Source organism: Micromys minutus (genome assembly GCF_963924665.1).
Source record: "Micromys minutus genome assembly, chromosome: 30".
Lineage (NCBI taxonomy): Eukaryota > Metazoa > Chordata > Mammalia > Rodentia > Muridae > Micromys > Micromys minutus.
In genome coordinates, this window is record NC_137965.1 from 25260118 (window position 1) to 25332206 (window position 72089).

At 44.8% G+C, this 72089-nt stretch overlaps 1 protein-coding gene across 1 annotated transcript; it reads right to left on the reverse strand.

Moving 5' to 3' along the window:
• Window positions 1-14347: 14347 nt before the first annotated feature.
• Window positions 14348-42429, reverse strand: THBS2 (thrombospondin 2). Its single transcript, XM_080941561.1, has 22 exons — window positions 42285-42429; window positions 40299-40450; window positions 38668-39224; window positions 36703-36787; window positions 34692-34888; window positions 33386-33526; window positions 32580-32676; window positions 30989-31159; window positions 30564-30740; window positions 29617-29790; window positions 29316-29443; window positions 29087-29239; window positions 27843-28061; window positions 26354-26461; window positions 25636-25795; window positions 23281-23399; window positions 22386-22620; window positions 20268-20495; window positions 19610-19881; window positions 18997-19094; window positions 17453-17592; window positions 14348-16252 (listed from the first exon to the last, which is right to left on the reverse strand). Exons 2-22 carry the CDS (start codon window positions 40348-40350, stop codon window positions 16245-16247), a joined length of 3519 nt encoding a protein of 1172 aa, XP_080797687.1. The 5' UTR covers window positions 40351-40450; window positions 42285-42429; the 3' UTR covers window positions 14348-16244.
• Window positions 42430-72089: the final 29660 nt, after the last annotated feature.

Consider the following 72089-nt stretch of genomic DNA (forward strand, 5'->3'; position numbering starts at 1 on the left):
GGTTTAGGACATGTTGTTGCCTATGCTACACATGTAGCCCATGACACTCCAGGGGTGTCTTACCTCTTGTCACCTACTGCATGATAGAGATGGAACCCTGTGGTCTGTGGTGTCTTCTCTAGAGGGAGAGACAGGTCTACTTCCTCTTTACAGGTACTAGGTCTAGTAAGTTCCAAGACCATGGAAACCACTTTGACTTAGGGGCCATCCATGCGGTGTCTACTCTGTCTCAGTGACTCAGCACCATCCAACACCTATGAGTAATATCGTAGGTGGAAGGCATATCCCTCCATTCTATGTATTATTTAGCTTCTGTTTACCTCATATCATTTATTTATTTATCATTTATTTATTACCTATCTACTCTCAGCATCCACCTATAAGCCTTCTTTTATATATGATACCACTTTCTCAGAGTGAACAAAGATCTGTGCCCTCAGTGTCATTGAGTACAAAGAAAACTTAGTCCTCTCCAGGAATAAAATAGGACCCTCAAGATGGTATTTCTGTTTACTCATGTCCATTCAAGATATCAACATGTGGGACAAGTCTAAATCAACAGCTTGCTTGTGCTCACAGAGTTAATAAGTCATAGTGTCTAATATAATGAAGAAAAAGTAAATGCCAAGACCCATGAGACTAGAGAACAGATCTCTCCTAAGACAGATCTGTGAAGATCCCCCAGATTTCAGCAGCCAAAAGCCTCTGCCGTCAAGTCTCACTCACCACCATCCAATGGGTGGGTGGATAGAAAGTTTCTGGTCACTTACATCATGTAGAAACTCAAAGTCCCCTCCAGGTATGAATCCACTCTTATTGGAGGCCTTGGTGCTCTTCTGTGTTTTTTCGGGACAGAAAAAATAGAATATTTACCAGAATAGATTATGGCTGGAAATGGCAACGTCTTAATGTATATATTGTCTTATGCACAGATATACACTCTTAGTTCCAAGCCTCTTCTGCAAAAAGACTACCCCAGCATTGCCAAAAGGAAAGCCAACAGCCTTGGGGTGGGGCACATGGTTTGTCTCCCTCAGCTCTCTATGGGTGTTAGAAGGATCCAGGGAAAGAATAAATTGCAGAGAGCTCAGAGGTAGGAGTTTCTATACCCCATAAGTAGAGAACATTACAGAATTATGAGGCTGCTACAGAAAAAGCAAGTGAGACGAAGCCACCCAGGGGACACCCTCTGCTCTCCGAGTCACATGAAGACTGTAGAGGATTCAAGAAATAGAAAACATAATCATTATTGTATTTTTGTAAGCTTGCACTAGTTGTCATGTGGAGGAGAAAGGAAATACCTTTGAGGTGACAGATCCGGGTGATGGAGATGCAGAGAGAGGACAGAGGGAGTGGGGAGACAGTTTTCCATTAAGCTTTTGAACAGTGTTGGATAAGTTCAATGGCAAGACTAGATGACACGTAGCATTATATGTAGAAGGCCACCACAGGACCACTAGAAGTCCCAAACAAGCACAGAGTACGACAGTGGGGAGATCTCTTTTAACATCACAGAGAATCAGGGAATGGTGTTATTTAGAATAAACCTTGACTTTGAGACAGGAGGCTTGGATGATGACTAGGTGTGAGTCCCTTGCTGATGGCTAGCCGCTGGTCAAAATGGGAAACTCTTATGAGAACAGTCTTGAGCTCCACTCAGAGGGCTTCTGCTCCCCATGAAGACTTATGCTGTTGTATGAGGCAGGTGTGATCAAGAGAGTCAGTATTCTGCAATGAATGCAAGGATGACCTTCAACAACATCATATCAGCACAGCAACTTTACCCTGGTGCCAGAAAGATCCTGAACCTGCCGGCATGAGAAGCCTTTTCTCATTCTAGCGAAGCAGTAATAGATAATGATTCTATCTCCTTACACATGTAGGTAATATAATATATGCTCCCAGATTTGTGCTTTAGCATGCTCCATACAAAAATGCAGAGCTTGTTTTATCCTTGAGGCTGAGGATGGAGGAGCGATCTCTAGCATACTGACCCCTAAGCATCAGCAGAGGCAGACAGGGTGGTAGCTAAGGGTAAACCATCACTTCTGTGGCTTGTCATCTCCTTTCAATGAGCTCGTTCTGTTTTATTGCTCTGGTTTTGGAGTTCTCCTAGTCAGCAAAGTGTGTGTTACATTACCCTCTGCAGTGGAGTTGGGTTCGCCGGCATGCCAGCAGCTGAAGCCAAGGTTGGTGTCTGAGCCAGTCCCTGCTAATTAGATGGCGCCTGGTCTATCATGCATTGGCTTTCTCTGCATTCCACCTGGCTTTTATGCCTTCCAAACGGAAAGCAAAATTAAAGTGGCTGCCTCTTTAGATCCTCTCAGACAGTTGCATGAAACTCAGCTATGACTGCCACTGTGTGTTAGACATATGGGAATTGGTGAGTTTATTGCTACTCCCAGCATGTGCTAACATGTGTCTGTGGTGGGTGTCTACAGGCAATGCTGTTCACATGTCACTGAGCATTGCTGACTGTCAAAATAGTTCTCCCTTTAGAATCAGATTGTGCCCAGGCAATTGCTGAACAATAACTAGCCCAAGACGCAAATGTGGGGGTCACTGTGGTCACTCTCAAGGTAGAGGTCACCCAAACATGGGGGTCATGTAAAGAAAGGTACAGTCACTCTAAAGGTAGGGTTGAACTTCCTTTCACATTCTCTGCTCCTCCGCAAAGAACTTCGCAGACTAAATCCATACTTGGGCCTGTGTACCTATACTCTGAATTCTACTGAGCCTCACCACATCAAGACAAAAAGACACAGGCAAGAGATTGAACTAACAACCTCCCTGTCCTCCTCCACCATCCACATTAGTTATTTGCCTTGTTGATGCAGCAAAAGACATGACAAAGCAATGAAAAACAGAAGTCCCCTGGGCTTACTGAGCCAGGGAATACAGTCTACTATGCCGCCGAGAAAGAATGGCCAGTCATGTGGTGTCTGCAGTTAGAAAACAGAGGAATTAATGTTGGTGCTCAGCCTGCCTTCTTGTTTTTATTTTCTGGGACCCTAGCTCATGCAATAGTACCCCACATTTAGCATGGGTCTTTGCTATTCGATCAACCTAATCTAGAAAAATCCATCATGCGTATCTCAAGAGATCTGTTTTCATGGTGGTTTTAAACACTCTAAACTGACGATCTCAATTAACGATCAAGTATATTTTTCTCTCCCCTGGAAGGTTACACTTTTACAGAGTAATTACACAGAGAGGTTGTCTTGCCATCTGAATGGTTCTTGTCTCACACTCATTGATTTGAGCGGACCCTACCAGAGTGCCAGTCTTTGCACACACTTGATGGAGAACTTCAGCATGCGTGTCTCACTGTGCACCGCAGACTTCATGGTGTTACTCATGGCCCACCACAACACTTCATTCATACTGGGGACATTTGCACCATTAAACAGCATTTATCAACTGTTGTAGAGCATTGGAAACACATTGTCACAGGTTTGCCACTACCTAGGCGCCATATGACTTTAGACCCTCTTTCAGAAAACGTTTGTCTTAAGAACCTGAAGTTAAGGAAATGGTAGCATCTCGTCTATGGTAGAAGGGTCCTAAAAATGGAACCTCCTCTTCCTCATCCTAGGGCTCTGCTATCTACATGCCCTGAGTCGGTGCCCTGAATTTCTTTGACCTGTGCCAAGAAGGTCAACTCTACATATAGGTAAGCTGTGTGTATTTCTATCTTAAAGCTCTCTGGAGAAAGGTAGAGTCACTGACTGTCATTGCAGGGAGTGGTGGTTTTAGGGACTGTGTAAAAGCAAACTATCTTTGCAATTATTATTTCAAGATAATTGTTGTATAAGATTAAATTATTATATAAGATAAAATTTGCTTATATAAAACTAAAATGAAAAATGAAAGCCCACCTCAGCTTTCTGAATGGTCGATGGAGCTCATTTTAGTAAGGGAGGTTTATTACGTCCTGAAGAGAGAATAATAATTAATAATGACAAATAATTTGTGATTGTACCTTGTTTTTATCACTATATCTAGAATCACCAGTGAAATCATCTTTGTGAAAATGTGAATATTCGTTTCATTCATGTTATATGCATGTAAAATTTTACTTTGGTACAATCCACTAGCTTAGGAAATCCTCTGGGGAACAAGTAGAGTTATGCATAACTTCTTATGCATGAAATTGCAGGAGAAATAAGAATTTCAATGTCCTTTTTACTTTTTCAAATTATTGACAATCACATTTGGTTTTCGAAACTGTGTCTGTACATGATATGTCTATATTAGCTGTGGGAAAAAGAATTTTGGAAATAGTTCATAGGTCTTTGTTCACTTTCAGATAACATTTTTAGACACCAAAGAAGTGATTTGATTCACTAACCCTTAGTTTTAATAACTAAGATATAAAAATTCCTTCCACCAGGAGTTTGGGATTTTTTATTCCTGAGAAAAGTGTTACCAATGTTTATTTTCCTTCTCACTGACTACTGTTATCTGTCTTTCAAAATGGCAAGACATTCACATTTATTCTCAGTCAGGTGCTGAACGGAAAACTGGCCCACTTGTTAAATTTTATGGGTCAGTTATTAAGTTCTGAGTAGGTGTTTTCTCTGTAATGTGTGTACATATTTATGAACTTGTGTTGGTGACAGGCAAGAAAGCAATTTATATCAGCAACTGTCACTCCATGTCCAGAAATACGTGAGCCTGCCAATGTTTAGAGACCCACTCTAATACTGAGAATTCATCTCAGATCAATTATGTAAACATCTATGCATGTCACTAAAACTATGGTGGTCTCAAGAAATTCGATGTATTTACCATCAAAAGCAAACAAGAGTGTCTTTCTTGTTTCCAGGCAAACATTAAAGCCTAACATAGCAAAGTAAATATTATATGAGCACATCTCAGGATAATGGCATTCATGTGGAAAGGGGAGTCAGGAATAGAAGAGCTGACTTTCAGAACAGAAGAAGTGAGGATCCAAGGATGTGCTTTGTCTGACACTTGCTTTCATGCCCTCGGCTGTGTGCTTTTCTCCAAGATGATTTCCTCCTGAGGTTGTTACAACAGGAGTGGTCTCCATCCCCTGATGTTCCCTTGGAGAATGAAAATATGAACACAGCTGGATGTGTTCCTTTGCTCTATTTGGACAGAGATCTTGGAATGGGTAAGAGGCAGCTTCCTTCATCCATAGGCTGGGCTTTCAGCTCTAAGCTTCAAGAACTAGAAGATGTAAGCTCTAGTGTTCTGAGGCAGTGGGGGCTCACTTCTCTGAGTGCTCAAGGCAGAGACTCACTGGTCAGGTTGAGAACATAGATAGCCATGGACCAGAGTGACAGCTCTTGACCCTGAAGTTCATGACCCTCATCCCTGTAGATGTGGCAACTTTCTCTAACCTTTCCAGTGACTAGGCTACAGGTCCCACCTTTGACTTGTCTCCTGTCTCATTTTCCATGGCCTCAGTTTCCCTCACTTAACTTCTCTCTTAATTTCTCCTTACCTGCTTGCAGTATCTGCCCTTGGTGGGGGGGGGGCTCATGGGACACTCAGCTGCTTCCTGGAATGATAATTCTGAGCCCCCAGCAATTCTCAACTCTTCAGATATCTCCTCCTTGTTGTTTCTGGAACTGGAGACTCCAAGTGTTTGTCTGGTTTTTGTTGTTGTTGTTTCTGTGCAGCCATCGCAGCCCCCACTTGCCCATTGGAAAATACCACAAGTAGACCAAAGACATTTTGGGAGAAGTCTTTATTGGTCTTTATTTTGACTGACTGGGGAGATGTCCTCTCCCATTGGTACTGAGCAGAGCTGCAAAGTGAGATGTCTAGAGTCACCAGGTGCAGATGTGTCTGGAGCAGGACAGTCAGGAGAACCTTATGGTTCCAGGAGCTGAGTGGTTTATAGTGTTCCGTTGCTGTCCAATGTCCGTTTCTGCTTCTCCCTCAGGGTAGCCAGGCCTGTTGCAATCAGACTGGTCTGAAGGGAGAGAAGCTTAGTCAGGCTCAGTGGGTACAGTGAGGCATCCCAGAATGCAAAGGACCCGCCCTGGAACAGCTTTGGGAACTGGTTCTTTTATTGGCAAAAGGGTGTCTATGTCTCTGGGTAGGTGGCCAGGGTCTCTGGGACAAGAGTAGAGGTATTGGAAGGTACTCCATTACATACTCAGGGGCTGTAGGTTGTGTGTGGGGGAACCTTATAAGGTTAAACAAGGAGGGAATCCTGATACTGTCAGGGTAATAACTTCCTGCTACAGTCAATGGCTGGTCAATGGTAGTCATGCCAACTTGTGAAGGGGGTGGATGAGCCAACTCTTGCCATCCTTACGTTTGAGGTGTATGGGGTTTAAGCTCCCTCCACCCTTCCTCCATAACCCTGGGCCATATGGCCCCACATTCCACAAAGCTAACTACAGTTTCCTCGGTGTCTGTGAAACATTCAAAGCAGCCTCTGGGCCTCTGAAATTCAGTCTCTCATGTCAGTTCAATGAAGGAAAAGAAACCAACCTGCACTGCTGGTTTACGTTTCCAGCCTGCATAGGTGTGTGGAGCTAAGAGTCTAGTCAGGACATTCACACTGCCAGGCATTCAGGCCTGAGAGCTACACCAGGGCAGCAGGAAATGAGTAGCCAGGGGTCATTGATGATGGATCACAGCACAGAGGCCAGGCTCTAAGAAAGATTCTTTACAAGTAATAGACAGGGTACTAGACCCGCCAATGACGAAGGGAAGCGATGAAGTTGTGCTCCCTATGAGACAGGGAATACACACTAGGAACTGATATGTGGAAAGTGGGTGAAACTCCACTGACTCCCTGTTGTATTGGGTAGACATAGAGGAATATTGTCCTGTTTTTGGAGAAGGAGGCTGATCAGACACAGGGCACAGGGTCATACCAGTAGGCCATATTTTGCGACAGGCCTTTGGTCAGATGAGCCCAGGCTGGTTCTTTCATCCAGGTTGAGGAGGGCAGGCATGCTGATATTTTTCAGTGAGCCACACAGCTTGGTTTGAACCTAGCACGGGAGACCACATTCTTCTTTTCCCAGTAACTGTTTCTTTACAGGGCAGCCTGAACCTTGCTTGGTACCATCTCCTGGTTTCTTCCTATAGTTCCCAATGTTTTGGTTTGTCAAATGTTGCAAAACTTCCATATAAACGACTCTCTATTGGAAGTATACAAGCACTAATGTAGAGTCATCTTTGTTCTTCTTAGAGCCTATCTTCCCTTAGGAGTCATGATCTTGGCATCCAAGAGGGAAGGACTGTTCCTGTGTCATAACCCCACAGCCCATGTTCCCATGGAGAGTCAAGAACTCAGGTGCCCTTCTGCAAGAGCCTGCTCAGGGGCAAGTGAAATAATCATTGGTTTCAGTTCATTTTCAGTCAGGGGTTTTCAGAGTCCACCACCCTTCCTTTCCCTCCAGCCTCTTCCTGCCAATGTGAAACCTTTTCAGGACAAGTTTAGTCTCAGACCCTGGGTCACCATTTATACATTCATTAACGCATGCTCGGTCCAAAGTCTCTGTGGTCTCTGTGGACTCTGAGTTAGGAGCAGTCCTGGCTAGAAAGGAATGTTTCCCAACTTCCCCAGGCCTGGGTGAGCAGAAGGATGAGTTTGGAATTTGCTTTGCAAGGAGCCCTGTGAGCTTCTGGAGCCTCGGGTGAGTGTCTACAAGCTTTCTGTCTTAGATCACCCCTTTGAACTTCTCTGAGAGGCTTAGAATCTTAGTTGTCTGATGAAGTCCATGGTAATTCTTTAAGATAAATGTTAAAACTTTCCATTTCATAATCAAATAACAGCTGGCTATAGTCCTACTGACCGCTAAGCAAACCACAAGTGATGAGTTGACTTTCCCCCAAATATATATTTTGTCTCGTTTTGGCTAGAGATACAACTCTTCCCCTTGGGATAGGGTATTTTCTTGAATAATAATTCTGTATTTAAACTTTTGAAAGCTATTTGAGTATAAAAAGTAAAGGACATTATAAAAAAAATTAACTCTTCACAACGGGGGTATGCAATGAACAAAACTACAAGGGGACACTCAAAGTCAAAATGAGCCAGACAGTGGGTGGCACAACCAAAGCATAAGAACATAAAGCACAAACTAAATGCTGAGTAGGCAGGGTCTCTGCAGCCCACAATGAGCCCAATGAGAGTGGATTTTGAGAAAATTCTAAAGAAACTGAATAATAAAGAACACATTGACCCACAAGAAGTCGGGAATGCCCTTCAGCATTAAAGTACTAATCCACTGCACCAAACAGAAAGTGGATCAAGTTAGGGGACCTTGGTTCCTTTTCATTGCTGGAAGGAGAGCTCTCTCACTCTTTTAGAAGGAGAGCTCTCCCATCCTTCTAGAAGGAGAGCTCTCTCACTCTTCTAGAAGGACAGCTCTCTCATCCTTCTAGAAGGAGAGCTCTCCCATCCTTCTAGAAGGAGAGCTCTCTCATCCTTCTAGAAGGACAGCTCTCTCATCCTTCTAGAAGGAGAGCTCTCTCATCCTTCTAGAAGGAGAGCTCTCTCACCCTTTTAGAAGGAGAGCTCTCTCATCCTTCCAGCTAGAGTTGACCAAGTCAACCCATCAGTGTTAAGCTGCGGTAGGAGACTGCAGAAGCCACAAAAAGCCAGATACCTAGTATCTGCCACAGAACCTCTTATTTAGTACAATATGCAGACCAAGTTTACTCAGCCCTGCAAAAGTCCTTGAACATTTTATACTTCAGGAACAGACCAATCTATACTAAAAGAGACCTTCATATATTTGATTTCAGCTCTTGCTGCAGGACATCAACCCCTCTTTCTGAACATCATTGTTCTCCTGTGTATAATGCAGTCTCCGACAGGAACTATTCCTTTACAAAAAAAAAAAAAAAAAAACTGAATTGATACTTTCCTAGAATCCCAAAGCATAAATTGTTTTTCTGGCTCAAAAATGACTCTCATGGCTCTGCAGCAACAGGAATGTGAGGATCCTGCTCTTTTTGATGAAAGTGGTAGAAAGACAACTTGGAAAACAGAACCAATTTGAACCAGTAAAGTTCATTTTGCACTTAGCTAAAATCTTGGGATGTAAGCCTGGATTCAGGACTTGAGCTGTGCGGTCCAGGACAGAGCACCAAATCTGAGCCGTCTCTCGGTGCATTACAATCTGTACCAGGAGGAGAGGGTAGAGGGGCTGAGCTTCCTTAGCTACATCCGGGTCCCAGCTCCAACCTGAGATGCTACAGAGCAACTGATGTGGGAAACGCCTCTCACATTTTCTGACTCATTCTGTGGTCCTCCGGATAGGAATGAAAATATTCTAGAGACGCGAGCGCCCAGCCCTGTGGCTGTCAGACTATTGAAATAACAGGATCGAGGAATTACACTTTCCTCGGGAATCTCTTACAGGAAGAAGGGAAGTCTGAGAGGGCTGAGTCAGCTACAAAGAGGGCTCTCCTCCCAGCCAAGGTTTCGCACTGCTCTGACAAGTTGTCAGGATGACTTGCAAGACATATAAACAATAATGATGGCATGGACCACATCTTCAGGACTGTTTAGCTGTACAGGACTCTTTCCCTTCTGTTTAAACTTGGATCCTCCAAACCTTCCAGGCAGAACCTTGAACTTGTACGTTACAAGGCACATTTTCGCATAGAATATATTCCTCTCCTCTCTGTTCAACCCTCATTTCTCTTTTCAGCTTTCCTACAAGGGATGAAATCCAAGCCAGGCTAGTCTAGACCCAGATTCTGACTCCAGTATCTTTTTGTTTGTTTGCTTTGCTTTGCTTTTCCTACAGGAAATGTTTAAAGGCCAGGGTCGGGAGTCTGGATGATAAAGAGAGGCCCGTTCTAGGCTCCTTCCTTCAGAGAACAGCCCCTTCCTGATTCTCACGTAGATCTAGTACTTCACCTGCTCACATTGGTGCCTCAGTAAGTGCCATGCACCTCAGTTCCTGTAACATTCTTCAGGTCCCTGGGTCACTTCCATACCACGAAAAGTGACCCACGCCCACATCAATACTCTGCTCCAAGCTAAGGGGGGCCCCAGTCCATAAGCTGCCTTTAATGCTGGGGAATTGCACAGGAATCCGACTTACTGTTATAATAGCTCTAGTCATGGATACGGGACAAACATGAGGTCATGTTTGTGCAGTCACCAGAATGTGACCCTGTTGGGGCATGCTCCACGGTGACTCTGATGACTCTGGCTCCCTCTCAGCTCCACAGCAGCCCTCAGCTCCAGATTTCACTATCTTTCCCCCATCCACAGTTATTTTTCAAAGTACATTAGCTCATAGGGAAACTCATTTGAACTTATAAGATCAAATTCCTCTGGAAATGTACACTGAGAGGGTTTCATTAGGATCGGGTGTTTGAGCATCTCCCTCAGAGACGTTCATGGGGAGTCTGACCTCTCTGACCTCCCTGACCTCTCTGACCTCCCTGAACTCAGTGTCCAAGCCCTGTGACTCAGGCTTACCCTACTTTTCATGATCCCACTGATGACGTTGCTCAGAGGCTTCTAGTGGCTTCTGGTGCACAGTGTGTGCCCTGTTCCAGGTGTGTTATGGTCTTTCTCTTCTTCACACTAATTCTGTTTGGACCTATCTACTTCAAAACATCCAAACATTTGCTGTTCATTCCAATCAACTTTCACAATATCCCCTCTCTTCTTCTTTTATTTTATTTATTTACATTCCATTCATGGCCCTCATGCCTCATCCCATAGTTTCTCATCCCATTCCTCCATCCCCTTGCCTCTGAGAGGGTGGTCCCCACAACCAGACCTCCCTCTTCCCTGGGGACTCAAGTCTCTCAAGGGTGCATCTTCTCACATTGATACCTGACCAGGCCGTCAGTCCTCTGCTATATATGTGCTGGGGGCCTTGGAGCAGCCCATGTATGCTGCCCAGTTGATGGCTCAGTGTCTGGGAGCTCCCTGAGGTCCCGTTGAGACTGCTGGTCTTCCTATGCTGTCTTCATTCCCTTCAGCTTCTTCCAGCCTTTCCCTAATTCAGCCACTGGGGTCCCCTGATGCAGAGGCCATGGAGATGTTGCTTACTGGATTGTTCCCCATGGCTTGTTCAGCCTGCTTTCTTATAGAACCCAGTATCAATGGCCCGGTGGTTGCCCATCCACAAACGCACAACTGATAGGGGCTGGGCTCTCCCCTATCAATCATCAATTAAGAAAATGCCCTACAGGCTTGCCTACACACAAATCTTTATGGAAGAATTTTCCCAAATGATTGTCCTTCGACTTGACGACCCTTGCTTGAATTAAGTTGACTTAAACTATCCATTACACCTCCACGAAGCAAAGGATTATTCCTGCTCTATAATAAATAAAGATAAAACACACATAATCTGTAAATAGCTTGACCAGAGAGAGATTCACAGCCAGTCTTGTCCAAGCCACACAATGAGAGAGGAAAAACTTCTGAGCAGCCTCCATGGCCAAAAGGTTTCTAGTTTCTTTGCACATATTAGTAGCACACTTCCATGCAGGGGACAATAATTAAAAACCAATTTTCGCTATGGATTTGTGTACCAGAGCATTTCAGATGGCTCCAGGTATAACTGGGTGGCTTAGACATCAAAGCCCTGCTCTCTCTTCACAAAATAAGGCTAAAAGAGCCAGAGCTGGCTGCTCACTCCAAGCTAAATATGTGACTCATCTGAACACATGCCTCCCTCCACCGAAGAGCAGGAGCATAGCTCACACTGCATCCCCTACAGACCCACACTCTGATGTCTGCCTGATGCTGGCCCATACCTTCTTGAGTTCATTTGTGCATATGCTAAGAACAAACAGAAGCCACAGAAAAGACTGAAAATGTGTGCGTGTATAGCATCTGCCATGATTGTGAACGCAGGCTGACTCAGTAAACACAGGTCTGTTCACCTGTTCCACACAAGCATGCACAGACATACGCTTCATCCAGGCACAAATGTGAACACAATGTGTCCTGCTCCAGAACCATTTGACATTCTACAGTCCTCCTTTCTGCCTCTACCTCTCCCTCCACAACTGCTGCCTGCCTCTGTCAGCAGATAAACACCCAGCACCCATCTATCTGCAGGGCACTCGGTTTAGATATGATGCTCTGACTTTCTGAGCTAAGGAATATGCCAAGTGTGTCTTTGGGGGAAGCCAAATGTTAAAATATCACCCCTCAGAAGGAGATGCTTGGAGTGACAAGCCCAGAGTGAACAGCGAGTTCAGCCTGCGAGTGGTAGACAGGGCAGAGCTAACAGCAATATACAGTGCTTTCGAGGCAAGGTGGGGATGACTGCCTAGTCTCAGTGCCAACCCATGCTCCAAGGCCTCACAGAATGTCACCTGTACTGAGCAGGGTCAGAGGCAAGCCCCTCTCTCCTTCTGTGTTGGAGACATAAAAGAAGAGGTAAGAGGTGCTTGGGACAGACACTGGTGGCTGCAGCACAGGCTTCTTGGCAAAAATACCTAAGGAGGTTCCAAGGCTACTGTCCTGGCAGCCTTGGCAGTGAGTTCTCTCACCAGAACAGTGTGCTCTGCCAAGCATCTTCCCGGGGAGCAGAGCAGCACTCCTTCCTAGGAGGCAACCGACATGCCCCTTAGTTCTCTCAGCTGCCTCACTAGCACTGGTGTGTTAGCTCTGGAAAACCATGAGAGAGAAAGGGAACCGCCACATACATGTTCATGTGTGCTTTCCTGTCTCAGCAGAACTTCCAACACATGTGTCACCAGTTCCATTCTACTGTTGCCCCAGAATGTGCAAAGTTACCCTGACTCCCCTAAACTGGTTCTTGCAATCCCAGTGACCATTCTGTTCCCAAGGCATAGCTCTAAAATCCCAGAGCAAACTACAGGATCAGTCTGAATTTCGAAAACTTCCCATGGCCACAAAGGTTCTAATATCCCTCATGTCCATAGAAGAGTTTGGCCTAGCATTGGGAGAAGCACAGATCAAGAATTTGTTAAGCCATTATATTAATTAAATACAATTAATTAAAATAATTAAATAATTATTTTAAACCATTATATTGTTAAACCAATATATTACGATTCTGCCCTAAAGCTTTTTCCCTTTCCTGGTAGTTGCATATCCCAAGTTGAGTCACCCAGAATTCACACTGGAGTTCAGGTCCTTTAACACCTACAGCAGACAGTCTCAGCTCCCAGAATCACGGTATTTGGGCACAGGCTGAAAGTGTGCAGCCTGAAGATCGTGCAAAATGCATGAGAAGCAGAAGAAAGGAGATATGTGGGGACATTCTCTCACATAAGCCACCAGACTCCCCCTCACTGTCTGTCAGGTTGTAGATACCCAAGAGTCAATTCTGAGGACGGCAACTTTGTGCTAATAGCCATGGGGTGGTAGGGAATGCTGTCAGAGAACTTACATGTGTTTGTAGATCAAACAGAAAAATAATATGCACAAATGAGCAACTGAGCAATGTTCTACCTTAAGAGTGGCTATTTGGCGCTGCTCAATCCTTTCCCAGGCCCTTTCTGTTTCTTGAGTTAAACCATACTTCCCCATTGACCAGCTAAGGCTATGCCCCACCCTTTCCCACTGTGGTTCTAAGCTTTTCAGTCTTGCTCACTGATGTACACACGCCTTTTCCTTTATAGTTATGGATTCAATCTCACCAGCTCACCTTGACCAACACTAGAGGTGACAACGCCCAACGTGTCAACACAGGGAACTATCCTTGTGTCACCTCATTGCTTGCTGTCAGATCCACTATTGCAAAGACACACATCCTGTCTCGGTCTTTGCCCCTGCCCATTGCTACTCTATGGTTGTGTTGCTCTCTCATGTCTCCACTTGCTTAACTCCACCATTGCATGCAAACATCTTCCCATCAGCTGGATACTGACAAAATCCCAGGCTGCAGTGCTGTGATCACCAGACTTCACACCAGACCATGACTGGCTTTGCCCTGTGCTGTCTGGTCTTTGCTCTTTCCTCTACTTGGGATCAGCAGAGGTATCAGAGCCTAAATGAGCCACCCTTTGTGTCTCAGCCTTTTTTTGAGTCTGTTGGGGATTCTTGCTGGAGTCATTGAAGGGTTCTGCTCCAGTCTGACAATGAGAACCAGCAGCTGGGTTCTGCCCAGGGACTGAGTAATGTGCACCCTGGGGACTCCTTTTGAAGAAGGACCTATGTCAAAAAACGACTGCTTTGAAACTTGAACCTGCACACATGCTGGGAAAACTTTTCAACCACTTTCCAGAAGCAAAATGGCAGTTCTCCCTGGGTAAGATGCCCAGCACCCTCCAGAAGGAATCCCACTAATCCTTTTAAAAAAGGGAGAGAGATTCATTTATAGAAACCTTTTTATAATTTATTTGCTGTTGATAATCTTCGGTATAAAAAATGAAGCTCTAGCTAAATGCAGGGTTTCGGTGGTGAAATTTAACCCAATGAACAAATAAATAAATATTTACAATCTTTGGCAAAAACAATGTTTCATTAATGTATATGAGAAGCTTTTGGTTATGTTTTTTAAAAACTACATATATAATTTACAAAAATAATATGGCACATTGAATGTATTCACACAGTTCCCACCACCATGTAGCATTGAAACAAATGCCCAAGTGAGAGCCTAAATGTTCTTCACATCCTCATGATCAGAAGTTTCCCGACTCTGTGCTGATCTTTGGAATACAGTTCCACAAAAATCTAAAAGGTGCAGGATAACAAGACACAAGGAAAGTCAGCCGCAACACTAGTAACAAGTTGTGAAAACTCAGATCAAAATCATGGGTTCTTTCTATCCAACTTAGAAATGGCAATTTCCATCACCAGAAAGGGGATTGTGATCACCCCTCCCCCCGAGGGTCAAAAAATACTTCCACTGAACTCATATGGAGTGAGAGAGACAGTACTTCCTGCTGGGAGATCACGGGGCTTAAAGCGAAAAACAAAATAAAATAAAATAAATCAAGCATATATCTGTAATGGTGTGACTGACTAATGGGGTGTGTCTGGAAAAAAATGATGTTTCCTTCAGCATCAAAATAAAAAGAACCTATATACAGTAAATAGGTAATAGTAAAAAGAACTGAATCAAAAGTATTGGTAAGTATGCGTATTAAGGTTCCGTTTTCTCATGACATAAAGCCTTGTATTTCAAACAGCAGATATTTGTTCAGTGTGTCTTTATATCATTATATCCTTGTCATATGCTTATTTCTAGAAATTATACTACATACCGGTTACTTTGTATGTTTAAAATAAATTATTGGTGAGTGGAACTACATTCCAAATCGTTCAATAAATATTTTTCAGAAACCTATACTTGGAACCTTAATGAAATGCATTACCAAATTCGGCAAAAGCAACTTCTGCATCATTCCAAAGCCTAGAATAGGAGTAGGGTACCAAAGTGCACCTGCCAACTTATCTGCCAGTCTGTTTCCTAGTAGCATAGACAGGGAAGGATGCCCAGAGGAGATCCCAGCATTTTGTACACAGAGCCTACTGACTTCCAGTCAGGTACGCTTTCCACAAGGCCCAGCCAGGCGGCCAGACTAAAGGGACATTGTCTCTGCTGAGATTCTCTTCTGAAAGCTCTGAGAAGTCTACAGCTGGAACCCTGAAATATCCCCCCTTTGCCAGGACGTAGCTTCTTTGTCTCTGTCAATTCAGCTTTAACTGTGTCCAAATAAAAACTGCTTTTCTTCTAACTTTGCAATCACTTCCCATGTTCTAATTAGTTAATGTTTCAGATCTCTGGACAAGGTGTCACAGTCTCATGCGACTGTCTTCTGGCCTCTTCCTTACTGCAGCCGAGTTCACCTGGCCTTCCTTCCTCATCAGCCTCGCAGGATTTGTGTGTTATTGTAGAACAGCACGAATCCAAGAACAGTGACAACATTAAGCACTGAATGTAGGTAAGCAATATTTTTCATGCTTAATTTATGAGAATGACTTATACACAATATTCCCTTCAACTCCATATACACATAAATACTGCAAGTAATTACATTTTACATGTAAACGTCATTCTTTTTAGACAAACAAGAAAAGGCAATGCAGCGACAGGCTCGGTTTTCGATCCATGGTGAGCCTCAAATCTCATCCAGCTGTTTTTTCCAGCAGCAGGCTAGTGCTCATCTCGATGTTTATCCTTCGAAGGCACTTGGACTTGGTGCTGATGAAGGAGGTGAAGAGCCACTCAGTTACCGTCAAGAAACAGGAAATGCCACATGACAAAAAAGCAGCAAGTGCCATGATGGACTGATGTGTCTAAGGATGTTTGCGGCACAGTGCGGAGCTGTAGCCCTGCTCTCTAGACATCTAGAAGAAAAGGAGCAACAGGATTAGAAAGAAACAACCAGGGGGTATTTTACTGTGTTTCTTTGTTTTTCCATCTCATTCTTGTAGCCCAGAACTCACTATGTAGCTCAGACTGGCCTCAGATGAAGCCATCCTCCTGCCTCAGGCTCCCAAGTGCTAATACTACATGCATGACCTCAGATACCATTATTTTAATTTTAGGATTACATATGCAAGGTAGACAAGTAGAACAGATTGATACATGACAAAGAGGTGTTTGGACAAATGAGTAGATGAGTGAATGGATGGAAAGACAGAGGGTGGATGGACAGATGGACAAATGGATGTTTAGGTGTCCAGATGTATAAATAGGTGTTTGGAAGGATGCATAAGTGGATGAATGTATTGATGAGTGGATGCAACTTAAGAAATATCTTCAACGGAATCATGACATGAGTAAAGACCTTCAGTGGAGGTAGGAGAGAAAACAATGTTCTTTATCTTACTTCTTTGTTCTTGGTTCTTGATTTGTATATTATTTTCAATATATGAGCATTGAGAAATATTTCTAAGCTTCCCTAATCTCCTTGTAAAAGGCATGTCCTTAGACCAGAGTGGTCAAGTTTGCTTTGAGGTTTATATTTTGGTTCAGATAAATTAATTTCTAGCAATATAACTAAGAAGAGGCCGCCTTTTCTCCCTTCTTATTCCTCTTTCTTTCCTTCCTCTTTCCCACCCTCTTCCCTTCCTTTCCCTTCTTATTTTAATTTTTAACAAATATAGTAATCTAAAAATGACACTGAAAATTTGGATTTTTGTGTGGAAACAAAAAGTGTTAGGACTCAATACAGTGTCAGATACAGTCTGTGGTGGTCAGAAAGTATTTGTACTACCAAAGACATTCAGATTCAATGGAAAACAAACAAAACCATCAAGAAAGAAGGGGAAGAAGAAAGAGGAGAAGGAAGAAGAGGAGGAGGAGACAGAGGAGAAGGAAGGAAGGAAGGAAGGAAGGAAGGAAGGAAGGAAGGAAGGAAGGAAAAAAGGAAGGAAGGTAGGAAGGAATTACATTGCCTAGACCACATCTTTGCTATGAAGGACAGAAGCCCTAGCTCATAGCAATAACTCATTTCTCTGGAATGAAGCATCCATGGGCAGAAACATGGATACCAGTCCTTCGTGGTCCTGTGGGACCATTCCCTGATGGGAGCATGTACTTACCTCTGCACTCATACTTGAGGTCTGAGAAGTAAACCATTTCTTGGGAGAAAACAAACAGGCCCAGCCGTCCACCAGCATAGGTTTGGTCATAAATTGGTCCTGAGTCAGCCATGACCTGCTTTCCTTCATGCACTAAGACTCTAAAACAGGTAAGGAAGGGAGGTACATAAGAGAACTTGAACTCTGCAGCACATTTACTGGGGGGCTGTGGTTGGTTTTTAGATGCCAGCTGTTGGCTGAGAGAAATTTCTTCTCCCTGTTTAGTGCTAAGGATAAAAGCATGACCTTGTGTATGCTGACCAAGTGTTCTCTGATCTACACCCAGACAAACCCAGAGGGGTCTGTAGCCCTGCCCTCTGCTCAGGGTCTGAATAGCACTTGCTTTCCCTTTAGGAACACCAACTCCTGTCATGCAGCAGACTCTGAAGAGTCCATTCCTTCTCACAGGCAAAGCTCCTGTGCCCTTGGATTCTGTGACTGCAATCAGCCAGTGACTACAATCTGTAGTAGGTTGCAAGGTGGTGTAAAGAGTTTCCAGACTGCTTGTGGGGGGAAGAAGAGAGATGGGGTGCCTGTTTCTCTTAGAGCTAGGTCTTCCCTAAGTGTGACTTCCCAAAGCTTTCATTTTCCCTGAAGATCCCGAGTCTTATCTTTGTTCCATTTAAGAGCTGCCTGAGAGTGGGGACAGGACTTATCTTCCAAGCTCAGAGAGGAAAATAATGCCTCAGAATTTCCTGATGAAGCACAGGACAGATGGGACCTCTTTGTAGGGACATTACACCCCACAGACCTATCCAGACCCACCCACCCAGACCCTCAGGAATCTGCAGACACAAGATAGCCATCAGGGGTGAGACTGAGGGGGAGAGTATTTGCTTATCATATACAAAATAGTAGGTTCCATCCAGACAAATGTGGGGTAGTTTTTATACCAGCCAATAAGTACTTAAGACATGGTTTACTTTTCAGGTTTTTAAAGTAAGTAGTGTATAGGAAGGATGCAAAGTAGATGAGAAAAGGCATTTAAAATTGAGGAATCCAGAGAAGAATATAAAAGAACTCATTACAGCATAGTTACTTATTAATATTCTCCAATGGGAAGACAGAAGGCAAATTGTCCATCCAGTGGGAAAGTGGTCTATCTATGCAATGGGGAGCAGGCTATCCATCTGATGAAAAAGCTACCTGGCTATCTGCTTGTGGGTAGTTTAACACCCAGCAGTTGTGCCCAGAAGGCAAGTTGTAAAATAATACAGTGTGTGTGTGTGTGTGTGTGTGTGTGTGTGTGTGTGTGTGTGTGTGTGTGTGTCTTTTATCCACGTATTCAGGGAAGCAGGGAGAGGACTGGCAGCACAGTCACCTCTCAGAACCAAAGGCCAGTAGAACAAAAGGGAAGCCGAGAGGGGCCAGAGGAATGGTGGTAGCATTTCAAACTACACGCAATAGCTATCCAATGGAAAGCAGGCTGGTTGTTCAATGGAAAAGATTCGTCTACCCAATGGGGTGAGGCCTATCACTGGATGGAAATGTACACCTGCCCTTACCTCATATAGCCTGTCTTAGGCCTGTGAATCAGGTGCCACCTGTAAGCAGTGTAGTCTTTCCAGCCGATGTTTTTGGGGTCGTGCCATAGGGTCCGCACCTGTGAGAAAGCAGCAGTGTGGAAGGGTGAGATACGTGTTTCCCTGCCACCCCCCGACTGTGCAAAATCATACCCCAGTTGCTGTACTACCTCCCTAGTACATTCTCTTTTAGACACTCTACTCTCAAAACTCTAGATCATCTACCCTACAGTGCACAGCTTTGGGATACTAAGGTGTAGATCTAAGTCCACTGCAGGGCGTGTTATAGTTAGCACTAAGAGCATGAATGCAGACAGTCGTGGATCTAAATTCATATCTTCTGCTTGTTGGGTGTGGATCTATGAACAGAACTGAAACTGTCAAGTCCTGTCTCTGCGAGAGATTGAACATATGTTCAATCTTGCCAATCGTGTTTTCAGCAGCACTGGGCATCCTGTGTTTAATGAAGTAGGTATTCGACACCAACTAAAATGATTGCTATTTGATTAAAACTGAGAGCAGAAAGGTATTGTTCTGGAATGGGTTAGAAGTGCAGGTGTGCCTGGAAGAGATCATCAACCTCCCAGTCCCTCACCTGGCCTTCTGTGTTTCCAGTGTGCCACAAGGCATTCCTCAGGTGCTCGCCAGTACCAGTCGTGGAGTTTACTACTTTGAGTGACACACCAGAGTAGCCATAAGCCCTACTGGGCTTGTCTTCCCAGTAGGTCTGGGTCACCTGCTTCCACATCACCACGTAGAAGCGGCTGCTTGACTGATAGCCAAAGACGAAGCCGGCGTAGTCATCGTCCCGGTCAGTGTTGACATAGAAAGTGCCACTGAAGTCCACAGACCCAAACTCATCGAAACCTGGGTGCAGAGGAAACATGGATGGTCCAGGGAAGAGCACACGGGGACTTCTCAGGAGTCCACGTTACAGAAATATGGATCTGAAGAGTTTAGATAACCCGCACTCTTCACATAAGAACTTGTGACCCAGTTGACAGTTTTGTGACAGAGGCTCCATGTGTCACGTACATGTGTCAAAGAGTCTACAATATGACCTGGCTTACAGAACACCAAATTCCATAGGCCAGAGTATGATAAACCTGCACTTTCCCAGAGCTCTTAAACAGATTGTGAAGGGAGACTATTTCACACACCAAGGATGGATAAGGCTACCAGAAAAATTACCCTGAATCCTGACCCCCTCACTTGACCCCTCAGCTGCACCACCTACAGGATCTCAAGCTCACCTACAGCGATGCCAGGGTCTGAGTTTGCTGTCTGCACCAGCTCTTTGCCTTGGTGACGAATAACCCAGTTGGGATCAATTTGTGTGGTCCCCTTGGGATCCAGGGGGACCATCTGAAAGTTTCTGAAGTCTGTCTCAGTGATGGCATTGTTCTCAGGACACACATCATCAATATCCGGGACATTATCATTGTCAAAGTCATCTTTACAAATATCACCTCGGCCGTCACCTATAGATAAGGAAGAAACAACCACAAGGGGACAAGTTAGGTGGTTTTTATTTCCCTTTGTGTGTATAAGCAGAGACCTCTGGGTCTCTAAGATCTGAAGCTGTGAACCTTGTGGTTAATTGTGGATTGAGGGTCAATTGTCTCCCAAACATTGAGTTTATAAAGCTATAAGGAATCCCAGGGACATTTTTAAAAGCATCCTCACTGCAAACACTACAGCCAAGGATAACACTGTAAAGCCCTCCCAAGGGCTCTGCACCCTACATTCAGAGTTGAAAACAGAAAGTTGGCTGCTGCCAGTGTCTCTCTAAGCTCATGTCTCATTCTCATTCTCAATAGCTGAAGCCATTTTAATTTATTTGGCATTTCAAGTGGAACCTTTCCAGCACACATGACTTCCCCTAGGGAGATCGGACCCAATGAGGTTGGTCTGCAAAGGGCACTAGGTCATGCCTGTGACCTTATAGATGCCCTATTCTTGGCCACAGTGAGATGCCCAAAGGCAGAGGCAATGGTAAACCATGCACTCTGCTGTAACCTTCTATTTCAAAAGGAAGAAACAAATCCATATTTGGTATCTAGATTGATATCTTGATTTTCCCATTCTTCAAGCCAGTTTTCAGTTCTGGTGTCCGACATCATAGGATCCCCTACTGTGTGAAACACACAATTGAATGTATAGGCATTTTCCATTCCTGAGACAGGGTCTCAGCACAGGTTCACCTCAAACTGGCTATATGCAGACGAGGATGGTTTTTGAATGGCCTTGCTACTCTCGTGCTGAGTTACAGGCACGTGTTGCTATGCCTTGTCTGTGTAGGGCTGAATTTTCATGCTAGGCAAGTGCTCTACCAATTAATTTATTCCCCAGCCTCGGCAACAGCATCTTAAAAATGATAAAAGTACCCCTTGCCTCTCCTTCCCAGCCCCCTTCCTAGGTGAGCCAAAGGCCACCTCCCACTGTCTGCACCAGTGTCTGCATCAAGCTGGGGGCTCTACCGAAAGCATTCTTTCCTGTGCAGAGAGAATCCTGCAGCTGCCCCTGGGCCTTCGCCAGTCTTTTCACGTGCTTCTGAGTCATATTGGCTCAACACCCCAGGACTCCTGGTCTCCATTTGTTCAGGATAAGTGTGGTCCAAAGAGAGCCTGAATCATCCTGCACATTGGGAGGGAGTTAGTGACCAGCCTATCAGCAAGCACAGCTGCATGCTTTGTTATTCAGGACCGTGGTCTTTCTGCGGTGTCGGGTCCTCCAGAGCCTGCAACAGACAACTGATGTGCACAAGACCTTCCATTTCATGTCTTCCCTCGTTTCTCTGATAGATATAAAGCCATAAACCCCCAATCCTGTCACCGGTTGCATTCAGACAAACTTATTTTCTTCTAAGTGTCTGCCAAAAATTTTCAGAAGTACCTGGATGTTGAAAGGTTTCCTTATCCTGGCACCCACAAACAAACCCAACCTCTATATCAGCCGACTAGACCCTTTGGTCATGTGGAGGCTTGATGACCCAAAGTAGGGGAATACTAGGATGCTGAGGCAGGAGTGGGTGGGCTGGTAGGGGATCACCCTCATGGAGTCAGGGGGAGTAGGGAGGGGATACGAGGGTTGTGGAGGGGAAACTGGGAAAGAGGATAACATTTGAAGTGTAAATAAATAAAATAACCAATAAAAATGAAAAAAAAATGAAGTATATAAAAAAGAATATTAAACACACAAGAAGAAGTTGAAACTTCCAGCAGGCTAGACAGAAGACCAGCCATCTCTGTGCCCAGCACCCTAAGATAGCCATCCTGCTGGTTTTTGAGCTTCCAAACCAGAGGAGTTATACCTCTGCAGGACTGTTCGTGCGGTTTGCAATGCGCATGTGAGCCGAGGAAGGCACCCACCGTCTGAATCTTCCTGGTCTGGGTTGAACACAAGCCTGCAGTTGTCTCTGTCATCTGGAACACCATCGTTGTCATCGTCAGAGTCGCAGGCATCACCCTTGCCGTCGTTGTCATGGTCAGCCTGGTTGGAGTTGGAGATGTATGGGCAGTTGTCCTGGTTGTTCTGGTGGCCGTCATCATCTATGTCCTCATTGTTGTCACACTGGTCTCCAACAAGATCATTGTCCTGATCCGTCTGGGGGACAGAGCAGGAAGTGAAGACCATGAATACTCCCTGAGGAAGCACACAAAAAGCCGGATACCAGACTAGAGACCCACCCCCTTGTGATACAGGCCAGCACTGGGGGGCCGAGATGCAGGGTGTGCCGGCTCACTTGCTGTCCACAGACTACAGCTTGGAACGGACACTCCTGGATTCAGTCTCTCTTAGCCTGTGCTCCATCTCATGGAGGACTTCTTAAAGCTAACTACCACTCAGTGATCGTGGGTACCACTTTCTCCATTACTGTATGCTCTGCAGACCATATTCCCGGTCACATTCTTCTGGTCCCTTCCAAAGGCAAGCCTGGAAATGGAGCTAGTTCTGGGTTTGCCTCAGGATAACCATGGAGACTAATTTTCCCCCAGACAGTGTGGGGAAATCACTTCCTCCCTTGGCCTACGGCCGCCTAGATATAATGTGCTTAGATTTGGTCTCTGTAAGAGGTTCCAACTGAGCTTATAGCAAACTATGTTGTCATGCTTGGCAGGGCATATGAGAACCACACGGCAGCATCTTTATAAATCTGTTTGAAGATGAGGAACGCCCTGCTCTGGATTCGGGTCACCCTCAAGACTCATCTCCAGGCAGCAGCAGCTGGGGATCACAGAGCCCTGTTTAGACACATCTCATCACCTGATCTGGGTTGTGCATCAGAGGACAGTTGTCACAGTGGTCACCCACACCATCACCATCTGTATCTCTCTGGTCGGTGTTGTAGACATATGGACAATTGTCTCGCTCATTGAAAACATCTGTTGGTGAAAGAAATAAAGTAGAAATGCACTGAGTTTAGAGACAGTACATCGTTTTCCCATCATACTGCATGGCATACAAACTTTCACAAGGAAAATGATTGTTATGATTTAAAGATTGTTAGACTCATGGAAGAATGTATGATATATATTTCATTAAAATTCAAATTTCCAATGAGACCCTGTCTAAAAAAGAAAGAAAGAAAGAAAGAAAGGAAGAAAAGAAAGAAAGAAAAGAAAAGAAAAGAAAATTCACCTAACCTAAAATATAATGAGTCTTTGGGGTTCTCTGGGTGATGCTGCCCAGTCAGAGTGGGATGTATCCTCTGAACTTGTTGTTTTGGCTGTTCCCACTGAGAACTCAGAGAGTATGCGTTAAGTCCATAGGAACATGAGAACCTCTGGGTGACGTTCCCTCATCTCCACATACAGTGGGAGAGAAGTGATGTTCCAGATAGATCATCAAGGCTCTTAGAAATCTGAAAATAGGGACCAAAGTCCACCAGTACTGAAGAATTAGCAATTTAGAAAAAGAAGAATACAGTGGCAAACTGAAGGAAGCAAAGGCCAAGGAAGAAGAGGCCACTTTGGAGAGGTGGGGAGGAGGGGTCAACAGAAAGGACCCTTAAAATGACAGGGAATAGGAACCTGAGACCCCAGCTGGCACAAGCCTAAATAACGACAGACATGCGGTACCTGCTGCCTGAATCAACCTTTGAGACTGTCCTGAGGATAAGCTTGTAGGCAAAGCTGACTGGAAAGTTCTACAGGAACATATACTTTGGGATGGGTAGAGTCAGAGGGGAGGAAGGAACTCCAGGCTTTGCATGGATGAGGAGTTGGGTGAGACTCATGGGTTCATAGAGGAGTCAATCAGAGAGTGTCTTTTGCCTCTACAGAGACACCCTGAGAGAGGAGTCACTGAGTTCCAAGGGTGGTGTGGTAGGTCTCTGGACTCTTGCATAGGTCTATGGCTAAACTGTCAGGGTACACCTGTGTATCTCATTCTGGCTAGGGACCCAGGTCCTGACGTTATCAGTAATCAATAAGAAACATGAGTGGGAGTAAGTCAAATCGCCCTCCTTGAACCCTTCCCCAGTTCGTGGCTGATTTAGAGTATTCTCTGCAGAAGATGCAGTGAAAGAGTCAGCTGTAGGGCTGATGGCAATGGAAAAAATGCAGAAAACCAGTTTTCTAAGAATGGACCTGAGGCTTGTAGGGAAAGGCAAGCTGTTTATGGAATCATTTTGTATGCCTATAGATAAATTGAGCTCTTCTAAAATATTTAGAATTGCAGTTGCTCCTGGAACACATGGAGAGTTGCTACCAGGACCCACAAAGATACCAAAATCCAGATGTTCAAATCCATTACACAAAATGGAGTGGTGTTTGCAAACCATCTAGTCACAATCCCTATGCACTTAAAAGACACCTCTAGGTTATAATTTTATTGTTTAGATGAACGGCATGGTAAAGGTCTAGGGGTTAGTAAGATGGCTCTGTGGCTAAAAGAGTTTGCAGTACAAGCCCAATGGCCCAAGTTTGACCCTCAGAACCCACATTAAAACAAAACAAATAAAAAACAGAAGCAGCAGTGAGCATCTGTGGGCAGCACATCTATGGTGAGATGTGTGGAAGACACAGGAGAGTCACCCATGTGTTCCCACAACAGCTTGACCAGAGTTCACAGTGCCATAGTACCCAGAGAGATCCTGCCTCAAGGAGGTGGATGGAGAGAACCAACTCCAGAACACACACACACACACACACACACAGAGGACATCATCCTCTGCCTTTCACACATACAGACACACAGGACAGCACCCTCTGCCTTTCACACACACATACACACACACACACACACACACACACACACATAAACACACACACAGGACAGCACCCTCTGCCTTTCACATACACACACACACACACACATACAGGACAGCACCCTTTGCCTTTCACACACACACACACACACACACACACACACACACACGACAGCACCCTCTGCCTTTCACACACACACACACACACATACAAGACAGCACCCTTTGCCTTTCACACACACACACACACACACACACACACACATACACACAGATAAATTACAGTTTAGAAATATGTTCATGTTCTATATATGATCTTTCTACATGGTTAGTTGATTTGTGGCTGTGAACCTGAGCACACAAAGTGCCAACTCACTTATAACCACAAACCCTGATGCAAAGCCACTGACCGTCCCCATCAATGTCCACAGAGCAGGCATCCCCCTCGCCGTTGTTGTCTGTGTCGATCTGTGCTGGGTTGTGCACATAGGGGCAATTGTCACAGCGGTCTCCAACCTCATCCTTATCATAGTCTAATTGGCGGGGATTGAAGAGAAGCTGGCAATTGTCCTAAAATCACCAGGGGGGAAAAGACATCAGAAAGAACTCAGACTATGCCTCAGGCTGCTGTAAGACAAGTCAGTACTTAGGAGTACACCACCAATAAGGAAAAATAGAAAACAAGCCAGTTAGCCTAGCACAGGTTCTAGCTCAGCATCGTGTGGTTTAGCTGTTCTGGACACAGCTGCCCCATGAGTGCTGAGATCGCCTCTCCTTCACAGGAAAGTTGAACAGCATGTGGATGGATGTGTGCAAGCAGGGGAGAGCACGGAATCTCACCGTAGAGAACCCATCCTCCGGGAGCTATATGAGCCCATGTTAAACCTTCTGATTGTAGCACCTGTCACTTGTATCAAGCACAACTCACCAGAAGAAAGGAAAGCTAATAAGGACTTTTGACCATAGATTAAAGAAAATGAAGTTAATGAGCACTTTCTGCGTTGTACCCTGGGGGAGCCCAGTGCAAATCAGCATTGACAGTAACAGCTTTCTCTCTGGGTGGTCTTTGGGAGCTATTCATAAATATGTCAGAAGAGCAGCCTTGGAATTCTCATCTGCCCCTCCTACCTTCTCATCGTTCACGCCGTCATTATCATCGTCCTCGTCACAAGCATCTCCGATTCCATCCTTATCAAAATCCTCCTGCCCAGAATTTGGCAGTTTGGGGCAGTTGTCCTGTGATTTGGGAGAAGAATCACAGCCATAAAAGTATTTCAAAGTGTCCTTTCCAAACCAGGGAAAATAAAGCAAGACTTCCGACGCCGAGGGCGTAAATATCTGATACAAGGCCTCAGACAGAAACAGAGTGAGCATCAGGGCCAGCTGGCCCGGGCGTGTGCTGTTCTGAGTCCTACCCTGGGAATTAGGTCACCGATGCTGTGAGTGGAGACAAAAGGAGCCCTGTTCTGAGCCCAGGATCCTCAGGAAGAGATCAGACACCTGGGAGAACGGAGGGAGGTGAGGGTGCCTGTCCCAGGAGTGCCAGATGCTTAGCATCCTGTTCTTCCCCAGGAGCTCATCAAGTGAACTAAGAGCTCCAGTGTACATGGGAGCTCAGTCCTCACTGGCCAGCAGGCTTCAAAGGAAGAAGCTCTCTTACAGGTATGCAAAGCTTTGCAATTCCTGCGCAGAAATGAAGCTTAGGAGAGAGAAGAGAGCTACCCCATTTGATAGACAGTGTAAAGGCCACTCCACTCTGTCTACCGTGTTGTGACCCAAATGAGCCACAGGGACCCAGTTGAGGCACTAAAGAAGGGCAGGGCAGGGAATGGCAGTTTGGGTTTCAACCACACTGACATCTTTTCTCTTGTGTGTCTGTGTGCATAAGTGTGCATGTGTGTGCATTTATGTGTGCTTATTTGCACATGTGTATACTTGTGTGTACATACTCTGTGTGTGCATGTGTATATGCATGTTTGTGTACATATATAGTGTATATACATACAGTATGTATGTGTACATCTGTGTGTGTTTATACATACATAGTGTGTGTGCATGTGTGTGTGAATATACCTACATAGTGTGTGCTCACATGCATGTGTGCATTTGTATACACATATACTTTTTATAGCATGCACTACTTTTCATATCAATGCCTGAGTTGGGAAGGAAAGGGACAGTCCAGCTGCATTTGGTGCTTCAGGTGGACTCCTGAGTGGACATCTGTGCACAGCACACAACAGACCCTCGCTTTCTTCATCCCTTCAGCTGTGAGAATGTGTAGCTCGAACACAGTCCAGTCTCGGAGTACAAAGTTCATGTGGAGTGTAAGAGGAAACAAGATAATTTGGAGTGTCTCACTGTTTAGATCATTGCTTCCAATTGGCCCAATCTTTCCTGGCAGTGAATCACTGAAGAGGCACTGGGTGGAGGTGGGGCAGCCCCTTACAATGACTGAAGAAAACTAAGGGGCAGGCTTCTTCCTTATGAAAGGGGCTGAGGCACAGCTCCCTGTGCTGACTGAAGAGAGGTGAAGACACAGACTGCTGACAGAAACTCAACGAGGGACTGAAGCACAGAGTCCTGGCTCTTGGCCTGAGGTGACTGTGACTCTCACCTTGACACAGTGGTAGGTGGCGTTGGTAGCGCACACCAGGTTGCTGTTGGGCCAGCCGTCCAGGTCTGAGTCCTCCCCACAGATGAGCCCGTCACCTGCGTAGCCGATCTGACACTCACACTTGTACATGGGGTCACTGAAGTGGCCCAGGTAGATGCATTCGGCATTCTTGTGGCAGTTGTGAGTCTTGTCCTTGCATGGATTCTCTGGCTCACACACCTAGAACATCAAGAGAAATATGAACTATAGACAGGGCCTACTAGGGAAGTAGCTGGCCACAGGCAACCCCTGAGAACTTGAAGAGAATAGCTCATTGGGAGAGGACATAGAGAGTTTGGCATCTCACTGGGTTCCTAAAGTACTAATTTCTCAGAAAGCTGACTTGAGTATTTTCTTAGTGGTTATCTGAACCAGATAAATATTGTTTCTTCACTTGTTGTGACTCCCAAGGCATGTGTTAGAATCCATATCCAATGGATTGTGAGTTCAGAAGCCTCACTGGAGGTATATAGTCATCAGGGACCCACCCACTTCATTTTATCAATGCCTAATCACTCTCTCTGTCTCTCTGTGTCCTCTGTATCTCTTTATCTCTCTTCTTCCCTCTCTCTTTCTCTGTTTCTCTCTGTCTCTGTCTCTTTTCTCTGTCTGTCTCTGTCTCTCTGTGTCCCTCTGTATCTCTTTGTCTGTCTCTTTCCTTCCCTCTCTCTTTCTCTGTGTGTCTTTCTTTTCCTTTCTATCTCTGTCTCTTCTCTCTGTCTCTGTCTGTCTCTGTCTCTCTGCCTCCCCCCTCTCTCTGGCTTCTGCCATGCAGTGACAACTCAGAGACATGAACTAGGTACCTGGTCATCAGTCTTGTGTTTCTAGACCCTAAGTTGTGAGAAGTAAGGCTTTGTCCTTTATCCCTACCTTGCCTCAGGTATTTTGCTATAGCATCCCAGAACTGACTGAGGCGCCATTGCTATGCTGAAGTTCATAAGCCCTCAGCATTAAAACATCTGGATTCTTCTGTAGCAGTAGGAGAGGCTGCAGATAAACAGAGCCTGAGAGCTTCCATAAGAAAGAAACCCCTCTGCCTTCATCCCACAACAAAGTTGCACTTTCCTTTCCCTTACCCTCCCCTCTCTTCTCCCCTCCCCTTCATATCCCCTCCCTTCTCTTCCCTTCTCTTCCATCCTCACTTGCCTAGACTTGGCTGACTTTTTCAAGCCTCCAGAAACTCAGGCAAGGCCAGAACCACTTACTTGTTTTTCCATTTTAGCATCCTCTAGGCCGATCCCGAAGGGCTGGCTCCCCTTGTAGCGTGGTGGACAAGGCAGGCAGTGGAAGCCAGGGTTGGTGTTGACACAGCGGGATGCTTTGTTAGTTGAAAAGCAGATGTCTGTGACCACAGCACACTGTGAGGACAAACAGAAGTGAGCCTCTCCCCAAATCTCCATTGGACACCCTGCTGCCCAAGGCAGAGGTACCAACCTCATCCAGGTCCTCACAGTGGGTGCCATTCCCCAGAAAACCCACTGGGCAGGAGCCACAGGACCAGGACCCATCAGGGAAGCTGTTGCACTTGGCTCCAGGAAAACATGGGTTGGATAAGCACCCATCTGCAAGGAAAATGGGAGACAGGGCTAAGACAAGATGCCACACACACACACACACACACACACATGAGCATACAACTAGGGGCAGCCCCTTTCACACACACACACACACACACACACACACACACATACACACACACACATACACACATACACACACACACACACACACTCACCAATAGGGCAGCTCCTCCGGTTGCACATTTGGTGTTCTGTCACATCCCCAACACAGTCTTTCCCTCCATACTGGGGCTCAGGGCTGTTGCAAACACGTGTGCGCTCACGGATCCCTCCAGCACAGGTAACTGTGCAGGCTGACCAAGGGGACCAGGGGCTCCAGCGGCCATCAACTATAGAGAGAAGCAGGAAAGGTGGCTGAGAGGAGGATGGAGGGATGAGGATAGGAACGGCACTAGCAAGTGCAGCGGGAAGATGGGGCTGATGTCCTGGCTATTCCAGTGCAGTTGAAGAAACTGGAGTATAAGAGAAAAGAAAGGACTGGTTTACTGTGATTTCCTCGAGCATGATGAGGAGAGTCATACTGATTACAGAGTTGCTGATAGATTGTTTTACCTCTAAAATAAAATCCTCACAATCTTTTATAGCCAGAAGCCTGAGTTTCCCTACCAAGCCAGGCCCACAAGTGACCAGCCTCCAATCTGAAACACTGTGGGACTGATTCTCCTTGTATCGGCCAGGAGGACACTGAAGAGCTGGGTGGAAGCAATCTGCCTGAATCCAATGTGCTGTGAGCAGCCAGCCTCCCTGGGGAGGTTCTGGCATACTAAGCTGTGAGTCCCCTAAACTGCACCTTGGTGTGATTAAGACCAGCAAAGCTCTGTCCTGAGCTTCCGGTCCAAATTCACACTCTTGCTTCATTTTCCTGTAGGTGGCCATCTCTGTCCACTTGACTGATCTGTGCAAGGTACAGAGGCCTTCAGGCTAACTCAGGAAATCAGGGTGTGGAACTAGGGGTGGTCACTGATGTCAGAGCAGCAGAGCAGCCACACCCTCACCACTGAGGCTGCACTGGCTTTTGATTTAGTAACCAGCATAGGTTGGAAGAGGCCTCAGTGACCAGCAGCTGTCAGAGCCCTTGAGACCCCCAGCAGCACCAACTCACTTGGGCACGGAGCTCGCTGGCAGGCCTTGGTTTCCCGGCCACTGCCTTTGCAGTTCTTGCCACCCATCTGGGGCACTGGCGAGTTGCAGAGACGTATGCGGGTGACATTGCCAACTCCACACGTCACAGAGCAGGAAGACCAAGGTGACCAGTGACTCCAGCCTCCATTCTGACGGACTGGCAGAGGAAACACAAAGAGGTCAGTATCTCAGGCTGTGACCCTGCACTGGGCAAGCCCCGATCTCTGCCTTCCCGGCTAATTCCTGTTTCCACTGGCGAGGGCTATAGAGAGAGCATGGCCTCACTCAGGGGAGGGTTTCTTACCTGGCAAAACCTTCCCTGAGACCACGCCCCCCAGGCACCATCAAATAACTGCTGTTGGCATATCCACATGAGGAACGCTTCACCCAACCTTGGACACTCACTTCTCGTATCACATTTGCCCAGGCTGCACGTCCTCGTCTGAATGGAGGGGCCCAGGCAGGTGTTGCTGGTGACATCACACGATCGGCCTCTCTGCTGGGTCCCAGAGCCACAGGTGACTGAACACTCGGTCCACTCCGCCCACGGAGACCAGTCCTCATCATCATCGGTAGCTAGCCAAGAAGGTAGACAAACACATAGGTTGGGTCTTCCATCTCCACATGCCCTAGGAAGGTCAGGCGCTACAAACATATGGGGCCTGCTCTGGGGACTTCTTAATAGGAATAGGCTTGACAGGAGGAAGTTTCTATGGGAAGAGCCCATCTAAGTGTCTTTAAAAGGAGGAGACCACTGAGTGATAAGGAGCACGTAATTTAGATCAGTTTAGGAAGACTGGCTGGCTCCAAAAAAGAGAATGTTGAATCTTCTCTTTGGGAGACATTTTCAAGGTCACCGAGGCCATTTCTACACAGCGTCTGTTAACTTATATAAGGTAACAACATGCCAACTCCTGGTTGAAATCAGAGGTGGCATAGTTTATTTCCAGACACTTTAAACTAATGGAAAATCAATAAAAAGGCAACTTTATGAAATAAATTTTTCATAGATGCAGCGGGTATGGTGTACCAATGCTGGGGCCTGGGCTAAAGGGAAAGTACATAGTGGGACTCTTAGTAGATGTCCCTTAGTAGGGGCTTCTCAGTAGGGTATCTTTGGATAAGGAAGGAAGGAAAGAAGAGCAGCTGCACAGACAGCACTGAGCACAGACATCCTCTCTGCCATAGCGAGGGTGTTTACTGTGCCCTTGCCCTTGTCCATATATAGGGAAGCAGACTCAGGCACCCAGCACTGTGGCAGGAGCATTGCTGTGTTGAGCAGACGACTGGAAACACACCAAAAAGAAAGACCAGGATAAAAACAGGCCCAAGGCATCCAGGACACTTAGCGATGGTGGCTGGGTGGGAAGGGCTGCCCACTCATGCCAGGCAGCCATAGTTGAGCATCACTGGAGGTCAGATCCAAAGCACTGACACAGGGATCCACAGAGTGATGGGGGATTCTGGGTGGAGCATCTTGGGCACTTGTAGAGAGCATCTGAGCCTCCAGGATTCCTGATGTCAGCCCCACTTTGTCTCCACAGTTTCGGACCTCACAGTCTGGGTCACTTGGACCATGTCTCTGTGACTTGAATTCTTCATTGAGTAAGAGTCTCTGAATTTTGTGTTTATTTACTGTATCATGGTTTTCGAAGCAACTGCTCGCTCAGCCCAGGTCTAGCTGCCATGCCTGACTCACAGCGGCTACTACACGAGGGCCTTGTTCTTGGCCTGGGAGTTGGAACTTTGATCCCTGCAGGATCATTGGGGCCCTCCTTGTCTGGGGTGAGCCAGAATAGGACAGCTGCAGACACTTAACTTCTAGAACTCTCAATGGCTTCCTATTTCTGGCTAGTGGCTGAAGCAGGGCCCAGCCGCCCTCTGCTCCCCTCCACTGCCTATCTCTAGGAATCTGAGCCTCACTCTCCTCTATTCAAACCACAGAACAAACAGACTGAGGCTAAGGCTCATAACACACTTGCCGCAGGGGACTTACAGTGGGAACAGGACGGACAGCACTCTCCTTCCACCAAAGTTGGGTTGGCACAGGTTGCGGGCGCACAGGTGATTTGACGGCAGACTGTTTTAAATTTCTGCAAGTGTAGAAAATATATGGAAAACCATCATTTGCCGTAGCAGACGTTGTCACAGGAGCTGGATGGGGAAAGTCAGCGGGCTGGCTAGGTGCTTTTCTGTCTCCAAACCCTATTTCAAATATAGGCTCTGACCAGGCCCAAGGAGACTCTATGAACGCCAGCACTCTGTCTTCCCATCGTGAGCAGAGATGACAGCACCAGCTTTTGAGAACTCTGGGTGGGGAAGGAGAATGAGAGAGCATCCCCAGATCTCCCCCCAGATCGCCCGTCTACTGAAGTCAACGCACAGACAGGGAACAACCAGCAGAAACTAAACCATCTTCATTTTCTCAGTGATAACTAGGCTTCCCCGATGTCTCTGCTGAGGCCCTGTCAGAGATGAGCAGGAGCAAATGCAAATCGGAGGAGCACCAAGGCAGCTCTGTTCCCATGGTTCCTCTCCACAGGACAGATGCTGGACAAGCCGCTCCTCCCTCTAGGTTGTGGTTTCTTTATGCACAGCACAAAGAGGTTGATTTAAGTTACATTCGTGTGGACTTCCATGTCTAAGGCTCTCTTACTGAGCCTTCTATAGATTTGAACATCATTTATACTCATGTGCTGAGCAGGTCATTGCCAGCCATTAGGATCTGTTTATGTCGATTTGAACATGCCTGCCCTGTGCAGGGCATTTCCGCCTCCAGGAAGACTTGTCTCTGGAACTCACCTTGCAGGTGCATGTGGTACAACTGTCCACAACCCAGGTTTCATTTTCTGCAAAGATTCGGCCCTCTTGCACACAGGCAGACATATTTCTTGTCTTCAGAGGGCCCCCAATGAGCTCCAAAAGAAACTGGTTATCACTAGACTGGAAACAGAGGTGAGAGATGGGGTAAGAATTCAAAGGTCCTCCTTCATCGAGGAGCTTAGGTCAAGCAGCACAACCATCAGGTATAGGTGTGACACTTCACACCTACACTAGGGCCTGGTTACGACCGATGGTACTGCAAACCCACATCAACTTTGCAACAAAGAAGGCACTGCAGAGCTCAGCTGCACACTCTGTCTCCATGGACTCCTGGCCTCTTCTCTGCTCACAGATAATAGCAAATGCACAGTCATTCATAAACAATGCCTCCTCAGCCTCCGGGCTCACCATTCCCCATAGATGAAAGAAAGACCACCCTTGTGCACAGTGCGAAGATGTCAGGGGAGAGGGGAGGGGCCCGTTCATGAATGGCACAGAAGAACACAGCCACAATTCTGGCCATCTAGACATTACGACAGGCTCAGCACTCTATAGGCTTCTCCTAAAGTGAACTAGAACATCAGAGGAGTGTTACAAAACCTGTACTACAAACACACAGAGAGAAACACACTACTCTGTGGCTTTTTGCAGCTTCAGGGGTTCCCACATTTCCTTGACCTTGACCCAGACTGGAGCACATTGTAGCTGTAGAGAAGCTGCCGGGCCCTGTGCTCAGCTCCTGTCGGTCCGGAGTCCTGTTTGACTGGTCATCTGGCTAGCCAGCCGGGACCATCACCACGTGTGATTCTAAGTATTTTCTGGTGTAGTAAAGAATCATGTGATTCCACTGGGGGACTTGCACTGAGAGGCAAACTGCAGTAGAAGAGGACTCTTCCCAAGACAGGCCTTGGGGTGGGAATTTCTTCCCTCTTAACCCTCAGCCCCTCACATAAAATGTCTTCCTCTACATGGATGTCTTTACAGATTCATTATGGAGCACATGAGTCCCCTGGCTGCGTTTCCATTTTCAATACTTCTTACATCTCTCCATCTTCCCTCTCGCTAACTAGTGATAGGCAAGGATTCCTGAAAGGCCTGACCTGGGTATCCCACTGATAAGGCTTTTTAATCAAGGTTTCTCCAAAGCAGTGAGTATTTGCTCTCAGAGGCCTGACTGGCTGCATGGTGAGGCTGCAGGAGGGCTGGTTCCTGAGGCTTCCCTGACAGACTGCTGTCTGTCCCCACTCCCCTTACTTGCCGCCTCTACCTTCCACCAGGTACCCACCACTCTCTCCAGGTTCTTGCTCAGCTGGTTCACCATGACATGCAATCCAGACAGCTCATTCATCATGCTGCTCAGCTCCTCGCAGGAGTGCGTGCACACTTCCTGTGCCTTCTCCGCACCCTGGACCACCAGACCTGTGGTGATGTGAGGGCTCAGGTGGAGTGTCTCTGTATGTTCACTGATGGCGTTGGCTTCAGCTAAGGGAAAGAGAGCATTTCAGCAGAGCACCTCCCTGAGGAGTCAGACTTTCAACTGACATGGTCACCAGAGCACATCCTGGGGTGTCACCTCTACAGATATAAGCCAGCACCCATAAAAATCTCTGCTTTCTTTGAGTGGTCACGTGCTAAGTTGTATCCTCAAAGTAAGAACATTTGGTGGCGACTGCTTCCAGTTAAAAGCCATGCTTGGCCAGAGGAACCTGACCCACTTTGTATGATTCCCTGGTAGGGCAAGAGGTACAGGCTAGGGACAGAGAAAGGCAGAGAAGAGCAATGGGAGACAAGTCACTTGTAATGCAGGGCCATATATCACCTACCACAATCAAATTGAGTTGAAAGATGGTGCCTCTTCCTCATCCTCAACCCAAGTCTAGTCCTCCAACACATAGCCCATGTACTCACCCCTCCACGCCACCTTCCTATATCCCAGGTCAACCTGAGTGCCATTCATGGGCTTCCTTTTCGAATAAAAGCCAACTCAGGTATCTTTACACCAGAGACATACAGCCCCAAGAAACACCGTCTTCTCTCTACACAGCATGCGTTGCTGAAGTTTATTTGCAGACACACTCTTGGCACAATCACAGGGAGTCTGCCCGGGCCAAGCATGCAGAAGCTCCTTGATTCCCAAGCAGCTCTGAGACAAGTCCAGAAACAGAGGCATCCCCAGTTAAGCTGAGGTGAAGAGCTTTAGGAAGGACAGATGGACGGACAAAATGACAGTCATTCACTCCACAACTGAGTGCTCATGACTCCCGCTCAAAATCTTGTTGAAATCCACAAGGCTCCTGGGAGCCACTAACTTCCAGTGAGCTATTAGCTGTAAAAAGCCATGCTAATACAAGTATTTTTTTTTATAACCTGGTAGGCAGGGACACTCTTAAACAGTGAACTTAAGGAGATTTTGTTCATCATTTATCTTCATTTATGTTTTTAAGCCTTTAACATATCTAAGATATGTTTTTTTTTCATCTCTTAGGGTTAAGCAATATAAACCAAGGTGTGCCTTTGTTTGCCCCTGCCTGTGCCATGAACTGGTTTGAACTGATGCTAGAAAAAAAAAATGTTTGAGTCAGTCTGCGCCTCCTGAATCTAAACCAGGTTCTGCAGCTGTGAAACGTGAGTGGCTTAGCCTTGAAACAGAGACATTGTCATTTTAACAAACATCCAAAAACCCAGGCTCTGAGACCAGGCTCATGAGGTCACTCTCTGAATGAATAGAATATTCCAGTATGGTGTGACCACCGGAAGAAAACAGATGTTTCTTTCAGGCACAAGCTTAGTGCAGAACTCACAGCAGATCCTGACTCCTGGATCAATGCATATAAATCCATTAGTCCAGTCTTACTCCCTATCTTAAGAGAACAGATATAGACATCAGTGTAGGTGTGTTTTAGTAAGAAGGACTCAGAACTTCCAGATATGTTTAAGTGTTTTCTTTTAATAGTTCTTTGTGTTGCCAACTTGTAACTCTGAGCCTAAAATATCCTGCTGAAGAAATGTACACCTTAGAATATGTTCAGAAGCCATGGAAGATATAAATGGACTTGACCAGGAACTGGAATATCTCCTCAGAATCCAAACATTGGGATTGTTATTCTTAAAATCTTTTCAGAATTGATCCTTGACAATGTATCCTTTTTAAGGTCTGGACATCTAAGCTGACCAGGAAACTCCCCCACAGAGGATAAAGACACTTGACTCAAATCTCCCTCAGAACACAAACACATATGTCCCAAGCAACAACCTACCAGGATAGAACAGAACCTCTTAGAGCAGAGCTTACCCACCTTCCTGGCTGTGTTGACACCCTTTCTTGCTTAGAATATCTTCCACAGAATCTGCAAACACGAGATGGACATTCTGCAGCAAGCCCTAGAGGGAGAGAAGAACAGAGCTGCAAACATACCATACGCTTGATGGAAGCTGGGTGCGCTCTACAAATGCAGAATACGAGATTCTGATAGCACTGGAACACCTCTGCTTATCCAACATAAAGCTTATCACTTACCTTATTCCTGTTATTTTTAAAATGTTGCTACACCACACACACACACATACATACACACACACACTCATACATGCATACACACACGCACATGAACATGCACATGCACACACACACATGCATATACATACACACATGTGCACACACACATACTCAAACATGCACATGCACACATACACACATGTACACAGGGGTTTAACATAAAAAATTTCTAACTAGAAAAAGATTAACCTTGGAGAAGAATTAGGAAGGCCTAGGGATAGGCAACTTCTGTTTCCTGCACATTCCCAGGTACATAAACTGGACTATGTCCTTGTGTGGAACTGGAATGCCTGTTGTTTGTGATTCAAATCGTAGGAACATCTACATTTACACAAGGTGACCTCTGGGTCACACCAGGAGAAGGAAGCTAATGCTGTAATATGACTGGACCAGTCAGACAGCCACAGTCGCACCTGACAAAGAGTACATACCTAGGCATGTTACTAAAATACCCAATCTCTGACACACATTTATTTCCAAGAATAAATGCATGCCTACCAGAGGGCAATGGTCATATGTGCATCCCTTCATCTGCAGTGAGAGAGGAATGGACACACTCACCGGAAGTTAAAACATCATAAGCAGAAAATCCATTTAGCACACTCGAGGACACACCTTTGGTTGTTCTCTGAGGTTGTACACTGACCAGGAGCCATGGCTCACCTCAGCCCAGCATTGAGAGGAAAGACCAGAGTGCAAAGTTCATGGGCCATAGAAAGTCAAAATACAGAGCTTCAGTATAACTCCATTATCAGTAAATGGTCTTCATGCCAGAGAAAAAAATGAATAAACCCCAGGAGAGTCATTTTAATAAGGGGCATTGTGTGGACCTGTCATGGCAGGTTCTAAATTCCCAGTTTTAAAAGGATCCAAACTTCTTAACCCTCATTGAAGGGCTGGGGATGGGAATCAGTTCACAAAGCAGCAGGTTTTCTTTAAGGAACTCTGTCTCTTCAGTGCCCCAATCACTTCATTCCCACAGCAAGGGCTACGATGGGGTTCAGACCTAATACAGTAACTCGGGGTTTCCTAGAATACGAGGATTCTTTCCTTCAACACCTGACTCATGCTTCCAAGAGCAACATGTCTGTGACACATCTCTGCTTCGTGTAGCTTAAGGATGTGTATTGTATGAATACTGAGTTGAGGGTTTTGAATATGTGCATATACAAGAGCTGTGTGTACAGAGGTGTGGTGCACACGTGTGTGCATGGCCTCTTATGTGTCTCTTGTGTATGTGCAATTTTCTATGTCAGCATTATGCTTACAAGTGTGAATGTTGTGTGTGCACAAGTGTAAATGTATGTATTTGTGAGGGTGTCTATACATGGTATGCAAGCTTCTGCATGCTTGGATAATGAGTGTAAATTTATAATGAAACCTTACACATATAAACAAGTTCACTTTTGGTATATGTGTGTGCACGCATGCACATGGTATGCATGGATGTGTATGATATGTTTATACATTTCAGTGTGCACATGTATGTGCATATCATATAAGTATAGGTGCTTGCACAAGTGGGCATATGTGATATGTATGAATGTGTGTGCAGTATGTACAGGCATGCAATGTGTACACACATGTGACACAGCTTCTCCAAGGAAGGATTACATCCTTCCCAACACAAAAGCTACGCTGAGTTGCCCCATGCTGTGAGCTCCTTACAACGCTCTGTCCCCTGGCTGCCACGCTACATACGCACCCTGAAGTGACTCTCTCGAGATGCACCCTTGGCCACATACATCCTGCTCCTGTCTGCTTCCAGCTGCTCATAGAACGGCTCTTCCAGGGTGACACTGTCAATCAGGTCACAGCCCACATACAGGCTATAGGTGTCACTGGCCACCAGCACAGTCACATTCTTCCACTGGGAGTCAGCCAGGCCCACATCCTCCAGGGAGCTGGTATGCTGGTTGCCTTCTACCCAGTAGTTGAGGTCCAAGGTGTCCCCTGGGCCATTGGACACAATCTCAAACTGCCTCTGGGAGGTGCCAGGGCCTTCTAACACCAGGAGGGTTCCCCGAGATTTGCGGTCTTGCTTCAGCTGGGCTGTGAGGAAGAAGCCCTCCTTTCTCCTTACAAGCTTGACAATCCTGTTGAGGTCGTCTGTGTTCACTGGGGGGATGTAGTCAAACCGGACAAACCGGTAGGCAGGCACCCCGGGGTCGGGCCCTCGGAACTGCTTGGCGCCGATGGTCTTTCGGTTAATATTGCTGATGCTGAAAAGGTCAAATACAGTATCCTCGCCGTGGTCACCAGCTGCCAAACAGAACCGCAGGGGCATAGTTACCAGGGGCTTATGCTGAGACTCTCCTGAATGCAGGCTCGAGAGCTACAGGCTTACAATGGCTTCCCCTGTGACTCATCCTACTGTGCGTCTTACTCTTTCACCCTGACTGAGCCTTAGCAGTCTCCCCACCATGCTAGAGGCCTGGCTTTCTCCAGGAGTACAGTACAGCAGGTGTTTGGGCCTTCCCAGAACCCAGAACATGGCTTCATCTATAAATGTCAGCCCTGTGCACCTGCTCACATCTCACTGCTGGCCCCTGAGTTCCAGTGCCTGACCCCTGCTGCTCTCTGTCCCAGACTTTGGTTGAGCACAGCCTCCCCTCCATCTCGTGACTGGGGAAGAGGGAGGCTCAAAGGGGGACCTTGCTTGGACTTTGCCGCACATGATACTTCAGGATCCACTAATTTCTATATTGCATTCTGAGGATGATGTTCTTTCTCAAACTTTCTTCTCGTTTCTACAGAAAGACTGTTTGTGAGCGGTAGAAAACACTGTGCACCAGGGACCAGTATCTGAGAGAACAGCGGGCTTCAGTAACTGTCTGAAGTCACCATCCAACTGCCACTGAGAAAAATCACAAGATCTCATCAAACTGAAAACAGGTTCGGTAATTCAGAACATGAAAGCAAAGCGCCACTTCTCAGCAAGTACCTGGCAACTGAAAACACAGAATAAACTGCTCTGTACAGAGGCATAAATATTGTCATTTTTTGTAAAGATATTAGCAGTGGCACAAGTAAAATATTAGAATCTGTGTCTATTGTTACTAAAAATGGCAGCCCAAGTCTTATAAATTATAATAATGCGCAAAGCTATATGAAGCAAGTACCTCACTGCTTGGTGAGGTCTCTCATTGGTCTCTATTCTTAGTTTCCAAAAGACAAACTCTCCGTGCTATACAGACTCCGAAGTTCACGAATTCTTTATTTTAAGCATGTTAAAAAAAAGCTTCATGAGCAAGATATGATTACAACTACATGCTGGTGTCCAGCTTGTAGCTCAGCCGCACTGCAAACAGAAACAAGAAGAAATACCACACTCACCGTAAGCTCTTGGCCCTATGCCCAGAGCCAGCAGGGCCAGTGCCCAGAGCATCCTGTCTCCACTGGTGACACTTAGAAGAAAACCAATCTCTCGTGGTTGAAGGGTGCACAGCTACAGCCCGAGTGTCACTGAGAAGTTTGTTCACGGGGCCCTTGAAAAACAGTTTCCACACAAAAATCAGAAGCATGTGTATCCATGAGAAGCAGAACTCTAGACAACAGACTTCCTTTCTGACCAGGTTTGTCCAGCTGCTACTAGCATTTAATCCCTCTCCCTCTCAGGTGAGGGGGTCCTGAGGCCTCTCACTGTACTGTCTCCATAACAACTCAGGGTTCCTGTGGCTATGACTGTGCCTGGTCTTTGGAGGAGCACGTGGAGGCTATGCCAGAGCACTGTTTCCCCAAGGACTCTGCTATAGACCAGTTGCCAAGACTTAAAAGTCCAGGAGACCTGAACCCAGGCAAATATCCTGGCAGGTGAGAAGATTCTGGAGAGGCTTCTATGCAAATGTCCAGGAAAACCAGTTATGCATGACTTCATTAAATGAAATCCATATCAACTGCATTTTGAAGTTTGAAATAAACTCTGCATTTTTCTCGGGACAAGCAGATATTTTTCCTCAGCAAGGGTTTTAGCCTACTTTTCTATTCTCCTGCAAGCCTGTTTTTCCATTCGCAGGGATTGGAAGTTGGCTCAGCAGACTCTGGATCAGAAGTCAGGAGGCCTGGCCTGAAGCCCCGTTTCTCTGCTCCTCTATTAACTCCTTCTGGACTTCCCTGTCCTCAGGTCTCAGCTCCCCTTCCAACAGCCCAGGTTCCATTCCATGCCATTCCCTGCTCTGTGGAAATGGCGTAGCTTCTCATTGATAAGGACATTCAAACAGTTTTCCTCCCTGGAACATTTTGGTAAACTAGAAACAGAGGGAAAGTTTCCTCCCCAGAGGGAGACAATGGGGCAAGAACCTGTTCCTGCCCCTTCCGCAGCACTGACCAGTGCTTATGTACCCAGCACTAAGTATGTTACAGGAGGCAGCTAAACACACTGTCACCTGAGTGCTGACATCAACCCCGGTGGAAAGAGGGAAATCGTTTGACCCTTCTGCCTTCCCCAGACAGAAAAAGAACCAAAAACTGATTAGTATTTGGTCCTGGATCAAGCCTTTTGGCAGCAAATGCAATTGCATCCAAGCTCCAGGGGCAATAGACACACACACACACACACACACACACACACACACACACACACACACACGTGCGCCTCTTCCCTGTTCACAAGTCCTCATTGCAGGTTATGGGTAGACTTTCATTGCTTTTCTGCAACAGGCTATTATCACAACTTACATAGGTCTTGCACAAGTGAATCAAAGTGAAAGTGTTTGCTGAGTGGTCTCTAAGCCCCTTCAACTCCTACTCTTCTGCCCCCTTCCCTCCCTCCCCCTTCTGCACCAGACCACTTGCTTTTGGCTGCCCCTGGGTTCCTGCTCTTTTGTATGCAAATTAGCCAAGCAGTCGCTGGTACCCTCCTTGCCCTGTACATTTTAATTATAATGACAGCAACACTTGTTGGCTCTTACTAATGTTTAGAGTCAGCTCAGCTCGCTACAATCCCGTTGATTACTTTCACATTTTTAAGGGATCTCTTGACTTTCCCTCTCTGCTTCCTCTTCGGCACAGAAACTTTCTTATTTTTAAGTAAAAAATGTCCCCCCACCACCGCCCGACCCCCAGCATCCTTGGAATGAAGCCAGCCAGACCTTTGTTGCTTCCACGGGGTTCCCACTGCGAAAGACCAGGAAAGACCCCAGGGACAAAGACGGCAATGAATGTTCCTAGCAGGTCAGTAACTATGTAGGGCAAACACGGGTGAGGAAGCCACTGGGCTAGGTGTCAGGGGCCACAGCTGAGTTTGCCCTCTAGCCTCCTGAAAACCACAGCCTTTCCTGAAAGAGCACAGCGAATGAAATGTCTTAGAAACAAAAACGGTACCTGGTGTGTTTGAAAATGAATGATGACCGACGTCAGTACTCTGAGTCTGTCCTGGGGGGACTAGCTGCCGCTGGAGAGGAGAGGCCTGGCCAGGGAGGCTGCAGACATCGGACTCTGCCTCCAGGCAGTGACCGGCTCCTTTATACGCCCTTTCCCCAAGAGGCCTGTCAATCAGACACATGCGGAGGCACGCTTAATTCAATCTTTCGAAGGAGTGTCATAATTCCTCCTCTGGTCTCACCATTTGCTCGGAGTACCTGGTTACCCAGTCCAAACCCAGCCCCTCAGAGCTGAAGCCCCTCCTCCACGTCCACCCTGGCTTTCCAGACAGGGGCCCGGGGAGGAGTCAGACAAGAGGGGCAGGCCGGGACTCACTTTTCCTGTCTTCTCTCAGGAAATAAAATGCTATAAATAAAACCAGCAAAATTGGCTGGGGCTCCCCATTTTGCTGAGGAGAAATAAAAAAAAAAAAAATGCCAATTCTATGCTTTAAATGTGTTTCAAATTACCCAGTATGATACTGGCCTTTTCTAAAGCGAGTGAGTAACAGTGAAAAGGGGCAGACAGTAAGTTTACCACTCTGCCTGGAAGTTATTATAGTCAAAGAATGAATTTCATCACATGCAAATAATAATAATAATAATAAAAGAGAGCCCACCCATTTGATCTCCGACCTGCTTCTCAGGAGAGCAGATTTTAATGTAAGCTCACTTTATCTGACCATAGCTCCCTGAGGAAACCTGGTCCTCACCCCAGTCTTGTTGAGACAGCTTTCCCAATGGCGAGGATACTGCAGTTAGGGGCACTCTTCATGGTTAGTAAGATAGGGGGGGAGCAGCTCAGAAACTCAGTGAGAATAGGGGCAGGATGATGACCTCATCATACCCTGAGATTTTGACAGCCATGCTAGACGTGAATGCAGGAGGGCGAAGGCCAGGGCCAGGGTGCATGGTACCTGGGTGAGATGGGAGTCATCACCCAAGGAAGGTAGTCAACAGGAAAGACAAGGCCCTGTGGCGATGTACCAGAGTCCGCAGAAGATGGTAGATTTGTGGCACCACAACCTTTGCTTGGGCCTCGTTCTTTATAGATGATGCTCAAAGCTTTTGGACATTTACCTGCGTTGGCACATGATAATAAGTCAAGTCTTACTTAAAAGGAAATGGAAATTAAATGGAGGAAGAGCATAGCCACTGTCTGTTCTAGGTGAGAGGTTTAACTGAAGGATCCTGGCATTGTGCTGGATTTTCTTAGTTTGGGACCAAAGTGGGCCGGGCAGCAGCAGAACCCAGGACAGGCCACACCCCTGCTGATCTCCAACCCCTGCGTTTCTGTGGGGGTGAAGGAAGCAGCCTACAACAGGGAGATGAAGAAGAGGGGGCTGCGGCTGGAAAATCCTGTTTTTCCTCCTAAGAAATATTACTCCCTATGAAATATTAATCTCTATACCTACAACATAGCTCAGAAATAAAGGCACTTGCCAGGAAGCCTCACCCTGAGTTGGAACCTTTGAACCTACATGGTGTCCTCAAACTCGCATGCTGTGACACAAGTGCTCACACACCCAAACACATACACACGCCTCCATACACAAATTAATCTGTTGGATATAATTAAAATTTTAAAATAAATATTATTGTTTTAATTTACAAAGACAAGAGATTAGCCCCTAACAGTAGTTCTTCGAAGGAAGATACATTGCTTTGAGTCACCACATTAATAACAAAAACCTTTATTTTAACTAAAATAAGTAGATTCAAATTTATATTTGGATTCAAAGCCTAAAGGGAGATGTCACCAGGCTCCCTGAGGAGTGTTCAGTGCCTAACTGCCCCTCTGCTGCTCACGGTAGGACCCTCTATGGCAGAGATTACAGGGTAGCCCAGAGGGCATAGGGTAGAGGAAGGGTCTATTATGCAACCCGCCAGGCTCCCTGATGCTGCTAAAGTGTAGAAAGGTTTCACCTTTGAAATATCACACACACACACACACACACACACACACACACACACACACACACACACATCAAGAGGGTTTGATGGAAGAAGTGATATAAGCTGACAATACATAATGTGACCGGAGCACTGGGAAGGTCGGGAACAGACCAGGCGGACAGATGCATATAGTAAATCGGTGTTGAAATGAGCATCTAGAGTAGTGGCTACTAAGACCTATGAGTAAGTCCAGCCACGACCACAGGACTGTCCCAGGCAGGAAGTCATGGAGCTGGTGACATTGCCCCTTATGGCTGCTATAAAGCAGAGGGGACTCTCCCAGCCACCTTACTTAGTGCCCTTGGAAGGTGTTTGATGTAGCAACAGGACCAGTAGAAAGATAGTAGAACAGCTGGAGTTCTCCAAGTGACAGATGAGGAAGGCATAAGACAGAAAGGGGTAGACAGAGGAAGGTCTGAAGGAGTGTGTCTACTGGACCCTGCGGATGTCAATTTGCTGGACCAGGGTCTGCATATAGAAGAACATGAAGATGAGATCATGTTGAAGGGAAGACTGTTCTCACCAACCGCTTCTGCCCTCATTAGAAGAGAATTTCAACGCACTGACAGAAATGATAATGATCAGAGGGACTTGCCCATCCCTGGCTGGGCAGCTTTGGGGGTGTAGCACTGTAAAGCACGTCTGAATTCTGCAGGGTGGTCAGCTCTGCCTGAAGCCCTCACTAGGACTTCTGAGGACACACCACTAATGCTTGCTGTGAGTAACTAAAACGGTCACAAGTGGCCATCGACAGCCCCTTCTCTATATCGGGCAGCAAGTCTGGCAACCAGCCATACTGTCTACACAGCCGAGTTGGTGACTTTGTAAACTTTACAGTAATTCTAAGGATCCTCCACCGTTCTCAGAGGGTCAGGATGTGGTTGTGGACATGCTCCAGTAATGACCACTCTAGAAAGCCCATAGTAGTAAGCTCTAGATAACTCCGCAGTTCTATTCACCTAGACCAGAAGGAAGTACTTCCCCTGGTGGCCCAATAGAAGGGCTTGGATTGGTACCATGCCATCTTTTACTTTCGTGAAGAGCTAGCTGATTGTGACTGATTAAAATACCCTTGTCCCATCTCTTTCTGGTTCTGTAAACAGGTTTACTTTTCAAGCCAAACGGAAGACACTTCCGTGCCACTTCTGGGACCCACTGAAGCACTGGGTTCAATGAAAGTCTTCTTCCAAGAGACCTTGTCTTTGTCTCCTTTTGACTTTGTCAAAAAAAAAAAAAAATAGATCACAGAAAAGGGGCAACAGTAGAAGCAGAGCTAACTATGGGCCACATAAGCAAGAAGGAAGCTCAGAAGACTTTCAGGGAGTGTCAGAACAGTGAGGGTATAAACAAGATTGGAAGAGAACCTGGAGCCCCATTCCTGGAAGTATTCCAGAGATCTGCCAAACCTTAAGGCCAAGGGTCTTGACATGCAAGAACCATGATGCTTGTGGCCATTGGGGGCCATGGATCATGCATGATTCAGAAGGTTTGAGAGCTGCTACATTAGATGGTTCTGACTGATTATCCTAGAGAAGCTGCTAGGAACCAAGGATAACTCTAGCATACCAGTGCACCAGGACACTGACACCCAAGGCAGTAAGACTCCAACCTGAGTTTCCAGAGCTATTTATCTCCCACCCTAGAACCAGACATATAATCTTCTGGTTCTCAAAACTGTAAGCCTTGGTCAAGTCTGTTGTCTTCAGGGTTCGCAACCCTTTGGTATTCATGAGCCCAGGTCTGCCAACACTAAGCAAACAAGTCTACTAGTCATAACTCCATCCATGTTTAGCTAAAGAACTCAGCCATCTGATTATAACAAGAATCCATATGATAAAGCAGGTGGATCCTAGAGTAGTATTTATTCAGTCTGAGTTTCATTAAGGACTTCTAGGAACATTAAGGCCATAGGAGACTGGAATGTTCTCCAGGCATTGGAGTCTGGCCTAGTCACACCATGAATTTAGACTTTTGGCCTCCAGAACTGTGGGTCAATTTTTGTCATTTAACCCTCACCTGACAGACACACTGCCTGACAGACACCTGTCATGCCAACCATTCAGCCTTAGAGATAGCTTGCCTCAAGCTCAGTATTACAGATGCCATTTAAAAGCCAACCCTATAAAACTATGCAAGCAGCATAAGGGGAATCCCATTATATCCCACAGAGGACAAGTCCTACTGACCCACTGCGTCTTAGTGAAGCTCCAGAGGGAAAAGCAGGGTAGCTGGTGATAGTGACCTAATGGCCGTGGGCGGCAGGGAGAGAAGTTGAGTGGGAAGAAGTTGGAGGAGAGTCGATAGCACCCCACCTAACCCTGCTGTGAACACTTCCTAAAAGCAAGATAAAAAGCTTATATCAAGGCAAGACAGAAGGCGTTGGTGATGAAGCAAGAGGTCCTGGCGGGCTGACAAGATGAGCTGTTCTAATCATATAAACTCTGCCCCGGAGCTGGAGGTCAGTGTGATCTCCACAGGCAACAAATTCCGTCAGACCAATCCATTCAGAACACGGGCATCAGACGCCCACGTGTGGCAGGACTGTGAGCCACAGAAGGGAGAGTTCAAGTTCAGCTTTTGAAAGCAGAGGGGATGGTGTGGGGACAGGACAATGGAACAATCAAATGGGCATACATCCTCTCTAGATCCTGAGACTGGGCAGAACAGGAGACCACCCTAACCACTGATCTGCTGAGTTCAGTTCTGAGCTGAATGTCCACATGGCACTGTAGAATGCTTGTAAGGGATGGATTATATGGTCTTCTTTATACCTAGGATCCACAGAGCTTAAAGGAGGAAGACAGCCCAGCTCAGCAGTCTTGGGGTTCTTGGAGGCCTTCACCAGAAAGGACATTTCTTCCACACACCCAAGTGTATGACCAGTGTTGCCCAGACTGACCAGGATCTAAGATGAGGCTACAACCACTGTGGGCAGAAGAAACAGAGTAAGAACACTCTGGAAAGACGATCAGAAATTTAAAATTGAGGATTCGGGTTCTTTCTAGTTACCTGACCTTCGTGTTCATGCTCACATTTCTGGAGAGACACTCTGGACTGACAGCAAATGAGAGAAAGATAAAAATAGACTTGGAGTGGTTGGAGTATGTTTGGCCAGTGGAGACGGGGCCCTGGAAGCCGGGGAGATACCCGGGTGTGGCCTGGGGGTCTTGTACCATTTACCCTCCAGTGCCACAGGCACTCAGGAAGCTGGGACACAGAGATTGAGTGTCATAGTGGGAAGGGACAGAATATGTATGTGTTGAGACTTTTACGGGACTGAGCTTCTTCTTGGTAGAGCCACCTGTTACATCTCGGCCGGTGACACCAGCTGATGCTTGATGCCATCTTATAGAGTGTGTACAATCCTGCTTAGGGTATATGACTTAGTCACAAGCCCTCAGAGTAGAAAAAGTCACACGTAAGCACAGAAAGGGAACAAGGAGAGGAGGCCAATCCCCCAAAGGGTTGTTTCCTATAATCAGGACTGATCCCTCCCTAATGGAGTTTTCTAGCTACTGCATCAACGTTAAGTCTGAAGACAGAAAATAAGAACTATATAGGTTAGAAAAATAGATCATCCAAAAGTCCAGTACATAGGGCGAGAGTGAACATCTTTACATAGGTTCAAATCCCACATGCTATCAGAGCATCTCAGACACGAAGTGCCGAGGAGGTTTGACGATACCCACAGGATCATCTCTACAGGACTGTGCTTGTTGACATCTGCCACCCTGGTCATTCTCAGACACAGTATAAAGAAGGACTTGATCACTAACAGAGGAAGAAAAGGGAAGGGGCGGTAAGAGCATGTGTGCAGGTGTCCGGTGACAGGCCCCAAGAATTTCTCTGCTGTCAAAGAAGACAAAGCTGCAGGAGAAAATAAACTGGTGTCTTACCTTAGTATGATGGTACAGCAGACCAGGTATGGAAGCAGAGAGGTGACTTGATGCTTGTCTGGGCCAGTTTTCAAGATCGTGTCTCAGAAAAGTCAAAAGTTTCAGATAGGATACATGCAGAAGGGAAGAGGCTGATGAGCCCTGTACATCTGTCCCAACACCCCAAGGCCCCATTCACATGAAAGATGTGAGTGCTCACCAGGGACTATGATTGCAATGGGTCAAGACTTGGGTACATATAATTTGGGAACAAGACTTGGTAGACAGAGGTAAGAACCCCTTCCCTCCAGGTCAAGGACTCTGTGATACTCAATGTCATATCTGGAGACTCAGAGTCTTAGAACAGTATCTCCTCTGAATTAGATGTGGTAGAGTCTCAAACATTTTTAATAAAAGAATAAATGAAAAGATTCATAAATGAATAAGCAGAATGGCTTCTCATTTCTGGACGAGCACTGAGTCAGTGAAGTGCAGACAGTGCCAGAGGAAGAAGGCTAACTGGTCCAGCACTGGCATAAGGACCCCAGGGCCCTGCGCCAGGAAGGGCCAAGTCAGTGGGCTCTAGAGACAATGTTGTCTTCTCTGCTTTGCAATGAGGGGGTGTCAAGGGCCTTAGACAACATCCATCTGCTGACACCATGTCTTGGGGATGCCCTAGAGATCCTGGAAATCAAAGAGCTATGGACAATGAGCCCAAAAGCTGCTGGGCTTCGAAGTCACAGATCCAGACATCTGTTTCCTCTTAGTGTGTCCTGGGCTCAGTGAGTAAGTAACAGACTCGAGTCTCTCCTCTGGGAGAGAGTTACGGGAACTGGCTTTCCTCTAATAAGCAGCCAAGGAGAGCCAAAGACTGGGAGTTTAGTGTGAGCACCCCAAGGTTAGTAGCAAAAGGAAGAAACTACCTGAAAGGTTCCTGGGGTTGGTCAGGTGAGGGCTGCCTCTCCTCCCTGTGAACCAAGCTCCAGTACATTCTCCTGCTTGCCTCAGAATGAACAAGACCCCTCCTGTGAGATGAGGCAAGGAAAAGGCCAGCTTGTCATGTTGTGAGCCCAAACTTGGCCTTTGCTCCCAGAGCAATGGATACGCTAAGAAGCCTATGCCGGGAGGTGAGAAGGATTATTATATCTGTGAGCTTTAGGCACTTATATGAGCATGGCTCTGTCCTTACAACACTGGCCCCAGCCTAAGTCTTTGGGACAATGCCTGGCTCTGTGTAGGCTCCAAACAAAGAAACCACATGAAAATTGTGCACTTTCCCTAGTGACCATTGCAACCAGCTCAGAATTTCCCAGCATGCAAAGAGGTCATTGAGACATGGGCTGAAACATGGGTACTGATGCTCAGAATAAGGAAATCCAGCAGTATCTGAACTTTACACACCCTGTAGCTCTTACTATGTCACTCAAAACTCAGAGGGAGCAAGGATGCAGAGAGAGAGAGAGAGAGAGAGAGAGAGAGAGAGAGAGAGAGAGAGAGAGAGAGAGAGAGAGGAAGGATAGTTCTCTGGCTGCTGTGTCAATAATCATATGATGGAGAAATGGCAGTGACTCAGGGATAGACAGGGTAACCTGTAGCTCAGGCATAAGACTTCTCTCTGGTAAGGCCACATCAGCCTCTGTGTGGGCCTCACCTATCCTGGAATGTGACCATTGCTCTCCTGTCTTCAGGTTTTCATGTGGCCTTGCCCTGTTTGTGGTTTAAACATCACCTCCAAACACTAATCACATGCTTAGCTTTGAACTCATGTGTCCAAATGCAAAACTCTTGCCCACAGCAGCTTCCTGCCCAGGAATAAAGGCTGCTACACCCAAGTCTTTTGTCCCAGTATTCCAAGCAAGTTTGCTACCCTGAGGCTCATACCAGGGGACAGTCCTTGTTCTTCCACAGATTCCTGACACATATACGTGATGGTCATCTCCTGTTAGGTTTCTGTTGCTCCAAGCATACAGTCTGACCACTTCACAGCCAGAACATTTTACGACTTATTATTGGATAAGCTTTATTATACATATTATGAATAGATACAAATATCAACTTTAATGTAAACTAAGAAAAATAATTAGCCTTTGTAGGCTAACACCGGCTAACCTGATTACATGGACTGGCCAGAGATAGTCTGGGTCTGAAAGGGCTCGCCATCCCTGGAAACATGACGGTGGTATATGTAGGACATGCCACAGAAAGCATCACAGTAAACCTGGGCGATATCAAGGCTGAGAATAGATGTATGTGCCCCTAACTGTGAAGATCCTTTGAGTGTCCTTTCTCCTAGTCCCAGAGTTGGCACTTAGCTACAGTAACCAGAATGCAAAGATGCCAGTAGAGCTAGCATGTCCCTTCGGTCTTCTGAGTCACCATCAAGAGAATCCAAAGCAAAGAGTGAAAATCTGAAGACTGTTTGGAAACTTCCACTGGGATGACTGTCAGTCACTGACTCCATTTAAAAACATTTCATTAGCAGGGTTCACTGTACAAGGTGCCAGGTTTCAAGTCCATTCTAATATATTATTCACTGCCACCCCTATCTATCCCGATATACCTGTTCCTCTTCCCAAATAGGTCCCCTTTGTACTTTCATGGTGTGTGTGTGTGTGTGTGTGTGTGTGTGTGTGTGTGTGTGTGTGTTTAATCTAAGTTCCACCTATAGGGAAAACAAGGTATTTATCATCTTTCTGGCAGAAAGATTTCACACAATAGGATGATTTCTTGTTTCAGTCATTGTTCTGAAAATCAGAAGTAAGAGGTATTGTCAAGCTCAAGATCCAAAATTCACCTCTATCAATTACATGAAAATCCCAGAGACTCTTGAGGCTAATTGGAAGGAAACAGCTGTGTCCTTTGCTAGGACCCAGTTCTTCTCTGTCAATTAGATATGGTATTTCCTAACTGTTGGCTCCTCCATCACTAACTTCTGTCCTTGAGTCATGCCATGGTTTGATCATAGCAACTACGAGCATGCCCAGGTCCTTGGCTGAGCAGGTGCAAGAAGAGGTAGGAAGTGCAGAGCAGATGGAGGTCTGGCAGTAGAGAGTCAACGGGACCCAATAAAAACCCAGTTTGCTGGGGACAGAACCTTCAGTGAACTGATGGAGCACACAGAGAAACCAGGGTAGCAGGGAAGGTTGGGCAATTATTCAGCATCATCAGGAATGTGCTGGGAGAGGCCCGGAACAGGATTATACCAAGTACAAAAGAGGAAGGAGGAGAGATAGTCCGGTGGAAGGGGTAAACACAGCAAGCTCACAGAGGGCTTCAAGTACAAGACAGAAGATGAATGTGGGATCCTGTAGAATCATGAGTCCACAAGGGAAGTGGCACCAACAGAGGGAGGCAGAGAGGCTGTGGGGCCACAGCTGCCACCATACTGGGTCAGGACAGACAGTAGCTCCTAAGAGAGCTGGGCTCTGGCCATTTGCCTATCTAAGTGGCTTCTAGAGTGGGAGGAGGTCAAGGAATAAACACAGAAAGCAACCAAGGTAGAGTGCAAAACAAACATGGAGTAGCCTCAGCAACTGGACTTTATATGTAGACTTTAAACATTCTTTACTTCCAGAACAGCCTAGGCCCCACGGCTGGGGCACATGAGGATGTATTCACCCACGACAAACACATCTGTCAGTGTCTCAGAAGGCGACCACACCATCTATGCTCTGAGCAAAATTGTCTCTGCTCACTCCCAGAGTGAGTTTGCCTAGAGAGCTGGGGATCAGATGAAGCATCATCTGGTGTTTTCTAGCTGCCATTCTCTGATGCAGCACAGAAAGAAGACTCCAGGGTTTCTGAAGCAGAGCTGGGCGTGGGGATACGGCCTTAGCATAGTCAGATTTGATGCTGCCATTACACAGGACAGCTGAGCACACATGTCCCTGGTTTGCTTGGCCTTAGTGTGCTTCTCTGAGGATGTCCCTGTGTAGGGACGATCTGGGCTGAATCACTCACCGCATTGTCCCAAGAGAATGTACACATGGCATCCAGGGTTTCACAAACAGATTCATGTGACTGACATTTGCACAATGTTTTTGTGATTAGGCAGGAATTTGTGCACAGAGTGCATGTATATGTCACCTTGTTACCAGGGGACCCATGAGCCAGTCAAGAAGGCAGAATTTCAATGACTAGGAAACATCCTAGTCAGCACGACAGATACGAGTCTGATTCCCCCACACTAAGCAAGTGTAACCTTTAAGAAAACACGACTGTGGGAGAATCTAGGGCCTTCTTTCCTCTGCAAGTCATCAGGGTTCAATAAGAGCAACTTTGGCCAGACACGATTAACCACATAACCTCATAAGGCCATCTGCGGTACTATGTTCTCACCTCAATTCTGAATTCCTTAGAAAAGTGCTTGGCTGGTTGTACATGTAGTAGGGTCGCTTAAGAAAGACAGAACCAACATGTGTGTTTGGCGAGGACGCGGATATGTGTGTAGAGATGGGCTGATTATTTGTTTTTAAGAAGAGGCTATGTGTTCTGAACCTAAGGGATAAATGGAGGATGTTCAGGCTACATCCTGAATCTCCTACAGTTGGCCATGCAAGAGGCTCATATACTCATGAGTTTGGAGTTTATAGCCACAGAGGACTCCAGAATAAGTAGCTGGAGTCAGAAAAGAAGTAAAATTTGGAGACTTTTGTAGATGTGAAAGAAAGTTGGAAACCAAAACTATGACTCAGCTCCTTGGTCAAGCAAGAGGTGTCATGTGCTCAAAGATGGGCAGTGTTTACTAACTCCAAACTAGGCTCATCATGCTTTTCCAGGCCTCCAGAGCTTCCTCACAACAGTGAGCCAAAGCTGCATGAGATCATGTCACATGGAATTAGAAGCTTAGTCTGAAGTCCTATCTATGCCTAACCCACACACACCTGCATGGGACTTGCTGGCACCTGAGTGCTTTATCAAGCCTTCCACACTTAAACTAGCACCGTGATGACAGATTGCCATTTTTGTATCAAATATTCCTCCTCTGTTCCCATGAACACCACCCCACACTCAAGGCTAGGGCAGAGCCAACCCTTAACTAGCTCCTCCCAAGAAGCTTTGGGGAAGCTAGCGGGCTATATGCCCAACCTTGGAGTCCAAAGCTGGCTAGGAAAAGATGTCTGGAAGCAACTTTGCTTCTGCTAGTGTGAGCCACTACATCTCCTGCAGAAGTCATATGAGAAGCTATCAATTTTCTGCCCTAATCAAGAGAAGCAGAAGGGCCTTCTGAAAATCTAGACAAGTTCAAAATCATCAAGCAACCAAAACCACAGCATATATATATATATATATATATCATATATCATATATATAAAATATGGAAAAGCCAGGTCATATGAGGTTACAATCTTTCATATTCTGGACATCAAGAAAAAAGTGTTGTGATATTAGGCTGTGAAAGAAATGCTAAGCTAGTTTTCCTCCTCTCTGTTGCAGACCTCAGAAGAGTACCCAGCTGTGATGGAGCCTAATATACTTGGTGCTGAGCCAACACACATAAGGTCCTGGAGAGGAAGAAGCAAGGATACAGAAAACTGCAGTTACTTCTTTAAGCCTAATCCTCACAACAGCATCCATGTAGAAATTAATACTGCAGATACCCAGAACTTATATGATACCAGGCACTTGCTTTTTCCACCAGCATGACTGTAACCTGTATTCCTGGGAATCAAGACTTAGAAAACTCTGGCCTCTGTCACTGAACAAATTAGTTTTTCAAGCTATATTGTGCTCAACTCCACTCCACAAATCTCAAAGGGGAAGAATAGAAGACATTTAACCATTTTAGTAGTTTGACTGAACCCAAATTCAGAATAGGAGTCTTACAGGAGTTCCCAGGAGTGGTTGCTCTTGCCTTTAATCTCAACACTTAGAAGGCAAGGGAGGCAGATCTCTGTGAGTTTGAGGCCAGTTTGATCTAGACAGTGAGTTTCAGGACAGCCAGAGCTACATAGTAAGACCTTCTCTCAAAAGCCAAATATAAAACCAAGCAAACAAAAAGATACTTGGTGTACTCAAGGTGAACATGCACTATGTTGTTGGAGTTTTTTGTTTGTGTTTGTTTGTTTGTTTGTGACCAGAGATCTCCAGGAATCTACAATGATAAAGGAAGCAAGAACCCACAACCTGGAGAACACTCAACACAGCAATGCTGACCTACACTGATGCACACACACAGGTCTAGAGCAAACTTCTGGTTGCAAACCACAATGTGTGACATAGGAGATACATATGTGCAGACTGGATACTGCAGAAGGAAAGTCAGGCAACTAAAATATGTAGTCTCCACAGGAAACACAGGAACAGAACTGTATGGTAAGTACATCATTAATTGGATAATTAACTGACTTCAGCAGATGTATCTGCTTGTAATTGGAGTCCCAGAGAATGTGGGAACCACAGCCAGCATGACAGAAATGTGTCGCTCGGTCTGATGCAACATACTACCCACAAGGAGCACCAGAAAAACCATACTGTGTGGTGTCAAATGACCAAAGTGCACACACACAAAAAAGGAGAAAACAAGAAAAAGAGCTCTGTGGGGGCACATGATGTAATAAAGAATGGGGCTGAGCAGATTTCATTTTCATTCCAAAAATCAAAGACAGTCCAGCTTTTCATACTTCCCCCAATCTTACTTTACAAATCCAAAAGTAAAACAGACATTTTCGGATGTATGGAGGCAGATAACTTTTCCAGCAGGTGTATGGAAAAGGTTCCAAAGGTTCCTCCGTCTTGCCTCAGCTGGAACCATCCTTGGTTTAACATGAAACTGACCTGCCCTCTTCTGCCTACACTGTGCAATATTAATACAGGGGGAAAGGAGAGGAAAAGAGAATCTGGGAGTTTATGTCCACCTTAAGGGCATCTGTACAACTCTGAAAGTGACGTCATGCTCGGTGAGAAAATCTTAAGTCCTAAGGCACAGAACGAGGGCCGGGGTCCATGGAAACTGTTTCTGAATGGGGTTGTGTTAGGTACTCTAGTCGGGCGGAAAGAAGGGAACACTCAGGCAGGAAGGCCAGAGCTCCTGCAGAAAGCAAGGCTATCCATGTCGGCAACTGGATAGACTCTATTAAAAGTACCAGGAAGCCCTTAGAAAGTTAAAAAAAAAATGTAGAGCTCTAGCATATCATCAGAAATGCAAACTCTTCAGGGACAAATCAGACAAAATACATGTTCAGTGAAAACTGCACAGTAATTCTGATTAATTAAATTCTGATTATTAAAGCAGGGAGGGTGCTATGTGCAGAGTGGAGATGCTCCCATGTCAGAATGTCAGTGTTTGCTGAGGTACTGATGTGTTGTTGCCCATCTGAGTACCAGCACCGAACCATCTCTCCGTCTCCGACCACGCAGTTACTTCTTTTGCCAGGTTGACCTGAGAATTCATTGGCTTCTGCTCCATCAAAAGGTTCTTCAAAAAGTTCTGTTGGCATGACACTCCAGACATAGACTTAATTAATGTCAGGGGTACATCTAGAATTTCTCTCAAAATGAGAAATACTCACATGAATAGCATACATGTTTTAGAAGTATGAAAATTTTCAATTTGTTTAGAATTCAGATATAAAATTTGATTATAAACATGTGCTTCCTTTTGCAATTTATAAAAAGGACTATCATTTCACGATGGCGTGTCTATGCACTTGGAAATATCCTGCTGTGGACATCTAGCGTGCCCTGAAAGAGCAAAGATGCCATTGTCCTCCCAAAAGCAGCTATTAAAACCATTGAAACAATGAATCAAAGACACTGAAACAATGCATCAAAGCCATCCAAATAATGTGTCGAAGCCATGGAAACAGCGTATCAAGGCCCTTGAAACAAGGCTAATGAAATATTTGAGTTGAAATTCAATACTAAGTTTTAGGTGGACCATTGTAGCATTTGTTTTTCTTTTCCTAGTATTTATTGCATTTAGATTTTGGCTGGTCCTGTAAGTAGAGAGAAAAAAATGTTGAGAAGAGGAAAACAAAACCTGTCTCTCTCTGGCTTCAGTAAAAACCAGAATGTACAGTTACTCATCAAGATCTGCTTCCGGGGCAGCCAGTGTGCCTCCTTTAGTGTAAGGCAAACATCAAGACCTGCTTCCACAGATGCCCACGTACCTCCTTGGTGCAAGGCAACAGTCTACACAGAACCAAATGCTACTTTTAATTCTAGGGGTTTTTTTTGTTTGGTTGTGTGTGTGTGTGTGTGTGTGTGTGTGTGTGTGTGTGTGTGTGTGTGTTTTGCTTTTGTTTTTGTTTTTCAGAAAGCCTGCTATTCCAAGCAGTCAAGCACCAGCTTTAGTCTTTCACTCTAAGCAGGAAGACTGGGGACTGGACAACCAGGCCTGAGGCCAACATTAGAAACTCCACCTCTTCAGGCCTCTCAGGGACAGATAGACGAGGAGGCCAACTTCCAGAAACAACCAAGAGTTTTCTCTCATAAATAGAAGGGAGAACAATACCGGACAAGGCTTAAACTTTATGACTCTCTCTACTGCAGTATTTTAAGGCGCCATTGGGAATTCCGTGGAGTCAAGTGGCTGCCCATCTGGAGAGCCCAGCAAGACATCGAAGCAGACTACACACAGAGCTGAGAATTTGAGGGGCTTGGAAATGTCCGCACAGAAAACCACCTGTTCTTGTGAGTCAGACAGAGCCTGTAAATTAAATGGCAACTACAAGTACCTACTAAGAGGAAGAATATCAGAGAACTATGAACATCCAGCTCCACATCATTCATGGCTATGTAGTTCATTCACCTCTCTGCTGATTTCCCAAAGGCTGGGCATTCACCGTGGAGGACATGGTTAAAATGTTCTAGAAGGCAAACCAAACTTAGAGTTTAATCTTGGAAAAGTTATTAGCCAGCCACATACAACCTCATCCTGTAAGCCAAGTACATTAGACATGGCTTCTCAGCCATCATCCAGTACTAAAATTGTGATAAAGGCTTCAGGGAGCAGAATAAACTCTTGTTTACCTGGGACCCTTGAGAGAGACAGATTCAGGCCTGTGTTTGCAATAGTTGAGTACTTTAGTTTACTGTCCTTGTAACCAACTGATGGAGGCCTGCCTGATGTTTCTACAATGCCACAGTTTCGTTTTCCTCTCTTGAAATGTTGTGTACACCCCTGCTATGAGCATCTTCTACAAGGCACTTTGCTTGGCTGGCCCAGCATGCGTAGACTCAACTCCAAAATATGGGTCATGGTCCAGGATGTCTGTAAGCACTGCCAGAAAACAGCAGGAGGACAAATGGGAGCAGAAGACAAATCCCCCCCTTATGAGTACTTTCTGGAAGCTACACCCTGTTTTCACTCACATTTTAGTGTCAAACTATCAAGATCAGAGTGCGTGTGGAGGGAGCTGGGAAATGCTGTCCTCACTTAGACTCTTCATCTACTGGGCAACTCTTCTATGGCCATTGTAACAAGTAGCCACAGACGGAGGCTTTGGGCACACATTCTCTTGTTCTCATGGTTATGGGACTCAATTTGAAATTTCCTTAACGGAGACTGGCTGCCCCAGGACAACAGGAAATCATTTCCTTATCTCTCACAGAGTCTCAGCCCTGAGGCTTCCTTATATTCCACTTTTCTATTCCAGAGTACGGTCTTTGCTCAGTGGCCAGCATCCTCTCTGGTTCTGTGAAATGACCTCTTCCTCCTGTGTATAACAAGCCACATTGCATTTGGCATCAACATAGACATTAAGAATCACTTATCTGTCTGGAGACCCTGAATCCAGTCACCACTCTGAGTCTCTTTTGTATGTAAGGTGACAGTCACAAGATTCAGTAACTAGACCTGAGAATTTTTGCCATTTGAATGGCTATGTCTACTGAAGTCACTTGGGGACAGAATTCCTGAATCACAGAGAGAAGACAGATACCGGATCAGATGAGGGCTTTTATAGGGAGAGAAAAGAACAAGGGGAACTCCCTCTAAAGATACAAGAAATGTTACCTGTTAGCTTCTTGTATCCCCAGAAAGCTGTCTTTCACAGTAGGTAAGTGTCTGACTTCCTCTCGGCCCTAGCATCTAAGATGCAATAAGAGTCTTCATAGAGTAAAGGTCTAAGTAATACCCGGTACCCACATAAGAGGCCAGACATGGCAGCACATACCTGTAACCCCAGGATTTAGTTAGAACAAAGATAGAATGATCTCAGGGGATGACTGATCAGCTAATTTAGCCAAATGAATGAACTCAGGTTCAAGGAGAGATGCAGTCTCAAAAGTAAATTGAGAACATTACTTAAGCTCAGATTTGGGGGGTGGCTGAAAGTCTACCATTTGACTCCCTCATGGATCTGGCCTTTGAGGAAAATTGATGGCCACAGTTCAACATAGTACTTACCACAACTGGCATGCCTAGGAAGGAGCAAGTGTATGGTGGGAGAAACAGACATTAGAAAGGGGTTGTGCTTACTCTTTTAATAGCAACCTACTTTCATGGGAATGGACTGGGGTCCCACAGAACTACATTAATTCTAAGAAAAGCACCCCACTTTGCAATCAGCTTCAACTAGGCTCCATCTCTCAAGGGTTCCACCAACTGTTCCTACTGTAACACTGGGTTGAGAAACATAATACATCCAAACCAGCAGATGAAGGAGAAAGGGAAAAAAAGGAAGGAGAACAAGGGGCAAAGGAGTTCCAATTGCATGGAGTGTGCTTACCAAGCCAAGGAGACAGAGGGCTGTGTAGCAATGAGTTTGGGATCTACTGCTTTGGTTCCCATTGGATCATAGGCATGCACCTACCCAGGAGTAATCTGGGTTCTTGAGTGGAAGACACATACACACACACACACACACACACACACACACACACACACACACACACACACATGCACACACACATGCACGCACGCATGCACGCACGCGCGCGTACGCGCGCGCACACACAATCAGTTAATTGTAAAATGTCTTGGTTACCTCTAAACCTTCCCCTACTACTCCAAGCCTAATGGAAAGTTGTCTGTGGCCACTTCAAATTCTTACATGGCTCATTGGCTTTAGTTCCTGCAACTCCTGCATCCATTCACATCTCACCAATTCATGGTGATACTCCTTCTCCTCTCTCCTGCTTCCTAGCCCTCACAACTCTAAGAGTCCCGCCCCCTCTTTTTGCCCAACCATTGGTCACTGGCATCTTTATTGATCATTCAAAAACCAATTGGTGACAAGGGCCTTTAGCATTTGGACATGCAGAGTCCTGATTGAATCAAAGCATTAGAAGCAATCTCCAACAGGGCTGTTGGTGGTATGGAATTTGCCTCTTGCTAGCCTTCCATGCCAACTAACAGCACAGCAGTGAATCCTGACCATGCAGGGCCTGATAAAGAGTTATTTGTTGCCACTGAGAGCCCACAGATGACAACCAGAGTCACTTGTGCTAGACTTTGAGAGTCATAACCAGTCCAGCCTCCAGCACAAGCTCACTCAGCTTTCTGAAGTACCAAGATGTGAGATGGAATGTCAGAAGCTCCTACTGTCATGGACTAAGCCACTCTATGCCCTCCCAACCATGATAGGCTCTGCCCTGCGAACTGTAAATCGAATAATCCTCTTTTCCCTTAGATGCTTCTGTGGGTAGCAATAACAATTGTAACGAATGCCGCATACATGGCAGCACACATACTAATGCTTGTACATGTATTTGTATCCACATGTGCAGGTCCATTGTGCGACTGACTCAGGCCAAACCTGTCACTCTGTCAATTGCCGAGCACCAAGTCCTAAAAGATGCCTAATAAAGCAATTTATCCTCCCCCATCCTCATAGTTCAGGACACAACACAAGAGATTTTCTGTAAAAGGAGCCATTGTTCTAACCAACCAGGACAAGGGCCTTCTGTTCTTTTTCTAAGCATCCATAACTGCAGGCACCTCATCCCAGAAGGCCCAGGCCATACATGCCCAGCTTTCCCACCAGTTGCATGAGGCCCGCAGGCCGGTACAGATCCAGTTTTCTGTTTTGCTTCGTTTATCTGCTGCCGGTGGGTTGGGATAGGAAAGGCAGGAAAACGAAGCCAAACAGCACAGGCCACTGAATAACTGTGAAAGAGAATGTGCTGCCGCTTCTAACCGTGTGGGGATTGACTTTCCACAGCTCCAGATACTTCCTCCAATACCTGCAGCCAGAAACACACACCTAACTTAGACATCTCTGGCATGAGAGGTTTGGATGTTTCATGTGGAACCTGAATGTGTTTTAATCTGAAGCTGCGACTGTTGAAATCCAAACTTGGCATAAGCATGTTCGATTCCCCACAACCAGAGACAGTACATTCAACTAAAAAGCAATGAAGCCTAAGCCATCCCAGCCTAGGCTGGGGTTGTGATGCCCTGACATTGGCATACTGTGGTAGGGTCCTCCCACTGAGAAAGCCTGTGGACTCCTGGCCACTGTTTACCGTACATGCTGGCTTCTATTCTAGGTCATCACCCCCACACCTCTGTGCAGAACCCTTTGGATTCTGAAGTCACTCTGTCTGCTCACTTTTGTATGAATTGAGTGGCTCCCATAATCTCAACCTTGACTTCCGTAGCCCCAGGTTCATATGCTTTTCACAGTTTTATATTTCCAGTTATACATGAAAACAGAGACTGCCCCCCCATAGCCATCCCATATACAGACACCAAACCCAGACATTATTGCGGATGCCAAGAAATGCTTGCTGGCAGGAGCCTGATATAGCTGTCTTTTGAGAGACTCAGCCAGAATCCGACAAATACAGAGGTGGATGCTCACAGCCAACCACTGGACTGAGCACAGCCAATGGAGGAGTTAGAGAAAGGGTTGAAGAAGCTGAAAGGGGTTTGCAACCCATACGGAGAACAGCAATATTAACCAACCAGACCTCTCCCCAGAGCTCCCAGGGACCACCAACCACAGAGTACACATGGAAGGACCCATGGCTTTAGCTGTATATGTAGCAGAGGATGGGCTTGTTGGACATCAGTGAGAGGAGAGGCCCTTGATCCTGAGAAGGCTTGATGCCCCAATGTAGGAAAATGCCAGGGTAGGGAGGTGGGAGTGGGTGGGTGGGGGAGTACCCTCATAGAAACAGGGGGAAGGAAGATGGGATAGGGGGTTTCCAGAGGGGAAACAGGAAAAGGGGATAGCACTTGAATTGTAAATAAATAAAATATCCAATAAAAATTAAAAGAAAAAAGATACATCTATCAATAGATGTTTCCTGGTTCCTGTGATTTATCTCAGACAAGAGAAAAGGAACAGTTTCTTTTTGTTATCTTCTCAACCTTCCCTTGAGTCTTGTGGACTAGGGGATGGGAGTATAGATTCCTTAGCTGCACACTCCAGCTCTGCCCCCTACCTTGTCCTCAAAGGTCTCCCCAGTCAGTGCTCCCACAGGAAGAGGTACTGAAGGCAGAAGTGCTTCTTGAATGATTTCCATTGCTGCTGTCTTTTTCAATGCTCAGCATTGCCCGGTTAAACCTCAAAACAACTTAAAAAGCTTATTGCCGGTATTCACCATTCATGGAGAAAGAGGACAAAAAGGATTGACTCACCTGACCAAAGCCCAGAGCAGTAAGACTGAAACCTGTACACTGTGCAGCTCACACTCCTGAACCCGAGACATCGACCAGCCCAATCAAAGCCTAGAACTACAGGGTATCAAATTGGCCTGCAACACAGCTCATATTCATTAACCAAAAACTTGCCAATTCTTGTGTCCAGAAAAGAAAGAGCAGTGACTCAGAGTGCCAAGTGATTCTTAGCACAAAACAGCAAGGTAAGCCTGAGTAGAGGTCACCAGATGGGACTGGGAAGTAAAAATCCTACCTACCTCCTGCGTCCAGTGAGTTCCTGCCCTGCCCCCTTTTAGGAATGGAGTGGGCTGACAGTAAAAGGTGGACACCTGGGGAGTAACTCTTTGTCAGCTCAGGATCAAGGAACTTTAAATAGAGCAAACCAAGACGGAAGTAAGAAGAGTTTTTCACCCAGTGTGCCTTGTTGGCTCCTGCATCTCTCCTGAGAGAAATGACCAATCTATTCTTATGCCGAGATTTCTGCATTTTCTTGGCACCGTTCTTTCTGTTGGGGCTCAAGCCAGGGAGGCTTCACTCCCAGGTGTGACCCTTCCTTAAATTTTATCTGAGCCCAGTTCACCTGCTAGCTTTAGCTCCAGTGTGACCTATCCACATTGATTTTACTGCCCATTGCCTGGGTCACTGCGGGAGTGGGATGTGTTGCTGAAGCACGAACTCATTGCCTTGTCTTCTGGAAATACCTCCTTCATTTCTCATAGCATCCCATGTCTTCATTTACACAGTTCACCTCTTCAAAGCCCGAGTGAAAATAGTATGTTCTTGTTGCTCTGGGTGTCCCATAATTTCACTGTGTCATGAAACGCTGTTGGGGTGAGACTGGCTCCCGTTTCCTAGCTCATTAATATTCACACCTCACCACTGGATTTTCTTCATGGTGTGACAGTTACTGTGGAGATAGCTTTTGGAAGTCTGGGCTTTCCTAGGTTTGGGGCACCTGGCCGTCAGCCATTGTTCAGTGATATATAACACAGTGTGGACAGTGAGCTCACCCAGGGCCCCCAAGGACTCTGTGAGCTGCTACAGCATTGTGCAATCACCTAGGAGATGATGAGCTCCCCACTTGGGAAATGGGGTCAGCTCTCCCTACACAAGGTGACTCATCCGGCCTTTCATCTTCTTGACAGCAGCGTTTTGTCTGTAGCTGCCTCAAAATATTCTCTCCATTTCATCATAGCTAATATTTTATAGACTTGTGTTCTTCAACAAATAATTAAAACCACCCATATCCTCTCTGGGTGGGAGCGGCCTGGGAAGAGTATAATGGGATGTTTCCGGCCATTACACATGGCTATTGTATACGCTCAAATCTTTTACATTACTCATTTGACATCTTATTGTGACATTTAAACTACTAAAGGGGGAATTATTACCAAATGAGTATAAAAAGAGACAATTAGAACATTCTCAGGAGCTGTTCATACAAACATCCTACAAATATAACCAAATCAGATGGTTTTAATTCATCCTTTGCAGGGTAACAGTTAGGGAATAGGTGACTAAGGTCAGGCTCTTGCACAAAGCACATGTTCTTCTCCCTTGAACTTTGTAAAGCTTCAATTGCTTCTATCCTCATTCTTCTTAAGGTGGAGTTTCCTACAGAAAGGAAGATTCCCATAATTTCACATGTAGAAACATTTCTTCAGTTCAGATATATTTCATAATGACCCAGAAATCTGTATTTATAAGATGAGTTCCCCAATAAAAAAAAATAAACGAATGAATGAGGTTGATACTCTAGTTATCTTCTTTTTTTTTTTTTTTTTTTTTTTTTTTGAACTCTCAATACTATTAAACTGTGGTCTCTGAAAGGAATAACCTGGAGAGCCAAAGGTGGGAATTATGCCTGATGTTTTGAATGAAGCATGGTGAGGTATAATTTGCATGTGCTGAAGATTCCCCAGTTGCACATTCCACAAACATTTCACCCCTTGGAAGCTCCTCCAGCATTCTGTTGCATTTGGACTGGCCCTGCCTTGAACCAGCAAATACTGATTCACTGTATCTCCTCAGATTACTTTCTCTTCCCTGGAACTTTGTATACACTGTACATTTCTGTTAGTTTCAATATTAAATTGTTTTTGTATAATTAAATAGCACATACTTGAGATGCACAATTTAGTAAATACTGAACCATCCAGTTGGAAAACCATCTCTTACTATTTTGGGAAAATCTGTCACCTTCCTGGTAAGTAGTCCTTCCCTCTGGTTCTTGCCACTGATCCTTAGAAAATGGCTCATCTGTTTTCTGTAGACTACAGACTAATTTGTTATTCTACAATTTTATGTAGATAAAATCATGATTGTATAATTCTTTGGACTGGCTTTACTCTCAGTGTGGAAGACTTAATTTATTCATGTTGCACAGTGGAGCACTGACCCTCTGTTCTTACTGCCATGCGACATCCCATCCTGTGGGCGGGTGTTCCACACAGTTTACCCATTCACCTTTTAATAAAATGCTGTCTTCTTCACTTCCTGATGCTCAGTGATCAAGCTTCTGCTAGTGTTCTCATACAAATCTTTGCCAAGACACATGCTTGCATCTCTCCTGGGAAATTGCTAAGTGACAGAAACACCCCGTCATTGGGCGGGCTCACTTAACTATCTCAAGAAGTGTCCAGGCTCTTTCCAAGCTGCTGTTATACTCCACATGCCCATTAAGTGTGGATGAGTGATCTGTTACCACACCTTGTCATTGCTCACTGTGGTCATCCTGTGCAGTGCTGTCTTAGTGAGCATGTCCCTGAGGGTTAATGATAAATAGTGCTACATGTGTGTTGCCTATCCAACTTGCTAGGTGAAGTGCCTCTTAGATATCTATCCTTAATTAGGCTGCTTCGTTTTTGCTGCTCAATTTTGGATGAGTTCTTTGTATGTGGGTACAAGTTCTTGCTCAGATAAGGTATGTAAATATGTTCTGCCCAAGTGCCCTATATCATTTAGACCTTGGAAAACAAGATAGGCTTAACCTAATTAGAAATGAACATTGTTAATTCTTTCCGAGGAGATATCATGGCCATGAAGCCTGCTGAGACAAGTGTCCTAAGTGTCACCTGAAGGTGACTCTGGAAGCTTCTGGAGCCATGACCTAGTTGAACAAGTCCACGATAACTTTGATGTATGCTGGAGGCTGAGCATCAGCAAGCTGAGAGGGGACCCCTGGGAAACAGGCCTTGGGAGGGATTCAGACGGCTGCAGCTTTACCTCCCAGAATTCAAGCAGCTTCTCACATTAAAAGCCAAGAAAGTTTTTGGCAATGAGAGAAGAAAACTAACTCTATTGAAACACCCAGGGAAATCTCTGCAGCAGAGAGTTCCTCTCTCAGGGAAAGACTGGACAGAGCCTATTCCAATGGAGAGGCACATGCTTGGCTCAGCCCCTTGGAGTCACTGCGGCTAGGCAAACTTGTGAAGACCACTGCCCAGGAGCCCACCAAAGCTAAGAAAAGCTTCCTGTCCCCACAACCACACTCACCCATGGGCATAACTAGTTCAACACAGTTTAGAGTCATAACACCCAAATTCTACCTGGGCAAATTGTGGAAGTCAGACACCAGAGAGTTTGATCAGGGTGAATGTGAGTACTCAAACCCCTCCAGTATAAGCAGCTATTAATACAATGGCCCACTGGAATTCTCATGTTTTTCTCCCTATTATGAAATCCATTATTGAGTGGCTTTAAATAAACAAACTACAAGTTACAAGGCACACCAACACCAAAAAGAGGTGTGTACAAGGACAAGAGGCTGACTTGCCAGACAGCTGCGAGTAAATCTTGGAACCATCAGATAATAATTTAAAATGATCTTGGTTAGTAGTGTAAGAGGCTTAATAGAAAAGACAGAAAAAAAAACTCAAGAAAAGAGAGGTAATATAAGGAGAGCCAGACACTTTAGTAGAATTGTTTGTTTGTTTGTTTGTTTGTTTGTTTTTTAAAAGTAGAAATGAAAACCACCAGGAAGGAGTTCACCAGGAGACTGCACTTGACTTGTTCACAGTGGAAAAAAGTTTGATATGAAATTATGAGAGTGAATGAGATAAAGACAGAACAGAATATCAAAAGAATTGAGGCAGTTTAAATGGCCTGAGATATGTCTAATTAGGACATCATAAGCAGAAAGGTAAACAAATGGAGCAGAATAAATGTTTGAAGTAGCAAGAACCAACATTTTGCCATATAACAATAACAAAAAAAAACCACTTCTCAAAGGCCAAGAATCATGAGAAGATGATTAATATTCATGTGCAGGCATTTTATAAGCAGAACAGAAGAGCTCAGAAGAAATCAGGGCAACTTATCTGTGGGAACAAGAATAAAATGCTGCTGTAGATTTCCCCAGGAAGCCTTATAAGCCAGAAGTGAAATATTTAACATTTTGCAAAATCTCACTTTAATATTAAAGGAACATGAAATAAATCTTTTAAACAAACCTTATAACAAGGAGACCCATACAAGGAGTGTATGATGACTCTGCTGGCAAAGGAAACTAACAAAAAAGAGAAGTTCATGTCCAAAGGAGAGACCACTGGAAACAACAGAAGTGTGGGACAGCCTGTACTTCAATATTTTTAATCGAGCTAAGAGAATGAATTTTTTAAAGGCAGGGTCCTAGCTATGTGTCTATAACAGACAGATAAGTGAAATGGGCAAAGAAATATCACAAAGGCAGGAGGGAGACACTGGAAAGCCTAGCTGTAAGATACTGGCTTCTAGGAGGTGGTGTTTGAAACCATTGTAAATGGGGCTGGAATCCTGATTTATTTCTCAATGTGTTCATTATTGCCATGTTAAAAAAAATTCTGACTTAAGTATCTTAATTTTATATCCTGCTACTTTGTTAAAAATGTTTATCAGACCTAAGAGTTTTCTGGTGGAGTCTTTGGGGTCTCTTAAATATAAATTAGATCATCTATGAAGAAGAAATTTGTCTTCTTCCCTTCCTATGTATCTCCTTTCTATTTATTATTTTTCTTCTTTTCTTTGCTAAGAATTACACTGCTATAAGAGTTGTGATTGAACAAGCTCATTTCACTCCCAATTTAGTAGGATTATTTTTACTTTTCCCATTTACTAAAATGCTGGCTATAGGTTGTTTTGTAAATGCCAAGAAAATACTTCTTCAAGGCAGTCATTGTGAAACAATGTGCTTTGACAGTATTCTGCTTCTTATACATGATCTGTCTTAGAGAATGCTTCCCAGAATTTAGTGAAATATATGTATTCTTTTCTCATTGGTTTAGAATGTTCTGGAGATATCAACAATCAATAAAAATCTCCCAACCCTAACAAACTTATTGGGGTTACTACAAGAGTATTGGTGCCTTAAAAACTGTCTCACTGAGAGGTTCACATAGCATGAGCATGACCCTTGAAAGTTGCTTTCCTGGAGCTCACTGTTCATTTTGCAGACATCAATATAACCTGACATAAGGGCCTAGGGTACTCAACATTTTCTGAATTTTCTGAGTCTCATAGCTTTATGAGCTTCCTGAGTTTCCCTTGCTTCCTGGTTCTTATGATCCTCCATATAATGGAGTATTTCTGTTTGATGGAAATAGCTATATAGAATATTTGCTTGAAATGTCAGTTTCCATCCTCCCACTTTTATTTGCATGTCTTTCTTTCCTCATGAAGTGTATTTCTCAAAGTCAACTACTAGTTGGATGTTGCTTTTCAAGAAGCCAGTCTTTCTTTGTCTTTTAATTGTAATGCTAACACCATTTTCATTTACAGTTATTGTTAAGCAGTCTTGTCAATTCCAAAGAATTCTCTATTGTCCTTAATTCCCTGGTTGCCTCAAGAGTTTTTTATTCTTTTCTTTTATATTTCGATATTCTTAATTTCTTTCAATTGAGCTTTATACTTCCTATTATAAATCTTGAGCTATTTAATCATTTTATTCTGATTTACTTATTATTTTTAATGCCATTGTTACTATAATTCTTTTCTGAAATAAAATTTTAGATTTCTCATCATGAAAGTATTAAATTACAATTAAATTAATTTACAAATACAATTAAATTTTTTATTTAGCTTTTTGTCTGCATCCTTGATAATTTGCTCCTAAGTTCCAATATGTTTTATTTGATTATGATTGTCTCTTTATGAGTCATGTCTTCTACATGGAGACAAACGTAGTACTTCATTGACAATCTGGATAGCTTTTTCTTTTCTTCTTATGTTACTTCTCTGATTAGTACATACATTACAGTGAATAGAATGGTTAGGGTGGATATTTCACCGTAGGGTAAAAGCATCCAGTATTTTACTGGACATAATGCCCATTTTAAAGATACGTAGGAGAGAATCACTTTATCTGGCATCAATGGGAGGGGAGGCCTTGGTCCTGTGGAGGCTTGATGTCCCAGTGTAGCAGAATACTAGAGGGGTGAGGTACAAGTTTGTAGGTGAATGGAGAAACACCCCCTTAGAGGCAAATGGAAGGGGGTAGGAAATGGGGGTAAGTGGAGAGTGAGACTGGAAATGGAAACAATATTTAAAATGTAAATAAATAAAATAACCAATAAAAATAGGAAATGGCTTTCTATTAGTTTGAGAAAGTTTCTTATATTCTTAGTCTATTTAACATTTTAATCATAAGAGGGCATGGGATTTTATCAAAAAATTCTGTATTTATTATTCTTCTTGTCTCTGTAACAAAATATCTGATAGACAAGGAAAGAAAAAATTTACCTTGGATCATAGTTTCAGTTTATCATGACAGGGAAGGTATACCACATGACAAAGACCTTGAATTGCACAAATCAGGAAGTAGAGAAAAAGGCTAGAACCAGTAGTAACCCTAACCTCCAAAGTCTCTCCCAAAGAGGCTACGTCCACTAAAGCCCCACCTCCTAAAATGTATCCTCAGCTGAGAACCAGGTGCTCAAAGAACCTGTGGGGAGTCCCTTCAGATTCAAGCCACAGCCCTATCTAGTCAGATGGTCAAGATGCTGTGAGCACATTCTGTTGTATTAAAGTGATATACTACAATAATGGCTGTTGCATGTTGAGTCAATTTCCCTAAATTCCATTTCATCATGAACGGTAACACATGGAGAGTAACCCTTTCTTTTTCTAAGGTTTGGTGGAGTTTTTTTTTTTTTTTTCCGGTCATATAATTTTTCTCTTACAGTTTTCTTGTATTTACCTTTGTCTGGTTTGGCTATGAGGGTAATAATAGCATCACAGAATATGGTGGAGAGTTGCTGTTTTTCTCTTTTATGTTTTACAAGAGTTTGCAAAGTATGGGTAAATTCTCTTTTATATAGGAATAATTAAACAAAGAATCAATGCAGGTCTTTGAAAATTTTTGTGGTTAGTTATCATGATTCCTAATGCTGTTACTATATGAAATAATAGTTGACTGAGAACATTGCAGAAGAGGGACTGGACAGAATGCAGAAGCCAGAAGATTCTCCAGGAGACTGTGTTCTAGAATGTCAGAAGCTACACTTATAAAGTCTCACTAACATGACTGCTTAAACATGAGCTGCTAAGCAGGAACAATGGCAGACATGCTAATGTGAACAGGAGAAAGCCCAGGAGGCTGTGACCCTACACAGGAGCTACAGGTAACCATGGAATAGTGAAAGTGAGAGAACTTGTGTTTCCTAGGAAAGAGCACAGCAACTGCTGTGCCAACCGCAAATGGCAAGCTCTGAAACCTTGCATACAAGTAACACTGTAAGATTGAAAGGTTGCATTTATGTACATGGGAACACACATATATGCATGTAACTACAATTAAAGAAAAAAGAGGCCATGGATTTGAAAGAGAGCAAAGAGAGGTATATGGGAAGATCTGGAGGGAGGAAAGAAAGAGGGAAATGAAGTTGTTATATTGTAAACTCAGAAAATAACAGAAATAATTATTTTTAACTATTCATAGATTGAAATACCATTATACCTCAAAATTATCCATGTGATTTCCTCTAAGTTCCCAAACCAAATGATTTCTGTGTCTCATTTTATTTTAAAATAGTTGATAATTTTTAAAAAAAAATCTGAATTTCAGAACACCAATATCAGAGACACAAATCTTCTTAGGTTTGGATATTTAACAAGAGCTTCCTAAAGATAACATTTTAAAATTGCTATGGAGATCTCACGCCATGCCTAGGAATAGAAGGGAAAATTTCAGTAGAGATAAGCTTGAAAACCAGCCTTAATTAAAGCATACCTTTGTCAGGAAGATTTATTTGAACTCTCTCGGATGCCAGTTTCCTATTATATTGTCTGAACAAATCAACACTAACAATACACTTTGGCAGAGATGTCAGAAATGAAAAGAAAGATAAGCTCAGTCAAAAACCGCAGCAGTGAGAGTGTTCTAACAAGTGTGCTGAGAAGCACACACGTGTGCATATCCATGCTTCTATTCTCCTGCATTGTTTTTTAAACCAAATGGATTGTTTCCTCTCACTTAAAGAGCAAACTGATTATACTGTGTATTTTCAATGATCATACCAGCAAAACGTATATTTTCATAAGTGAAAGATGGTTGACTTCATTTTTTTTCTCAATGTCTAACCACCTAACAATCTACTTTTAAGGCTGGAAAACATATTGATTTCTCAATAAGAAAGGTGACAACACAGGCATCTAAGAAGGTGCATTGGTAGTGTGGCTGTTATATTTTGAAAGCAAGGAATAGAACATTTGAGACACATTTCCACTTGTGCGATCTACTCATTGAAGCAACTGCTTTAATATGGTTTGTAATTTTAGTAACTCTTGGGAATGAGAGCACAAGTCTCATGTACCATTGGTAAAACCTGTCCTCTTTCTACATGCATTTCTCTACACTGGGTGCCATTTTTATTCTAATTGATTGATGCAGATTGATATTTATTTTTCCTGGCTTTTGTGAACAGTGCCAAAATAAATATAGGAGCACAGATGACTTTTCAATTCACTGATTTTTATCTCTTTGACAGGTTTTTAAGGCACACAAATACTGTAACTCCATAAAAACTGAATTAATCTACACTTCCTACAACAGTGTATGAAAATTATCTCTTTGCATTCTCCCCAACTTGGTTCATCAGTGTTTTTTATTACAATCATTGTAATCAAGGTGCAATATGGAGACTCATTATGATTTTTATTTGGTTTTCTATAATTAGTGATGCTAGTAATTTTTTATACTTTCTTGCCTTTTTATTTATCATTATGAGAAATATCTATTCAGGTCTCCAAATACATATGAGGGGATTTATATTCACTATAAGAAATTAAAAAGTTAAAAGTATGTCTGTGTGTATGTCTCTGTGTGTGTCTGTGTGTGTGTGTCTGTGTGTGTGTGTCTGTGTGTGTGTGTCTGTGTGTGTCCATGTGTGTGTGTGTGTCTGCTGTGTGTGTGTGTTGATTATCACACAATTCGGTCATTATCCTATCTATGCTAAGATCAGAATATCTCATTGTTCCTCAGAAGAATGCTTACATATGTGTAAAATGATAAATGAATATGTAACTGTTAGCTGATGGAAATCAAAGTGTATCACCTTTCACAGCATTACTCTTAAGCTTTCTGCTGGTTCTTTCATAATGTATATACTGAGTTCTGAATGTTCTCACTTCCAGTGTGTCTCATCTCTTCCCCCATCCCCCACCAAACTCCTCTTCACATTCTTGGCTTTCTGTTTTGTTCTCTGAGTTCAAGCTTGTCATCTGTGTGACCATGGGGTTGGACTTACCCACTGGAGACTCGAGACAGCTATGCAACTTAGGTGAAATGTAGAAAGCCTAATGTCTTGCATTAGACACATACACAGCCAGTGAAAACCAAGATCTGTAATTTTATGACCCCAGGAATTTCCTTCTGAGAAGGATCCAGTCACATTCAAATATTCCCAAAGAGTCAGCATCCATATTTAGACCATGGCACCTCGTTATGACGAGCATGCTCACAACTGTCTTCCGACCCTCAGCATGGCATTCATCAGGCTCGGGAGCTTGTTGCCTTGTATTATTAAAAGACATTCATTAAATCCATGTTACACACTTTACCAATCTTACTGACACATGCTAGTGGAGTTTTTTTTGAAATTTTCTTATGCATAAAACCTCTATTGAACATTTTTATACTTGCCAGCTTGCAGACTTATGTCTAATTTTGTTGGGTATATGTATATAGAATTGCTATATTATGAGAGAACATTTGTTTAACTTCATGGAAACTTAGGAACTCCTTTCAATGTGATCATGTATATTCACAATCTAGCCAGAAGTATCTGATCCCCAAATGCTGCAGGGCCCTATTGTTTTAGGTAGTACAGTGGGTGCTCGTGGACACCAGGTGATAATTTTCATTTATTTCACAATGAGCCTTGTGGAGCTCCTTGCATTTGCTTTTATGTGG

Coding starts and splice junctions, on each gene's coding strand:
- THBS2 (XM_080941561.1), bottom strand. CDS start 40,350: ATGCTCTGGGCACTGGCCCTGCTGGCTCTGGGCATAGGGCCAAGAGCT. Junction 33,527..34,691: donor GCAAGAACCTGGAGAGAGTG/GTGGGTACCTGG, acceptor CTCTGTTTCCAG/TCTAGTGATAACCAGTTTCT. Junction 20,496..22,385: donor AGACCAGGAAGATTCAGACG/GTGGGTGCCTTC, acceptor CCTTATCTATAG/GTGACGGCCGAGGTGATATT.